A 72,089-nucleotide genomic window follows, 5' to 3' on the forward strand; every position below is an offset into this window, starting at 1 on the left:
GAAATTTTCAGGTATAGGCCTATTTATTTAGTAGCCTTACAGAATGTTTTCGTAAATCTAATATACCGTATATACGTATTACTGAAGATAGTGTATTCAAAATTTTGAAAATATTCGCATGGAAATTGTTTGTAAGGAAATAAATTTACAAAGCAACTACTGTTACATCATAAGCAAAAGATACGTGCCCATGTGTTGTAAAAATGTCAGCTCTATAGCTTCAGCAGATTTCGAGAAAATAATTTAATATTCTGATGATAGGAAGTTGCTCACAAATATCACCTTAAAAGCATAATGCGATAAGAGTTTTGTTATGTAATATTAGTTACACTTAAAACAGATACAGTACCTAAGTAACTTTGCTTTGTACTGTAATATTGTTTTGATTAGTTTCTTGATTACTTTTGTAAGGCTAAAGATACCATCAATATAAATTCCAACTTATCATGTCATACTCAATCTCTTTCTTTGGGATATCACTTTCTTTGTGAATGATGTGTTTCATCCACTTAATACAGTATAATATTATACTACTATGGAATTTAAGTGAATATTCCTTCTTAACTCCCTATTATGTTATTAAGATTTAAAACACAAGTGCAATGTTAAGAAATCAGTGTTAGTACTTTTGTTTTACAGACAATATAGATAATATTAAACAGAAAGAAGCCATATAAAAATAACGACATAAAATTTCACGTTCCGTTTGAAGTTTGTGCACCACTGTTTTCTTAATCCAACAGGTTGCTTATTCATATACACAACCCTTCCTCTTTCCATACTTAGCGCTTGCTGCCCGCGCATGACGTCGAGATCAGAAAAATGCGATTGCTTTGACATCACTGATCTATAGCAATAACCCATGACGTAATCAATATTCTGTGAAAATTTTTAATATTAATAATGTTTATGTTTTAATAATAATAATAATAATAATAATAATAATAATAATAATAATAATAATAATTTTCGATTAATTAATTAATTTTTCCTTTGGATCTTTCTATCTTCATTCTTGTGAGGTTTTCGAAACACCAGCTATTTACAAACCAGTGCCTGACAAAGAAAGAGTAATCTCAAACTTCCTCTGGGCAATCGAAGACTAGCCATTGGGTCACATAGCCGGGACAAGCTTGCTCCCTCAGGATTATTTTTCCTGCTCATCAAGTCGATCACAAACCAGATAGAAATCTGTCCCTTCTTCTTGTTTCTGCGCACAGAGGTTTGCAATTGTTACCAAAGACAGACAAACGCGTTCCGTTTCCTGTACAGAACTAGTCGAGTTTTTATTAGAAACAAACGGAAGTTGGATTCAAGCTTGTGTCGTTGCTTCCGGTGACAAGGTAACACATTGCTTGTCGTTGTGTAAACTCGCTAATTGTTATGTCAAGAATAACTCACGTCGCTGGCGGATCTGGTCTTGCCGTGGATCAGTCTAATTGCAGTCTCGGATTACAGCCCACACGGACAAGTGCCTAATCCTAAGAAGTATATATGACTTCCATTAGCATCGCCTGCAGCTGCAGCTTGACATGGTACTAGTCGGCGGTGTCTAAGTGCCATCTGCAGGTTGCTACAAACAATATTACACAACTTCTCCAGTAGCCTATCACAGCCAACGTATTCCTTGCATCCTCTTACTTAGTAACTTGCTTTTATTTATTTATTTAAACATTTATTTATTATTTATTTATTTGCATATATACCTATGTATTTATTCATTTATTCACTCATTTATTTATTTATGTATTTATTTATTTATGTATTTATTTACTGATTTATTTATTTATTTATTTATTTATTTATTTACATATATACCTATTTATTTACTCATTCGTTCATTCATTCATTCATTTATTTATTTACTTATTTACTCACTCACTTATTCACTTAGTCACTCATTTATTTATTTACTGATTTATTTATTTATTCATTTATTTATTTACTCATTCGTTCATTCATTCATTTATTTATTTACTTATTTACTCACTCACTTATTCACTTAGACACTCATTTATTTATTTACTGATTTATTTATTTAGATATATACCTATTTATTTAATCATTCGTTCATTCATTCATTTATTTATTTACTTATTTACTCACTCACTTATTTACTTAGTCACTCATATATTTATTTACTTATTTATTTATGTATTTATTTATTTACTTATTCATTTATTTACTTATTATTTATTTATTTACTTATTTATTTACTCATTTACTTACTCACTTACTTACTCACTCATTTATTTATTTATTTACTTATTTATTTACTTATTTATTTATGTATTTATTTATTTACTTATTTATTTATTTACGTATTATTTATTTATTTACTTATTTATTTACTCATTTACTTACTCACTTACTCACTCATTTATTTATTTATTCACTTATTTATTTATTTACTTATTTATTTATTTACCTATTTATTTATGTACTTATTTATTTATGTACTTATTTATTTGTTTATTTATTTACTGATTTGTTCATTTACCTATTTATTTATTTATTTATTTGTTTATTTATTTATTTTATTCATTCATTCAATCATTATTTATTTATTTATTTATTTATTTATTTTATTTGACTATGTATTTATTTATGCATTTATGTATGTATGTATTTGTTTATATATATTTATTCATTAATTTATTTATTTACATATATACTTATTTATTTATTTATTTATTCACTCATTCACTCACTCATTTATTTATTTATTTTATTTGACTATTTATGTATTATTTATGCATGTATGTATGTATTTATTTGTTTATATATATATATTTATTTATTCTTTTTTATTACTCTCTCAGTTATTTATGTATTTATTTGCTTAATTGTTTAGTTATTTATTTATTTGTTTTTTGTTTATTTATTTAGTTATTTATGTATTTTCTTATTCATGTATTTATTTATTTATTTATTTATTTATTTATTTATTTATTTATTTACGTATTTGTGCCTTTACTTCTTCATTAATTTTTTGTTTATCTATTTATATATTTATGCATTCCTTATTTATTCATTAGTTAATTTATTTATTTACGTATTTGTTAATAATTTATTTATTATTTAATTATTTATTTACTTATTTACGTATTTGTGTATTTATTTGTTGACTTGTATATTTATTTGTTCTTTATTTCTTAACTTATTTACGTATTTTCTTATTTAAATATTTACTGATTTATGTACTTGTTTATCTTCGACTTCTACTGACTTTCCAGTTTGACACTTCTGTCTGTTCCCGTTTACTGTTCTAGCCATCTTGTTTACGGTCTTCCCTGAGCTCTTCGTCCTATTGGCCTGTACGATAGAGCTGCCTTTGAATAATAGAAATTTTGCATTCTTTCAGTATGTATTTGTTTATTTAATTATGTATTGTAGTAAAGCTAAAGCTAATAGATTTTCCTTCAACACCGCCAGAAATAGAAATCAGTATATTATTATTATTATTATTATTATTATTATTATTATTATTATTATTATTATAGAAATCGCTTAATTTTTAATGGGAAGTGTAGGTAAAAATTCTGTTAATTACAAAATGTTTTGCCATTAACGCAGTTTTCATTGTTAGAGTTACAATTTTGTGTGGTAAGGCCTAAATACCCAATTTTTTTTCACCCGCTTTTTCTACTTAATAGATTATGTTCTGGGTTACTACATTTTGTTATACACCTAATAAGAGGGGTACATTTTTCTTCAAACCTATTTAAGATAGAGACTAGAAATTTTTACAAAAATTCCTCCTAGTAATTAGATAGATTTAAAGGTTGGAGAATTTTTTATTGTATGAATATCTTAACGACATATATTCTTTTATAATTGTGACAAAAATATCTCTATAAGCAGTATTTGTGACGAGTAAAAAATTACTTCTAAGCAAGATATTAAAATGTCCTTGCATAAATTTATATACCATGGTTACGTTAACTTATGTGAAAAATTTTATCACTCAACTTTTTTCAGGGGTATGTAATACATTTTGTCAATCCTGGGAATTTTAGTTTTAAAATAGTTTTGTTGTAGCAGTTGGATCCGTATCGTCATTTATTTTCTGATAAGCATTCTTTTGTTAAGGCTGTGTGCCATAAGAAGCGAGACAGATTCGTACACCTAACTTCAGGTTCCTTGGGATCAGATAACTCCTCGTAGGCCTCCTCCCAGCTGGGGTGCAGACTGTACGTGCCAAGTCATTTACTGGTATTTATTTACTATCCCGAGTTACAAACCATTAGTTAAGCTGGTAATTTTTTCGTTAGTGCCCTTCATGACAGAAGCGGTTGGGAGGGGATAACAATAGAGAAGTCACCCCCTGCTTGCGATTTGTGCAACCCTTGTGTGTAAGCTACACAATAGGGATAACAAGCTTTCACTGCGTAGGTGGCCGAGCCCCAGGGGGCGCTGTGTGGAATGCACATCAACATCCAGGTGCACCACAATTGACACACACTTCACACCACATTGACACCACTTCCAGACAACCTGGTGGTCCTCCACAAGGTCTTAACTAGACAGTGACTGCAAGTGTGAGTGAATGACTGGCTAAGTAGTTGAGTGAGAGATTCAATAGACGCATGAATGAAGATAAGCAATCGACCAATTCATTGAGTGAGTGAGTGAGTGAGTGAACGAACGAGGGAGTTATTGAGTGGATGAGTGAGTTATTGAGTAAATGAGTGATATGAGTGAATGAGTGAGGTATTGAGTGGATGAGGAGTTGTTGAGTGGATAAGTGAGTTATTGAGTGGATTAGTGAGTTACTGAGTGGATGAGTGAGCTATTGAGTGGATTAATGAGTTATTGAGTGGATGAGTGAGTTATTGAGTGGATTAGTGAGTTATTGAATGAATTAGTGAGTTATTGAGTGTAGGAGTGAGTTGAGTGAATGAGTGACTTATTGAGTGCATTAGTGAGTTATTGAGTGGATTAATGAGTTATTGAGTGAATTAGTGCGTTATTGAGTGGATGAGTGAGTTATTGAGTGAATTATTGAGTTATTGAGTAAATTAGTGAGTTGAGTGAGTGAGTGCATTATTGAGTGGATTAATGAGTTATTAAGTGGATTGATGAGTTATTGAGTGGATTGATGAGTTATTGAGTGAATTAGTGAGTTATTGAGTGGATGAGTGCGTTATTGAGTGAATTAGTGAGTTATTGAGTGGATTGATGAGTTATTGAGTGAATTAGTGAGTTATTGAGTGGATGAGTGAGTTATTGAGTGAATTAGTGAGTTATTGAGTGGATTAATGAGTTATTGAGTGAATTAGTGAGTTATTGAGTGGATGAGTGACTTATTGAGTGAATTAGTGAGTTATTGAGTGGATTGATGAGTTATTGAGTGGATTGATGAGTTATTGAGTGGATTAATGAGTTATTGAGTGAATTAGTGAGTTATTGAGTGGATGAGTGAGTTATTGAGTGAATTATTGAGTTATTGAGTAAATTAGTGAGTTGAGTGAGTGAATTATTGAGTGGATTAATGAGTTTTTGAGTGAATTAGTGAGTTATTGAGTGAATTAGTGAGTTTAGTGACTGAAATATTGAGTGGATTAATGAGTTATTAAGTGAATTAGTGAATTATCGAGTGAATTAGTGAGTTATTGAATGTATGAGTGAGTTATTGAGTGAATTAGAGAGTTATTGAGTGAATTAGTGAGTCATTGAGTGTATGAGTGAGTTATTGAGTGGATTAATGCGTTATTGAGTGAATTAGTGAGTTATTGAGTGGATGAGTGAGTTAGTGAGTGGATTAGTGACATAGTGAGTGGATTAGTGAGTTATTGAGTGGATTAGTTAGTTATTGAGTGGATGAGTAGTTGAGTGAATTATTGAGTGGATTAATGAGTTATTGAGTGAATTAGTGAGTTATTGAGTGTATGAGTGAGTTATTGAGTGGATTAATGAGTTGAGTGAATTAGTGAGTTATTGAGTGGATGAGTAAGTTAGTGAGTGGATTAGAGAGTTATTGAGTGATTTAGTGAGTTTAGTGGATGAATGAGTTACTGAGTGGATTAGTCATTTATTGAGTAGTGATTTATTGAGCGGTTGAGTGAGTTGAGTGAATGAGTGAGTTAGTGAATGGATTAATGAGTTATTGAGTGAATTAGTGAGTTATTGAGTGGATGAGTGAGTTAGTGAATGGATTAGTGAGTTATTGAGTGAATTAGTGAGTTATTGAGTGGATGAGTGAGTTAGTGAATGGATTAGTGAGTTATTGAGTGAATTAGTGAGTTATTGAGTGGATGAGTGAGTTAGTGAATGGATTAGTGAGTTATTGAGTGAATTAGTGAGTTATTGAGTGGATGAGTGAGTTAGTGAATGGATTAGTGAGTTATTGAGTGAATTAGTGAGTTATTGAGTGGATGAGTGAGTTAGTGAATGGATTAGTGAGTTATTGAGTGGTTTAGTGAGTTAGTGAATGGATTAGTGAGTTATTGAGTGGTTTAGTGAGTTAGTGAATGGATTAGTGAGTTATTGAGTGGTTTAGTGAGTTAGTGAATGGATTAGTGAGTTATTGAGTGGTTTAGTGAGTTAGTGAATGGATTAGTGACTTATTGAGTGGTTTAGTGAGTTAGTGAATGGATTAGTGAGTTATTCAGTAGTTTAGTGAGTTAGTGAATGGATTAGTGAGTTATTGAGTGGTTTAGTGAGTTCAGTGGATGAATGGAGTTATTGAGTGGATTAGTCAATTATTGAGTGGATGAGTGAATTGAGAGGATGACCGAGTTATTGAATGCATTAGTGAATTATTGAATGACTGAGTTAGTGAGTTACTGAGCGAGTAGGCTTGTGAGTTATAGAGTGAATAAGTGAATGTGTGTTATTGAGTTACTGAATATGTTATTGAGTGACCGAATTATTTAGTGACTGAGTTATCAAGTGCATTAGTGAGTTATTCTATGCAATATGAATTATTGAATGCATTAGTGTATTATTGAGTTACTGAGTGAGTGTTATGTGAATGAGTGAGTTTGAGTGAGTGCGCTTATGAGTTACTGGGTGAGTCAGTTATTGAGTTGTTAGTAAGCTATTGAATGAGTGAGTGAGTGAGTTATTCAGGGAATGAGTGAGTTATTGATAGGGTTAGTGAGTGAGATGTAGGCCTACAATTACTCGTGTGAATTACTAATTCACCAAATGGATGAGTTAGTGAGTGATTCGACGAGTCAGAAGCAATAATTTGAATACTATGTTGATCACTTATTAAGTGATGGAATTGAAGAGTAAATGACGGAATGAAGTTCTCAATGCGAGAAAAATTAAATAAAATATTTGAAGAGAGGCGCTGTGGACGACTGGCTAACGACTGGGTCCGCATGTGAGTGAATGGAGGCGCCAATAAACGAATGAATGATTATTATTAAGTTAATAAATTAATATCATTATTTAAGTACGAAACTGGCGAAGAGCTTCAAACAAGGAAAGTTTTTTTTTCTTAATAACAGTCCGTGAATGTCGTGCATGGATAGTGAAGTGTGTAGGGGCCTGCACAGTGATCTGGGATCGGATCGGATCGTCGCCGCGATACACTCGTGTGAATCCGATCGCATGCTGCAACAGTCAGCCGTCAAGATGCGAGCCGGGCCTCCGTGACACGCCGCAATTACCACGACTACCAACATCCTGAGTGCCGGCCGACCTCGCCTTCCTTCCTTCACGTTTGATTTCCTTCTCTTTATCAATTCTGTCATTCCGCCTCTTGTTATCTCATCTTCCCATTCTTCGTAAATTTCTCCTCTTATCCTTCCAGTTTTGTACCTCAATTTCGCCTCTCCTCCCGTCTCCTTTATACTTGTCATTAATAATAATAATAATAATAATAATAATAATAATAATAATAATAATAATTATTATTATTATTATTTATTTATTTATTTATTTATTTATTTAGAATATTAACGGGCAAAAACAACAGCACAAGGCCAATTACAGTTTAGCACGATACAAAACAGAACAAAACAGCAAATGATGATGAGAATGAATGATAGAAAATGGCAATGAGATGAAATACAAACAATATAATAGTCTACATCAATCATTGATCAAATAATAATTATAAAATTATAAATTAGTACAATGAGAATTGAAATAATGGAATAGTGTACATTAATCAATTGACCAAATGCAAGAAATAAAATGGACAAATAATTATAAAATTAGATCAGTGAGTTAAAAACTCAAAGATATACTACACATTAAATGGATCCAAGTTCAATCCATGCAAATTAGCATATTTGATGCATCTGCAGACCGGAGAGAGAGATTTAGGATTCTTATTACAAAACAATTTATGAAATCTCAAACCATTAGCAGGAATACGAAGACTGATATTGCTTATGAAAGATTCACAATCAATATCACCCTTAATGACTTTACAAAAAAATAAATAATCAAGATCCTGACGTCTGGTGAACAAACTACCGCAATTGAAATAATTGTATTTAATCTCATAGTTATAATCGGAATTTGGTAAAAATCTATAAGAACACAAGGAAATAAATTTTCTTTGAATATTCTCCAATTTAGCCGAGTCAGTGGAAGTAATGGAGTTCCATACAACAGATGCATATTCAAGCTTGGATCTAACCAACGTATAGTATAAAATTAATAAACACATAGGAGTGGAAAAAGAATAAGTTATAGACCTAATTAGACCAAGCATTCTTAACGAATGGGTATAAATATATTGCACATGATCATGGAAATATAATTTTGAATCAAGTAGGACACCAAGATCTCTAAGAATAATAATAATAATAATAATAATAATAATAATAATAATAATAATAATAATAATAACAATAATAATAATGTTTTGTTTTCGCTGGCAGAGTTAAGGCCAGAAGGCCTTCTCTTCCACTCAACCAGCCTTAATCAATACAATAAATATTTAAATTACGAATATTTACACTACACTTAAAAGGTTCTCCAGCAATATTCTTCAGTTTTAACGACTAGTAGACTACATATTTATTTAAATTTAGATAAACCTATAAGGTAAAGTAGTAACTTAAGGGGAGGCAGAGGTGAAATTTGCGAACAAAACTGAAGAAAAAAATTAAAATTTGGTTTTTTCCATTTTATTATCTTTATTTTGATATTCCGATGTTAGTTTTTGATTTTGTGCCCTTAAAAGAATGAAATTAAAACCAAGATAACTGTATTACTATATTATTCCCATAATAAACTAATACTTATCATTATTTATATACCTTCTCTGAACATATAAATAAAAAGAAATATTGAAAATTTCTTACAATATGGTGCATGGAGCATTTTATATCAAACGATATAAAGTTTTATAAAATTATTAATGTTTACAGAACTATTGTACTTAGAAAGTTGAAACTTGGTATGTCCATTACTAATAACATACTTAGTATCCATGATCAATTTCAAACAAATCGGATAAATTTTGTGGATTTTGAAATATTCACCTCTGCCTCCCCTTAAATTATGAGCTAATTTAATTCAATCAATTATAATTAATTTGAGATTTGAGATAGCTAGTAAAATGATGAAAATTAATTTAATATAAGCTTACTAGAACTATGTTACAGGGAGAAAAAAATATGTATATAAATCTAAAATATATTTCTATAATGAGAATATTAATGTAATTGCCATTAGAGGTTTTGTAAATCTATTTACAGAAATTAATGGTAATAATAAGAATGGACAGATGTTACTTTCATTATAAGTAATAAATATTAATCAGCAATTAATTTTTTAAGTAAGAATTTATGTAATTTTGACCTAAATGAAGTTATGACCGTTTTCAGGGGACAGTACCCTTCATCCCCGGACAATATTCTCTGGTCGGCGGGTAAAGGCACATAAGTCAAAAAATAATAATTTTTCATTAGATACTTTCTTTTCAATTTACTCTTAACTGAATATACTTACTTACTTACTTACTTACAAATGGCTTTTAAGGAACCCGAAGGTTCATTGCCGCCCTCACATAAGCCCGCCAGGGGTCCCTATCCTGTGCAAGATTAATCCAGTCTCTATCATCATACCCCACCTCCCTCAAATCCATTTTAATATTATCCTCCCATCTACGTCTCGGCCTCCCTAAAGGTCTTTTTCCCTCCGGTCTCCCAACTAACACTCTATATGCATTTCTGGATTCGCCCATACGTGCTACATGCCCTGTCCATCTCAAACGTCTGGATTTCATGTTCCTAATTATGTCAGGTGAAGAATACAATGCGTGCAGTTCTGTGTTGTGTAACTTTCTCCATTCTCCTGTAACTTCATCCCTCTTAGCTCCAAATATTTTCCTTAGCACCTTATTCTTAAACACCCTGAACCTATGTTCCTCTCTCAGAGTGAGAGTCCAAGTTTCACAACCATAAAGAACAACCGGTAATATAACTGTTTTATAAATTCTACCTTTCAGATTTTTGGACAGCAGACTGGATGATAAGAGCTTCTCAACCGAATAATAACACGCATTTCCCATATTTATTCTGCGTTTAATTTCCTCCCGAGTGTCATTTATATTTGTTACTGTTGCTCCAAGATATTTGAATTTTTCCACCTCTTCGAAGGATAAATCTCCAATTTTTATATTTCCATTTCGTACAATATTCTGGTCACGAGACATAATCATATACTTTGTCTTTTCGAGATTTACTTCCAAACCGATCGCTCTACTTGCTTCAAGTAAAATTTCCGTGTTTTCCCTAATCGTTTGTGTATTTTCTCCTAACATATTCACGTCATCCGCATAGACTTAACTGAATATAAGTATAATAATGAAATTCATGTTAAAGTAAGACCCTTTTCAATTTAAAATACAAGAAAATTTATTATTTAAAAAATTAGAAAAAATATTAGACATGTGATTAGGTACAACGGGAAAATCGACTTTTTTACTTATTTGCCTTTTCCCGCCGACCAAAATATTTGTCCCAGTAATGTCCCCGCATTTAATCACTTGTCCTCAGATATCTCTGGATTTTCAGTGTTAGTTATTAATGAGTTTCAATAATCCTTGCACATTGCAGTGGATGAATTTTTCTAATGCAACTTTGTCGCTTTTTAATGATGTCAATCAAAACTGAAGGTGAACATGTAAGACATATCTGCAGTCGAGGAAAAAAAACGAATTTATTCGGCCATCAATTTAGAAACATTTTGGCGTCTTTAGAAGAAGGGTTTCCTATTCCACAACATAATTCTCAAAAGTAATTAGTGAAATTCTTTAATATATAAAATATTCTATTACAAATCCTTAGGGACTCTTTACATATGATCCAACATAATTTATATTTTCAAGAAGGAAAATTTTGTCAATATGAAATTTTGACATGAAGCGAATCCCAAATTTAAAATTTAGTAGACATACTCTAATTTTTTTAATCAACAACTTAAAAAATAGGCCTATAACTGCTCTGTATTCAAGATATTGTGGTTACCCACACTGGAGGGCTGAAGATTTAATCAAATCCGAATCTCATTCGCTTACAAGAACTAAATGACTCCTTTTCTCGTGGACGGGCAGCCGGGAAACTGTGAATCAGTCATGTTTCAGCATTTCTTCTATGTTTACTTTCTCGAAGAATTCAGTCCAGGCTATCTTGCCTGGCACTAGACGAGTAAACACAACAGCAGCCGTGGCGAAAACGTGATTGTGCGCCGAGTCACTGTGTAACCTGCAACGTGAATAGCACCTATGGAGGGAGGCGGACACCCGAAGGGGAAGTGAAGCAACTGTCTGACTTATTAATGGATTTTCATTTTCCTTACGTCAAGCACTTAAATATAATTTTATACAGTACAAGACTACAAACTAATGTTTAGTACGTGTAACGAAGAAAGAAATGAACAATAAATGAACAATATCACAACCTAAAATTAACTGTCTTCAGAAAGTCTCTGCGACAGAGTTTCAAAATCAGGAATTATGTCACTTACTGCCAGTCGTAGTTGATCACGAAGGTATCTGTCTGTCAGTCGTGATCTAAATTTGGTTTTTACTATTTTAATTGTTGAAAATAATTTTTCACAAACGTAAGTTGTAGCGAACATGGCTTCAACAGAGCAAACGAAAGAACGAAGCTTCGGATATTTATTTTTTGGCACAGTTTTGAAAAGTTCAACATTTGTCAAGTCCTTACATCTAGCTTTCATTTGACATCACATAGTAAATCAGTGAGTTCAAATTGAAGAGCTAACCGCATTATTCGTACATCTGCTGAAAAAAGGTCGACGTACAGAGATGATGATGATGATGACGATGGTAATAATAATAATAATAATAATAATAATAATAATAATAATCTTTTAATGCTTCATGAGTGATAAGCATAATGCCGTCTTATGTTATACAACCGTTTTCCTCGTAATACTTGTGAACAAATCATACATTTACAGTCTTACTAATAAAAACTCTATATACAGACGTTTAACTGTCTTATACTTATACAATGAGTAGCTCGTTTATAAGTCGTGTGTAAATTCCTTACTAATAATCACTACATACGTCGTGTATAACACTATAACTGCTACACAGCTACGTCATAGTTTCGTCATTACTTCGTTACGAAAGGTGATTGAATATCTGAGGTTTTCTATTGCATCCGGTAGAGCGCTCTAGTGTGGCGTGTTAAATATCGATAGTACAACTGGCTCTAATCGATTACCACACTATATTTTGGTCAAAGAGTACAAGCTACAGCAATATTATTCTAATAATTCTATGATCTTTGGTGTGTTCTTCTGTGGTTACAAGGTAAACATCATCATAAAATGACAGTCGATACGAACAGCTGTTAGAGGGGCGGCCATTTTTTCTCTATATACAACACTTAAACAAGGGGTTTCGTGTATATAACTCCTGCAAAGCAATTCCCATTGTATAGTTACAGACTGTTTATACGTCCATAGCTTATTCACGGTTTATTAGTAAGGTTTTCTGTCTCAAGTCTGCATAAGTCTCGTATAAAAACTATACACGGTTTATTAGTAAGACTGTTAATATTCTCATCATATTGGCGGAAAAAATGCGTCCTCCCATCCTACTTGGAACTTTCGTACGTGGTTTCGAGAGAGACATATGCCACTCGCAGGTCAGAGACAAATACAAATGGAACGGAGTTTGACTCCAGTGAGTGAGAGGGTGGGGGTTGGGGGAGGTAGGAAGCAAGAGAATGCACAGCTATCACTGCGAGCCACAATGTGCTCGCGAGTCGTCTTTCGTCACGGCTGCATTACATCGCACAGCTCAGGACTTCACCTGAGATCACAGTGACAGGACTCGAATCCAAGACCCACTGCTGAACCGTAACTGCTGCACCCTCCCCGCCGTAATAAGCACTTTGTCTCTCCTGGTCAAGACGTTTCCTCCGCCGCTCTTTTGTTTCTGCTTACTCGTCTGTGAGGATCATTTAATTCGCTGTCGACGTGGCCGGCACCCACGCGATGTCGTGATACCAAATGGCTTTCCAACATCCGGCACTCCGATCGACGGCCGATAATCTTTTAACATCTCTGTAGTCTATCGGGGATATCCGCTTTCCTCATTCGGGGAATCGCACGAAATAAGTTTTCAACACACGAACAGTTTTTTATTGAGTGTAACGGGCGGCCCGCGTGACAGCGTCCGCCTCTCCGCTCCCGAGACGTGAGGATTCAATCGAACAGCTACGGCACTTGCGTCACCTGAACCAGAAGAAAAGACAAGCGACAATAAATATGACTACGGGCGTGTTCTGTCCCAGGCGTACGGAGATAAGGTTAGCTCTTCATAGACTACATCGGCGTGACGTCATGTTAATAATAACAATAATAATAATAATAATAATAATAATAATAATAATAATAATAATAATAATAATAATAATAATAATTTATTTTAGCTGGCAGAGTTAACGCCGTAAGGCTTTCTCTTCCACTCAATCAGCAAAAAGTATATATACATATGTATGAACTACAAAGAATTTAACAATTTGATTTAGATGAGAGTTACATGTATACAAGAGTTATTTACGAATTAAACAACAAAATACTATCAACTATTAATTAAACACTGAAATACAAACTGTGTAGCAGAATTAAGCTAAAATACATAGAATGTTAATATATTTCAAATAAAATTAGATAATAGAAAGAGATTATCACCACGGCATGGCGCGTCCTCAGGTTGCGGATAGAGGAGACGGCCTCCAGATATGGAGGGTAGCTGCGAATATATTGAATAAGCAGTCGTGGACAGCCGATAAGGGGTGGTCCTCCAGCTTGGGGGTTGGGCGAAGGGCTAACAACCCATCACCGTAAAATACAGCTTGTTACGTATCCCTATAATAAGCCTCGGAATAGGACTGATTCTCTGGCACGACTGCACGCATTGTATTCTTCACCTGACATAATTAGGAACATAAAATCGAGACGTTTGAGATGGGCAGGGCATGTAGCACGTATGGGCGAATCCAGAAATGCATATAGAGTGTTAGTTGGGAGACCGGAGGGAAAAAGACCTTTAGGGAGGCCGAGACGTAGATGGGAGGATAATATTAAAATGGATTTGAGGGAGGTGGGGTATGATGATAGAGACTGGATTAATCTTGCACAGGATAGGGACCGCTGGCGGGCTTATGTGAGGGCGGCAATGAACCTTCGGGTTCCTTAAAAGCCATTTGTAAGTAAGTGAGTAATAGAAAGAGATTATTATGAGATAATTTTGAAAATACAGCGCTATCAGGATGATGTCTAAAGAAAGAAGTAACAATGTAGACAGTGATAGTTTAAGTCAGTATGATTGGAGTGAAATGCTAAGAAGGTTATCTGTTAAGCTGTTTTTAAAAGTGTTTATTGTCTTGCAGTCCCTAATACTTTGTGACAGGGAATTCCATTTATCGCGAGGTGGACACTGTAATAATAATATACGTTACAAGAGCGGTATGTTGACGTTTTCATGGTCGAGGAAAAGATTGGAAAAGCGAAACGTAGTTGAGCTTTTTTAATTTCCGAGAACATGAAAACAAACATACCGCTCGTGTATCGTACATTATTTTGTGCGAAGATCGTTTGTTACATACCTGAAATACGAATTTCTAATTATTTGCAATGAAATCTCCATCTTGGTTTCTGTTCAATGACGGCAAATTAGCAAAACAAAAATATCTATCTTCAACATTGTTGCTTTAAAATGTTTTCTGTGTTTACTATACTCCAGCAGGCCGTGATATACGTCTGCCTTTTTTCCCCCAGTCTATAAATGCGAACTTAAAACAAACGGTAAGGTTATGTAATGATTTCTTTTTCATTTTAATATTTTAACAATATTATTTATATAACATATTGCAGTAATAACATCGGCATCTGGAATCTCGTTGATTTTTTCACGGCTTCCTTAATGTTACTTGTATCAGGAATGCAATAAGTTTCGTGGAGTAGTAGATTTTACTTAATTTTTGCAAATATTTAAAAACAATAATTAACATTGCAATTTAGGTGAAATTGCAGTGGTAAGTTTCCAATTTATAATTATTACTATGTTAAACGTCTCTAAAAATAATATGTTAAAAGCCTAAAGCAGTAAAATGAATGTCGCGCTTAAGCGGTAAGAAGAGGGAAATTGTTATGTGTGTTACGTTGGGAATACTGAATGTGGTATTTCACACTTACCGCGTATTGGTTCTGTGAGGAAAACAAGCAAATACGCACGATCTCGCACAAAAGATGATGAATAACGAGATGTTCTATGAAGAGGTATACTTAGCGTGCCACAGATAAGTGATCTGGTATTTACGTCGTGGTTAGAGTATAGATAAGAGAAACGAGACGAAAGGTAATTTGGTGTTAAGGTGTGCAGAATTCGAAAGAGTAAAGACAAAGAGTGTAAAGTTCTACGTTCTTTAAGCCGGAGCCACGAAAGACTTGCGAAGGACGGTGATATGTGATCATATCGTCGGATGTTGCACACGTATCTGATGCACATATTCTGAGCTCGCTGTAACTTGACTGACAGTTCAGAACTTAGATCACTTAACAAAACGTCACAATAATCGAAGTGCGGCATTACTAGGGTTTGTACTAGGGTAAGTTTTAGTTGCTGGGGCAAGAAGTTTCTCAAGCGACTCAAACAGTGAATGGAGGACGAGTGACACAGGTGCTATGAGGTAATACTTGCATCTTGTTTGTTCTGCAATCGACGTTCTATTAATGATTCGAAATTTGACCTTCGAGTATGTTGAAAATGCATTCTAGTGATAAAGATTGATACAATTCCTACAATTTAAATTATTATTCCATTTATTTATTTATTTGATTCATTTTTACTGGTACTGGCTGAGTTAAGCCCATAAGGCCTTCTCTTCCACTCAAAAAATATAAAAATATATATCAAATATAAATAACATCAAACAGAAAACAATATAATAATAATAATAATAATAATAATAATAATAATAATAATAATAATAATAATAATAATATAAAATGTGGATGTGCTTAGTTAATATAACTCTAAAGAGTTAAACAAGTACAATTTAGTGTTAAATAAGAAAATTTAGATCGAAGTAATGATTAACATACTTACTTACTGACTCTTAAGGAACCCGGAGGTTCATTGCCGCCCTCACATAAACCCCCCTTCGGTCCCTATCCTGAGCAAGATTAATCCAGTCTCTATCATCATATCCCACCTCCCTCAAATCCATTTTGATATTATCTTCCCATCTACGTCTCGGCGTCCCCAAATGTATTTTTCCCTCCGGCCTCCCAACTAACACTCTATATGCATTTCTGGATTCGCCCATACGTGCTACATGCCCTGCCCATCTCAAACGTCTGGATTTATTGTTCCTAATTATGTCAGGTGAAGAATACAATGCGTGCAGTTCTGCGTTGTGTAACTTTCTCCATTCTCCTGTAACTTCATCCCTCTTAGCCACAAATATTTTCCTAAGTACCTTATTCTCAAACACCCTTAACCTATGTTCCTCTCTCAAAGTGAGAGTCCAAGTTTCACAACCATACAGAACAACCGGTAATATAACTGTTTTATAAATTCTAACTTTATTTAGTGTTAAATAAGAAAATTTGGATCGACGTAATGATTAACATACTTACTTACTTACTGACTCTTAAGGAACCCGGAGGTTCATTGCCGCCCCCACGTAAGCCCGCCATTGGTCCCTATCCTGAGCAAGATTAATCCATTCTCTATCATCATATCCCACCTCCCTCAAATCCATTTTGATATTATCTTCCCATCTACGTCTCGGCGTCCCCAAATGTATTTTTCCCTCCGGCCTCCCAACTAACACTCTATATGCATTTCTGGATTCGCCCATACGTGCTACATGCCCTGCCCATCTCAAACGTCTGGATTTATTGTTCCTAATTATGTCAGGTGAAGAATACAATGCGTGAAGTTCTGCGTTGTGTAACTTTCTCCATTCTCCTGTAACTTCATCCCTCTTAGCCCCAAATATTTTCCTAAGCACCTTATTCTCAAACACCCTTAACCTATGTTCCTCTCTCAAAGTGAGAGTCCAAGTTTCACAACCATACAGAACAACCGGTAATATAACTGTTTTATAAATTAAAACTTTCAGATTTTTTGACAAGACTGGATGATAAAAGCTTCTCAACCGAATAATAACACGCACAGCAGGCTCGCGCTCCACGGTTTGCAAGGCGGTTTTGTTGTTGCAATGCCAGATTAAATATAATAGCAGAGCCTGGCCCACAGTTTGCACGGGCATGGAGCTAATGGCCACTTGCGTGAAATGTTTTACTGCAGCTCCGCGGTAATCTGCATTTGAGTCAGCACAAAGTGGTTTTTACGCATCGGGAAAGTTAACATCTCGCTAATGAACAAAGGTCGTGCTTTTTGTTCCGACACACAAAGCCGTAGATTCACAAGCGGAGACAAGTGAAGATCGTCAAACTTCACAGCAGCCTCAAACAGCGCGAGGAATGAAATCTGAGGGCAGGAAGAGCGGTGCGCGCCGGGATTCGTTCTGCTCGCTGAGGTGGCTTAGTCATCATCCATGTGAGGATAATGAGTTATGGTACTCCAAAGAAGAGGGACTCGCTCCCCATGTGTCAGCATGACGCAAGCCACCGTCGCAGAAGTTCAGGAAATACAATATAAGTCGCAGATAATCAGGTCAAAGAACTTCGACATCCAAAACGCTATTTTAACTTTCAACGTAAGCTGTTGATTCGGTGGACAGCTGAGAGTTACAATTATATAGAGGTAGAACTGTAGATAATATAATTAATTTCAGAAGGTTATTCTTTGAGATTTTTCATACAAAAAAAAAGTTTAATACAACTTTGCTCTTTTTTGCTTCCTTTTCGAGATAAAAATTGTTTTATGTAAAACATTTCATTGCGTGCTTTGCGAAAGCCATTGATTTAATTCCCAATATAATCAGTCAATTTAAGAGAGCAGAGTATTATGATAATACATGATTGAAATAATTTTCGTTTTGTCATTTACATGTGAAGGAACTTGATTCGAATAAATGTAACACTGTAAAATTTCTTTGCAGAACGGAAAGTTATATTTGTTCAAATTTCTCCACATTTAAAGGATGAAACTAAAATTATTTCAATAATTTATTATCATAATACAGTGCTCTCTTCAATTAACTTAGCATATTGGGATTAAATAAATAACTTTCCAAAATACGCTACGGAATATTTCATATAAAACTATTTTTATCTCGAAAGAAAGCAAAAAGGAGCAATATTGCATTTAATCCTTTTCTTTGAACTATCTCGAAGAACAACCCCCTGAAATTAATGACATTACTTACGGTTCGCTCTGTAGATCTTATTTATTTATGTATTTATTTATTTACTTATTTATTTATTTACTTATGTATTTATGTATTTATTTATTTATTTATTTAACTTACTTATTTCTTTATTTATTTTTTTAATTACTTGTTTCTTTATTTCTTTATTTATTTATGAATTTATTTATTTATTTACTTAGGCTATTTACTTATTTATTTGTTTACTTATTTTATTTATTTATTTATTTCTTATTTATTTACTTAGGCTATTTACTTATTTATTTGTTTACTTATTTTATTTATTTATTTATTTATTTATTTATTTATTTATTTACATCGGCTATTTACTTATTTATTTATCTATTCATTTATTGATTTATTTATTTTTTATTTATTTATTTAACTTACTTATTTGTTTGTTTATTTTTTATTTATTTCTTTATTTCACTTATTTATTTATTATTTATTTATTTATTTAACTTATTATTTCTTTATTTATTTTTTAATTGCTTGTTTCTTTATTTCTTTATTTATTTATGAATTTATTTATTTATTTACTTAGGCCATTTATTATTTATTTATTTATTTACTTAGGCTATTTACTTATTTATTTATTTGTTATTTATTTACTTAGGCTATTTACTTATTTATTTGTTTACTTATTTTATTTACTTATTTATTTATTTATTTACATAGGCTATTTACTTATTTATTTATCTATTCATTTATTGATTGATTTATTTATTTATTTATTTATTTATTTATTTATTTATTTTTTATTTATTTATTTATTTATTTCACTTATTGATTTATTTTTTATTTATTTATTTATTTAACTTACTTATTTGTTTGTTTATTTTTTATTTATTTATTTATTTCACTTATTTATTTATTTTTTTATTTATTTACTTATTTAACTTACTTGCTTATTTATTTTTATTTATTTATTTATTTTTGTTTATTTCTCAAGCTTTACTGTCTACAAGACAGCGTAGGGAGTAAGGTACAGTCTTCTCCATTATTAAGAATTCAGGGACAGTTAATTTTGTAGCAATCATTTCCCATTGACCAATAAGTATTGTACAGGCAGACTCATTTTACTAAGTTACTGAGTATTTGAGTCTTTCTGGGAAAAAACCGCACTGCATTGACTACACCGTTCGGAATTTAGTAGCGTTCAAAAGCAAACTTATTAAGCATTTTCTTACTGCGTAGAATAGGTTTAATTTTTACTTAATCAATGAAAGAAATGCTTCTCTCTTCTTAACTTTTACAATAAACTGTCTAGCTTTTATTAATCAGTTAATCTTTTAGTACTTTGGTTTTTTTTGTATTTGTAAATTTAATATTAATTGTAATTATAATTGTAATTGTATTCTTAATGTTGTAGTTGTAATCCCCTGGTAGAGGGGAAGAGAAGACCTGATGGCCTTATCTCTACCAGGTTAAATAAATAAATAAATAAATAAAATAAATAGTACAAGCCCAAATAACCTATTATGCCAAATATTAAAACATGTGTACTTATTTGCTTAACACCCTGTATGTTGTGTCAAATTCTAGTTACAGTAAGTTACTCCAATAAAAGTATCTCTCTTATTACTGTACATTAGAGCGCGTCATACAATTCATTGTCTGCTAACGTCACACAGCTTGAGAAACATGGCGTGCGAAGATGAATCTCAAAAAAGTTAACAATTTAGTGCCAACAAAACATTTCTCTTTAATTGTGAGGACCGCCATGCTGCGGACAGCGTTCCCACCGATACAATCGCGGGACTTACAGACATATTTATGTAAAAACGATTTCCTTGTCTCCGCGCTACAGGATTGCCACATTTTGCACCCACAGCGTTTAGACTTTTCTTGTGGCACTGCAATTTCCCACATTACGTTTTCGCTTCCTTCCCGCTTTCAAGAGTAAAAAAGCGAGCCTCATGTCATTACACACCGCTCGTCGGGGGGAGCTGCTTCCTTCCATTGTGCTAACCAATCCAGAGACTTGTTTCCTGGGTCGTGGGCCACGGTCTTAATAACAACTGAAATCAATTTATAATTTGCATTCATATCGCATACCAGCTGAGATGGGATTGCTTCTAGTTCATCAACCCCACACGCTGCGAAAAAAAAGTCAACCACGACGCGTCCCACTTTCCCACTATACTGACGAGCTCTCAAATATACGAGGAAAGGCCGATCTAAAATTGTACTACCTATACACTAAGTTAATTTGGAATTGAAGGGGTTACATCAGCTGCTTGTCTATGCGGATGACGTGAATATGTTAGGAGAAAATCCACAAACGATTAGGGAAAACACGGGAATTTTACTGGAAGCAAGTAAAGAGATAGGTTTCGAAGTAAATCCCAAAAAGACAAAGTATACCATTATGTCTCGTGACGAGAATATTGTACGAAATGGAAATATAAAAATTGGAAATTTATCTTTTGAAGAGGTGGAGAAGTTCAAATATCTGGGAGCAATAGTAACAAATATAAATGACACTCGGGAGGAAATAAAACACAGAATAAATTTCGGAAATGCCTGTTATTATTCGGTTGAGAAACTTTTATCATCCAGTCTGCTGTCAAAAAATCTGGAAGTTAGAATTTATAAAACAGTTATATTACCGGTTGTTCTGTATGGTTGTGAAACTTGGACTCTCAGTTTGAGAGAGGAACAGAGATTAAGGGTGTTTGAGAATAAGCTGCTTAGAAAAATATTTGAGGCTAAGAGGGATGAAGTTACAGGAGAATGGAGGAAGTTACACAACACAGAACTGCACGCATTGTATTCTTCACCTGACATAATTAGGAACAATAATCCAGACGTTTGAGATGGGCAGGGCATGTAGCACGTATGGGCGAATCCAGAAATGCATATAGAGTGCTAGTTGGGAGGCCGGAGGGAAAAAGACTTTTAGGGAGGCCGAGACGTAGATGGGAAGGTAATATTAAAATAGATTTGAGGGAGGTGGGGTATGATGATAGAGAATGGATTAATCTTGCTCAGGATAGGGACCGATGGCGGGCTTATGTGATGGCGGCAATGAACCTCCGGGTTCCTTAAAAGCCAGTAAGTAAGTAAATATAGACTAAGTTATTGAACTTATAGGATGAATTTACGATATTGGTCTTAAAATCAAGCAATCACAGTTGTGTTTCTTTGTAAGAAAGCGTCTTATCTGATAAGAAGCCTCGTAGGTCTACAATACTTCAGTGACAATGACAGAAAATCAAGAAATGTCAACAAAATTTAACTCTGAAAAGTAACTAACTTCAGTTAATAAATAAATCTCTGTAAAAACCTTTCGTGTTTTTATTCTATTAATGTAAAATTTCAGCTTATCTTACAAATGAGGTTAAGTATTGTTGTTTCTTTATTTCCGCTCTGAGTAGCTGGAAATAGTATCTAGTATGCTGTGATAGACAGCAATGATAGATAAATGCATTTCTCTGATGAGAATTCCTCTGCCAGCATTTTCTAAAATTACCGATCTGTATGAAAATAGCGGCAGTGTTTGAAGATCTTAAACTAGTATCTAAAGAGGACGAAAGCAAATTATTACATAAATTCAACGAGAGATGAATAAAATTGTAGTGCTGTCCTTAAGAACTAATAATTAGAAGAAACAAAATTTTCCCAGTGTATTTATTTCGACGGAAAGAAAGAACTCGATAGCAGTCAGCTCTCCGTGGTGAGTTCTGGGTTGTTACAGCCTGTAAATAATGTTAAGAGTTATGTTCAGTTATCTGGCTACTTAAGTAATATTACAAATTTTAAAGTAATAGAAAATATGAGAAATATAATGAACATTACAGTAAATAAAGAACGGCGAAGTTATTTAAATATAGATTTAGATAAAATTCCTAAACTTTAAAGCTAATTCGCCCAGGCTAGAAAATTTCGTATGAGTACCAAATTTAGTAGAGACAATAATTAACCCATAAGACAAATTTTTAGCCCCCACTTTTTTTAATTTCTTAAAATATCTTATGCTCGACCATGCCGAAATGTAGTAATTATACACCTGGTAGCAGCCCTTTAATGGACCTCATTAAAGTACACCTATTCATTAAAGTTCAGGCGTTCCACCAATCAGAAAATACCATTGTAGCAATATGAAAGCGCAAGTATGGATTATTCTCGGATATGCAATCGAAAGACAACTAGTTCTGTTACTCTAATAATTAGCGTTAATTGTAAATAATATTCAAATAAATTCAATTTGTCATCTCGTTTTTCAATGTCTAATTCAATTTCAAGGTTATATCAAGATTAATGTTTATTTTACTCTCTAGATTATATCAAGGTCAATGTCGACATTTGTTTGTCGGAAGAAATCAATACTTTCGCGTCTGCGCACACCTCACAATTTACGAGGTATTGCACAAGGTCAGTTCCGCTCCCCAGTCAGATAAGAATAACATGAATACTTATGAATAATTTCAAGTTATAAATATGGTCGAGCATAAAAAGTCGTATGAAACTTGACTATAATGGTAATTAAGACGCTCGTATGAAAATTATGAAACTCGCTTGCGCTCGTTTCATAAACATACTCGCGTCTTAATTACTATCATTATAGGCTCGTTGCATAATGTACTATTTAACCACCGATTTCGATATACCCTACTCTGTGTTCATGACATTGGAGAGAAACTAAATCCTTTTGGAAGGACAAGAACAGAACCCGGCTCTGCTGCGTGTAATATTCAGAGAGTCAAAATTGGCTACAGCGTAGGTAAAAATTTTATAAGCGATGATAACGCCTTAAACAAAGAGCATGTTCACAGACAGAGGAGTCCATGCTCCGTACATCAGCTGGCCTGCTATTACGGCTGTTAATGGCCGATATTTAAAAAGGACGCGAACCTCACAAAGGGATCGGCGCGCAGGTATACATTTCGATGAGAGATGCGGCATGTACGGGAATCAATTTGGAAATATTCCCTTCACGTCCGAACATATATTACAAAGTAAGGTGAAATCACACGTTGCTGCCTGCAATTACGGAGAGCGGATCACGTGCTGGCACACAAGTGTTTATTGATAGATTAGTAGGCGGTCTGCAGATTCGTGTAAATTTATACGTATTTAATGTTTCTGGATGCTTTCAAAATCTCTGGTGCTGCGGCGAGGTTTCATAGTCTGCGTTACACACGAGCAGCAGCTGGAATGAAAGAGTCTGACGTCCAGTCACGTATTATTATTATTATTATTATTATTATTATTATTATTATTATTACAATTATTATTTCATTATTATTATTATTATTATTACAATTACTATTAATTTATTATTATTATTTTATTATTATTATTATTATTATTATTACAATTATTATTTTATTATTATCATTTTATTATTATTACAATTATTATTATTATTATTATTATTATTATTATTATTATTTTATTATTATTACAATTATTATTTTATTATTATATTATTATTACAATTATTTTATTATTACTATTATTATTATTTCATTATTTTTATTATTATTATTATTATTATTATTATTATTATTTTATTATTATTTTTTTATTTAATGCAGGGCTGTAGAGTTTATCTTTAGCCGTATTATTATTACTATTATTATTATTATTATTATTATTATTATTATCATCATCATCATCATCATCATCATTATTATTATTACTAACTTACTGGCTTTTTACGAACCCGGAGGTTCATTGCCGCCCTCACATAAGCCCGGCATTGGTCCCGATCCTGAGCAAGATTAATCCAGTCTCTATCATCATATCCTACCTCCCTCAAATCCATTTTAATATTATCTTCCCATCTACGTCTCGGCTTCCCTAAAGGTCTTTTTCCCTCCGGCCTCCCAACTAACACTCTATATGCATTTCTGGATTCGCCCATACGTGCTACATGCCCTGTCCATCTGAAACGTCTGGATTTAATGTTCCTAATTATGTCAGGTGAAGAATACAATGCGTGCAGTTCTGCGTTGTGTAACTTTCTCCATTCTCCTGTAACTTCATCCCTCTTAGCCCCAATTACTTTCCTAAGCAACTTATTCTCAAATATCCTTAACCTATGTTCCTCTCTCAAAGTGAGAGTCCAAGTTTCACAACCATACAGAACAACCGGTAACATAACTGTTTTATGAATTCTAACTTTGAGATTTTTTGACAGCAGACTGGATGATAAAAGCTTCTCAACCGAATAATAACAAGCATTTCCCATAATTATTCTGTGTTTAATTTCTTCCCGAGTGTCATTTATATTTGTTACTGTTGCTCCAAGATATTTGAACTTCTCCACGTCTTCAAAAGATAAATTTCCAATTTTTATATTTTCATTTCGTACAATATTCTGGCCACGAGACATAATCATATACTTAGTCTTTTCGGGATGTACTTCCAAACCTATCTCTTTACTTGCTTCCAGTAAAATTCCCGTACTTTCTGTCAAACGAAAATTCTAAAAGCAATTTCATACAATACTGGAATAACAATACCAATATTATAAAAGTGACAAGTTCTGTAAATAAGAAGTAGGCCTATTTGTAATATCTGTTTAAAATTGTCAGATTGGCAACATTTATAACCAGCTTTTTCCCATTGGATCAGAGCTACCAACACTCCAACCAAATGCGGCAAACTGAGCAACTTCAATGATGATACACCTCGCATAACAAGAATTATACCCTCCGCAATACGGATGAGCATCGGTTCGAGCCCTCAGTAGGGAAGGAGTTTTCTCAAGAAATTTCGTTCAGTGTACGGGACCGGTACCCTCCCAGCATCGGGACGAATTTTGGAAACTACAATAAGTAGCTCAATCAGGTTTCCAAAACAGCTATTATGACTTGGAGGGAAATTTCATTGTCCTGACCACACATTTCTCCCATACTGGTTGGATGATCGTCCACCTCTGCTGAGGTACGTGGCCGTGGGGCCAGCAACCGTCTGCTGCACCACTGTTGTTTATATACCGATACTCCATCGAACACAGGACCGCCGCTTTACAATACCAAGGAGGTTTTTTATTTCTACCCATTTCCAAATATTTCCTTGCTCTACAAAACAGAATCTATGCTGTACCAGCAATGAAGAGTTCCTTCCCACAACCTAGATCCTATGAAAACATTAACGACTAGAATTCGTCGTCATAGCGACGGCACGTATGTTAAAACTCTGTTGCTAAGAAGTGAATGTACTCAACGAAGTTCAAGTAAATTGCTTCGTGTTTAGAACAAATGACTCACAAGACAAGAGACTAACGGTTATCTCTTACGTAAGCGAAGTTGGTACACAGATTAAATTGTCCTCGTCTAAAGGGCTGGCCTAAGAAAAGACGTCATTACGCTTCTCGTTTACTTAAGTAATAAAGAAATGGAACCAAAAATTGCGTACTTACGTATCGCCCATACTGCAACACTGCCACCTGCAACAAACCAGCGTATTAAACCTGACTGCAGTAATGGGAGAAATATTATCATTTAGAATCAAAGAGCCATTGCAACGAATGCAATAATAATAATAATAATAATAATAATAATAATAATAATAATAATAATCACTATTTCCATCGCCGCTAAATAACTAGTAGTTGATACAGCGTCGTTAAATAATCAAGTAAAAAAATAAGACACGAGTATCAGTGGTGGCTAGTGAGGTTCTTTCACAAAGATACAGGGTTAAGGGAAATAAAAGTGGCAAACACACATGTTGAGACTCTATCATAGCAAATCATGCATAGTAATAATATAACACTCCATTCATATCCGTCGACTATACTTTTACACAAGAGTGGCGCCACAGAACCTCCCCTCCACCCCACTGAAGTAAGTCGTATATATGATATAAATATCATGTCTTAGCTTAGACCAGCCGTGGCGAAAATGTGATCGTGCGCCGAGCCACTGTGTAACCTGCAACGTGCATACCACCTATGGAGGGAGGCGGACACCCGAAGCGGAAGTGAAGCAACTGTCTGACTTATTAACGGATTTTCATTTTCCTTACGTCAAGCACTTAAATGTAATTTTATACAGTACAAGGTTACAAACTAATGTTTAGTACGTGTAACGAAGAAAGAAATGAATAATAAATGAACAATATCACAACCTAAAATTAACTGTCTTCAGAATGTCTCTGCGACAGAGTTTCAAAATCAGGAATTATGTCACTTACTGCCAGTCGTAGTTGATCACGAAGGTATTTGTCTGTCAGTCGTGATCTAAATTTGGTTTTTATGTTTTCATTGTTGAAAATAATTTTTCACAAACGTAAGTTGTAGCGAACATGGCTTCAACAGAGCAAGCGAAAGAACGAAGCTTCGGATATTTATTTTTTGGCAAAGATTTGAAAGTTCAACATTTGTCAAGTCCTTACATCTAGCTTTCATTTGACATCACATAGTAAATCAGTGAGTCCAAATTGAAGAGCTAACCGCATTATTCGTATATCTGCTGAAAAAGGTTCGACGTACAGAGATGATGATGATGATGATGATATTATTATTATTATTATTATTATTATCATTATTATTATTATTATTATTATTATTATTATTATTAACACTTAACCTTTTAATGTTTCATCAGTAACATGTAGTATAATGCCGTTTTATGTTACACAACCGTTTTCCTCGTAATACTTGTGAACAAATCATACATTTAATATTCTCATCATATTGACAGCAAAAAAATGCGTCCTCCCATCCTACTTGGAACTTTCGTGCATGGTTTCGAGAGAGACATATGCTACTCGCAGGTCAGAGACAAATACAAATGTAACGGAGTTTGACTCCAGTTAGTGAGAGGGTGGGGGTTGGGAGAGGTTAGAAGCAAGAGAAATGCACAGCTATCACTGCGAGCCACAATGTCTTGCGAGTCGCTTTCTCGCCACGGCTGGAGTAGACCATCACCTGACAGCAGACCCTAGGGCCGTTGAATATTCTAAGTCCCAGATACAAGACACTGCGCATGATCGGAGACCCAGAGCACAGACACAAAGATAACGCGTAATTGAGTTATTTAAATTCACTGCATTTGGTTTGTTTGTTTGTTTAGAAACTATTGTTCATTTTAGTGAATATGAATGGTTGTAGCATTTATCTAGCCTCTTAGTGTCATCCCAGTCAGGTTCATCGTGTGAATAGCGCTATAGACCATTTCAACCACCAAGCGTCAACTCACCCTTTCTTTGGGAAAGAGTACATTTAGGTGGATTTCACCCCTTATTTTATTTTCCAGATTTTGTCCGATCAACATGAAAATTCTGTATTTATTGTCAAGTATAGCCTATAGTCATTAAGACAAGATTTACGATTAAAATCTCCAAAATAAAAAGACAACATTGAAATGAGAGAACAATTGAAAGCAGAGTGGTGGTGGCAGCACAGTCTACTATATACAGTCACGAAGCTTGGGATGATTTTTCTCCAACAAGTTGCATTTCTCGCGATAGTTGCTAGCCGCTTGGAGCGCTGTGAGTACTAGGAACAATAGACTGTGTCACAGCCATCGTGATCTAATACAGGCCGTAAGGCAGACCATGTGACTCGCTTAACCCGATCACGAAGGGCGGCGTTTCAACCATATAAACTAATTGGAATGCATAAACAGTAACATATATTTCTCAAAAATGTAGTGTAATTGCATTCAAGTCTAAGAACTGCATGCATTGTATTCTTCACCTGACATAATTAGGAACATTAAATCCAGACGTTTGAGATGGGCAGGGCATGTAGCACGTATGGGCGAATCCAGAAATGCATATAGAGTGTTACTTGGGAGACCGGAGGGAAAAAGACCTTTAGGGAGGCCGAGATGTAGATGGGAGGATAATATTAAAATGGATTTGAGGGAGGTGGGGTGTGATGATAGAGACTGGATTAATCTTGCACAGGATAGGGACCGATGGCGGGCTTATGTGAGGGCGGCAATGAACCTTCGGGTTCCTTAAAAGCCATTTGTAAGTAAGTAAGTAAGTAAGTAATGTAATTACATTAATAAAATGTATAACAATGATTAGGGGACACTTCAGACATAATTCCTTGCGAGTTAAGATGTAATATTATTTTTGGTGTGAAAATTACGTTATTCGTATGTGTAATACCTGCCTTTATTTCGATTAAATATTGCGAAATTCTTGTAGATTTATTTATGCACGATTCAATAATTTTCAGTTGCACCGTACGGATATTTAGATATGTTGAAATTATAGGTTATGTTTACTGTACCAGTTGCCCCTTTCTTTGTAATTTTAGTGGTCTCCAATGCCCTGCCACTACATATGTATGTTTTGTCATATGGAAATTATAGGTTATGTTTACTATATTTAACTTATATTCCTATATTCGCAATTATACATTATAATTAAACATGTATGACACCCGTCACATTCTATTTGTCTATAATTTAATACTACAATTGAGTACTGAATCATTGTATTTATCTGCTACCTAGGAGACGAAGTAACACAATCGTACGTACACTAATTTCATAGAAGTGGTATCGTAAATTTTCTATCTAAAATTAAGGAAGGTAGATGTGCTAAATTAACATCACAATATAAATTCGTTTTTATTGAATCTCAAAATAGCTTCCATCTAAACTTAAAATATTGATGCGAACAGATTATGTTAACGTGTAAAATTCTCTTCACATTAAAATAACACAGTTTTGTAATTATTTCTGCAACATATTATGAAACATGAAGTAAAGGGAACTTATGGACACATTACACTAAATAAAGCTTAGCAATGATAAGCAATAAAGTTATAATATAATGTTTCACTGAGTTGCATACACTGAAATAGAAAACCCGAACATACATTACGGCCTGGTCTAGATCGAAAAGGCATTGACTGTGCCGTATTTCGCATTGTTGTGAAAAGTTGTGTAAACTGTGAAATGTTCGTTATCGGTTGTAATAACTGTAAATGGCTAAAATACAATAATTTGAATAATAATATGGTTCAAGGAGACATTTGTGGTACTATAAATATTGTAGTCCCGCGCCGTGGCGTCGCGGTCTAAGGCATCCCGCCTAGGTCTCGCGTTACGGAATGCGCGCTGGTTCGAGTCCTCATGGGGGAAGAAATTTTCTCATGAAATTTCGGCCAGTGTATGGGACCGGTGCCCACCCAGCGTCGTGATGCACTTGGGGAGCTACGATAGGTAGCGAAATGCGGTTGCGAATACCAGCTATAACGGCTGGGGGGATCATCGTGCTAACCACACGATACCTCCATTCTGGTTGGATGATCGTCCACCTCTGCTTCGGCATGTGGGCATGAGGCCAGCAGCCGGCTGGTCGGTCTAGGCCCTTCACGGGCTGTAGCGCCACGGATTATTATTATAAATATTGTAATAAAAAGAGGTCAGAGTTATCCTTCTTCCGAAAGATCCAGGAAGATGAGTTTATAAAATATAATACAGAGACATCATTTTATTTTTACTAACATTTTTTAATATTAACTTGCCTATACTTCTGGATCGACGCCGTTTGCTACCCCCTTCCACGACTGGAGTCCGATGATACTGGCGTAATATACAAACAAATCACTTTACTAGGTATAGGAGGGAAGGAAAGTAGTTAATCCATTTACGTAAACTAGGAAATATTGCGCTTTTGAGTTTAATCATTTTCATTACGTTTTTGTTTAATCAAAATACAGTACAGTATTAACAATGAGTGTTTTTACTCACGAATCGAGCTGTCCATGTGGACGTATTCATTATTCAGTGTATATTATACTGTCTACAGCACATTAGCGTACAATATAGAGAATGAAGTTAAATTGAAAAATAATCAAAATTTGGATATTTAAACACATTTTTGAAAATGGTGGCCGTTCATTTCGATACAGGCTTCAGTTCTTTTGTGCATATTATCGCACTATAGACTATTGTACTTAATTCCAATTACCACTTTCGTCCTTCGTACTAGTAACTCAAGTTGAAATAAATCTGTACCTATTCTATAAAATAGTACCTGACGTACTGTAAATTCAGTCTTCATTTCTGCCCGATCCGAAAAGATAAAAATACTCAGACATGCTATCTACTGTCCGTCCAAGTGGTTATGTCGTACGGTCGTAGAAAGGGAGGAAATCACTTGACAGTTAATTACTTAACGAAGCCCTTTTATTTAAGTTATTTTAAACAGTTGTATAATATTAAGTAGACGTCCAATTCCTAACAGAAATTAATGTTCTCAGAAAAGAGCTAAGACAGCCCAGCCACTAGCTGGCGAATAAAAGCTGGTGGGGGAAACCGAGATACGACGTAGGCAAATGGACGACAGTACCTGTGCGAAAATGATTCAATATTGAAAGCTCTTTCGTCACTGGAAAACGCGAACATATTTTTGGAACGTACTGTGGCTACTATGACTGTATATGCGGTCTTGGATCTGTGTGGAGGACGGATAAACGTCGTTAGTAGAAGGGGTGGGAGTGAAGTACATTCAAAAACTCAGTTACAATAAAAATTGAAGTAAAAATAAAATGATGTCTCTGTATATATTTTATGAAAATCTATATATATAATTTGAACTGGTAATGGAAATTACGGGAAAACGGCTGAACGGATTTTAATAAATGGCCCCTCATTTTGAAGCTTGAAACCCAAAGTTTTTCGGAAAAATAGTAGTTATCAGTGAAATGTCAATTTTCCTACATAATTTTCCTATTTTCCAAAATCCATCTGTTGTCAGTTTTGAGAACTAATTTTATCGAATCACGGCCGACTTGATTGAATTTCAGAACAAAACACACGCTACAATAAACAATAGGCTATTACACGAAGGCCATGACCTGCAGGATTGCCGACATATTCAGAGCTCAATTCAATTTGTTATTAAAAACTGATTCTGCAGTGTATAATAATTTTCTGAGTACAGCTGTGTATTGGATATTCAAATCTACGAAAGTTGAGGTCGTTTGATGACATTATTATCACCATTAGAAATTAAATATTATTATAGTTAACATCACGATGCATCTATTTCTCATTAATTGTACATAATATTGATGCTATATTGATGACATGAAAGTGAAACGTTTTGAGGTTATGTACGTAAATCTAGAGAATATCTTAATTTAGATCTTCATTTCTACAATTTACTGAGTGGCTGCTAGATGTAACTACAAAACTTAAGTAAGATAATAATATTGTTATTAAAAATCAAATATTATCATACTTATTAGCCCAGTGGGGTTAGGTCTTTTTCATATACTTAATGGCGGTGTAGTGTAGATATTGATATGTGTCATTGTCTTCAGTATTGGCTCGAGAGAGCGCAAAAATTACAGTTCCTAAGGAAAGATCAAAAGGTATTACTTACTGATAAAATAAGAGGCCTAGAAAATTTTGTAGTTTCCAGATCATTTCAGCAAGATCTCTTAGTAGGATAAAATGATTTTACGCTCTACATTTCAAGTTCTACATGCAGCAGCTATACCAAGATGCTATTGTTCGAAAGCTTAGCAAACCTGACTTTTTTAACTTTTGCCTACAATCCACAATGACCTGAAATAGCTACTGCTATCGTCCTGACATTGATACTTGCGTTTTCGCGTTGAAACTCAAAAACTGAAGTTGGATAGGTTCAAGAAAAAGTATTTGGCCTAAAAAAATCCATTCAGAGGGAGTATGTTTCATTATTGTGGAAGCAAATAACTATTAAAAAACAAGTATTCTTCATTGAAAATAAATCTGAAAAATTTTTATTTGAACGTCTAACGAACTTAGTTTGCAGCAGCATTTGCTGCACAAGCCACTAGTAATATATAAACCTTATGTATTTCACACTTCAATAGTGGAAGGAAGGTGTTATTTTTTTTCAAAGAATACGATATCGAAAGTACAATACATTTTATCGTCTGCTGGGGAAAGGGTCTGTGATGAGGTGATAGTAGCGATCCTGGTGGTGAGCAACTATGCTTGCATATTTAGTAAGTATTGAGCTTCGTGACTGTATATATTAGACTGTGGTGGTAGTCGAACGCTAATGCTGATTGATAATAATAGCGAAGTTGTGAAGACGGTACGCGAGCCGCCACCCATGTGTTAGAAACCTGTCAAGGACTCAGAACTGTCATAACCCGACGGGGAGTGTTCATCTTTGTTCCCGGCTGTTATTACAGACCATAAAGCAAAATCAAAGATTCATAATTGCCACCCCACACGTCAAGGGACCTTCAAGGTCATGAGCTCGGTGCCGACATTTACAATTTATTTCTCGCGAAGTTCAAGAAATGGGATAATTAACAAATATACATCACAGGTGCGAATACGTGCACTGTCGAGAAACAGATGGCGCTACTACAAATAGACACAAGTATTCTCTTCCCTCACTGCAAACCCAGCATTCTCCAGTCTTTCCTATTTTCTGCCTTCCTCTTAGTCTCCGCATATGATTCATATATCTTAATGTCGTCTATCATCTGATATATTCTTCTGCCCCCAGACTCTTCTCCCGTTCACCATTCCTTCCAGTACATCCTTCAGTAGGCAATTCCTTTTGTGCGAGATCGTGCGTATTTGATTGGTCTCCGCACAAAACCAATCCGCGGAAAGTCTAAAATTCCACATTCAGTATTCCCAACCTAACACACATAACAATTTCCCTCTTCTTACCGCTTAAGTGACATATTGATTTTACTGCTTTAGGCTTTTAACATATTATTTTTAGAGACGTTCAATGTAGTAATAATTATAAATTGGAAACTTACCACTGCAATTTCACCTAAATTGCAATGTTAATTATTGTTTTTAAATATTTGCAAAAATTAAGTAAACTCTACAACTCCACTAAAGTTACTGCATTCGTGATGCAAGTAACATTAAGGAAGCCGTGAAAAAATCAACTAGATTCTATAGACTGGGGGAAAAAAAGACAGACGTATATCTCGGCCTGCTGGACTATAGTAAACACAGAAAACATTTCAAAGCAATAATGTTGAAGATAGATATTTTTGTTTTGCAAATTTGCCGTCATTGAACAGAAACCAAGATGGAGATTTCATTGCAACTAATTAGAAATTCCTCTTTCAGGTATGTAATAAACGATCTTCGCACAAAATAATGTACGATACACGAGCGGTATGTTTTCTTTCAATTCTCGGAAATTAAAAAAGCTCAACTATATTTAGCTTTTTCAAACTTTTCCTCGATAATGAAAACTTCAACATACCGCTCTTGCAACGCATATTACTATTGCTCTTCCTGATCAGTTTCAGCATTATTCTTTCTTTACCCACTGTTTCCAACACAGACTGATTTCTTATTCTGTCTGTCCATTTCACGCCCTCCATTCTTCTCCACATCCACAATTCAAATTCTTCCAGTCGTTTCTCTTCATTTCGTCGTAATGTCCTTGCTTCTGCCCCATAAAATTTATTTTTTTTAATTAGTTATTTTACAACTCTTCGTCAACTGCTATGGTTATCTAGCGTCCGAGTGGGATGAAAGTGATAATGCCAGCGAAATGACTCCAGCATTTGCTTTTAATTTTTTTATTTTAATAGGTTATTTTACGACGCTGTATCAACATCTTAGGTTATTTAGCGTCTGAATGAGATGAATGTCGGTGAAATGAGTCCGGGGTCCAGCACCGAAAGTTACCCAGCATTTGCTCATGTTTGGTTGAGGGAAAACCCCGGAAAAATCCTCAACCAGGTAACTTGCCCCGACCGGGAATCGAACCCGAGCCACCTGGTTTTGCGGCCAGATGCACTAACCGTTACTCCACAGGTGTGGACTTGCTCTTAACGTGTTGAGCGAAAACCTCAGAAAAAACCTGAACCAGGTAACTTGTCGCAAGCAGGATTTGAACCCGGGCTAGCTCGTTTCATGGTCAGATATGCTAACCGTTATTCCACAGCATTGGACCATATAATGTCACTCTCTACACAAAGCACTTCATTAGTCTCTTCCTTTGTTCTTTTTCCAGAAGTCCTCAGAAGATGCTCCTTTTTATATTAGAAGCTTTCTTTGCCATTGCTATCCTCCTTTTGACTTCCTGACAACAGCTCATGTTACTGCTTATAGGCTAGTATTTGATTAAAGGATTATATTATACTAGTGGCTTGTGCCGCAAATGCTGCCAACTAAGTTCATTAGACGTTCAAATAAACATTTTTCAGATTTATTTTCAATGAAGAATACCAGACATTTTGAAAGTTATTTGCTTCCATAATAATGAAAGATACTCTCTCTCGAGCCAATACTGAAGAGAACCACTCATATAAATATCTACACCACATCGCCATTAAATATATGAAAAAGACCCAACCCCACTTGATTAATAACTATAAAAATATTTGATTTTTAATAATATTATTATCTTACGTAAGTTATATAGTTTTCAGTAACATATACTATATAGCCGCCACTCAGTAAAATATAGAAATCAAAATCTAATTTAAGTTATTCTCTACATCTACTTACATAACCCCAAAACGTTTCATTTTCATATCATCAATATAGCATTAATATGTATAATTAATGAAAAATAGTCACATCATGGCATTAACTGCAATAATATTTCATTTCTAATGGTAATAATGTCATCAAACCACCTCAAGTTTTGTAGTTTTTAACATCCAATACACAGCTGTACCCAGAAAATTACACACCACAGAATCGAACCTGTATATTATTTTTAGTAAGTTAAGTTTTTAATAACCAATTTAATTTGAGCTCTAATTATGTCAGCATTCTTGCAGATCATGGCCTTCGTGTAATATTGTTTAGTGTAGTGTGTGTCTTCTGTTATTCTGAAATTCAATTAGCTAGTTCTCAAAACTGACGACAGATGGATTTTGGAAAATAGGAAAATTATGTTGAAAAATTCACATTTCACTGAAAACTACTATTTTTATGAAAAACTTTGAGTTCCAAGCTTCAAAATGAGGGGTCATTTATTAAAATCCATTCAGCCGTTTTCCCGTAATTTCCATTACCAGTTCAAATTATATATATATATATATATATATATATATATATTTTTTTTTTTTTTTTTCTCAATGGAAGGACCAACCTTAGATATAAACTAAAATTCGTGCAAGTTTTCCACAATTCCCCGTTTTCGTACTGTAGATATGGTTTTAAGGTTGAGACCTGATATATTTTGAGGAAATTTATTTTTTTAATTGTCTTGTCCTCCACTCTTCTACATGTGTTCCAGTTTCTGATTCCTTGCTTCAGAGTGGACACAGCTTTTTCCTTACAGAGATTTTTAGAACTGTGTGGTTTGCGGATGTTACACTCAAACTGCTACTGTATCTGTCATAAAGGTTTGTCACGGCCGTACGTAACATGGCAACCTAAACAGCTGAACTACGCATTTGATCTCCCTTAGTATTAATTATTAATATTATCTGACTGAGCTACGTAATTCCTGTTAGTCATCAACTCGTCACGGGAAGGCCGCCATGTCAGCTTCCTAATACGCGCTACTGTTTGATTGGCACAAGCAAATACGCAGGAGAGATGCAGTGCCATCTGGGCCAGGCGAGGACGGAGTGACATCAGAGTGTGAGGTGCCTTCTTCAGGCAATGGGTGGGCCGTCAATGTGAACATTCAGGGTCATTTTACAAAAAAACAAAGATAGTGATAAAAAAAATCAAATTTGAGATTTTGGACTGCAGACGGAACGGAATAATCCTATAAGCAAGATCAATTTATGAAGATCATAGTTCGGAAAAAGATTAACATGAAGATTAAGGCTAACAACAGGAAAAAAAATTTTTAATATTTAAAATCATTTATTGCATTCTATGTGTCCCACATCAGTTTTGTAGCTTTTAAGATGTGGAATAAGCCAAGAGTCGTTTTTGGCGAGATAAGGTGAAGTAAAGTTAAGCCGAGAATCCCTCACAGATAATAATAATAATAATAATAATAATAATAATAATAATAATAATAGTAATAATAATTATTATTTATTTTAGATGGCAGAGTTAAGGCCGTAAGGTCTTCTCTTCCACTCAACCAGCAAAAAGTATACATACATATGTATGAACTTACAAAGAATTCAACAATTTGATTTAGATAAGAGCTACATGTATACAAGAGTTTTTTTTTTTTTACGAATTAAACAACAAAATACTATGAACTATTAATTAAACACTGAAATACCAACTATATAGCACAATATTGTACGAAATGGAACTGTAAAAATTGGAGATTTATCCTTCGAAGAGGTGGAAAAATTCTAATATCTTGGAGCAACAATAAAAAATATAAATGATACTCGGGAGGAAATTAAACGCAGAATAAATATAGGAAATGCCTGTTATTATTCGGTTGAGAAGCTTTTGTCATCCAGTCTTCTGTCAAAAAATCTGAAAGTTAGAATTTATAAAACAGTTATATAACTGGTTCTTCTGTATGGTTGTGAAACTTGGACTCTCACTTTGAGAGAGGAACAGAGATTAAGGGTGTTTGAGAATAAGGTTCTTAGGAAAATATTTGGAGCTAAGAGAGATGAAGTTACAGGAGAATGGAGAAAGTTACACAACACAGAACTGCACGCATTGTATACTTCACCTGACATAATTAGGAACATTAACTCCAGACGTTTGAGATGGGTAGGACATGTAGCACGTATGGGCGAATCCAGAAATGCATATAGAGTGTTAGTTGGGAGGCCGGAGGGAAAAAGACCTTTGGGGAGGCCGAGACGTAGATGGGAAGATAATATTAAAATGGATTTGAGGGAAGTGGGATATGATGATAGAGACTGGATTAATCTTGCTCAGGATAGGGACCAATGGCGGGCTTATGTGAGGGCGGCAATGAACCTACGGGTTCCTTAAAAGCCAGTAAGTAAGTAAGTAAGTAGCAGATTTACGCTAAAATACATAGAATGTTAATATATTTCAAATAATGTTAGATAGTAGAAAGAGATTATTATGAGACAATTTTGAAAATACAGCGCTATCAGGATGACGTCTAAAGGAAGAAGTAACAATGTAGTCAAGGGTGCTATTCATAGACATTTCGCAGCACGCGCTACGAGCGTACTAAGCTAGCCCCGGCTATCCACTGGTTACTAGTACGGAATTCACAACATATCCTATCGCTAACACTGGTTTATGAATATGAAAAACGCTGATCATCCACCGGAAGCCCGCGCTAAAAATGTCTATGAATACGGCCCTAATATTTTAAGTCAGTCTGATTGGAGTGAAATGCTAAGAAGGTTATCTTTTAAGCTGTTCTTAAAGGTGTTTGTTGTCTTGCAGCCCCTAATACTTTTTGACAGGGAATTCCATTGTCGCGAGGTGGATACTGTAAAAGATGATGAATAACGAGATGTTCTATGAAGAGGTATACTTAACGCGCCACAGATAAGTGATCTGGTATTTACGTCGTGGTTAGAGTATAGATAAGAGAAACGAGACGATAACCTAACATTTGCCTTACAGTTGGAAAAGTCTTGGAGAAAACCAATGCAGGTAATCAGTCCAAGCGGGAATCAAAACCAAGCTCTAGAGCAGCTTTGAATCAGTAGGCAAGCCAATCTGCTGACTGAGCTACGTTGGTGGCTTTAAAAATATATACAATACATAGCAATCAGATTTTTCGATTTACAAGCATAAACAATTCATCAGTTGAGTACAAGGTATTAGTGTGCAGAAGTTTCGTTAATTCTGTTCTGAACCCTTTCCTTTGCCCTTCGAAGCCTTAAGATAAAATAGGCAATCCACTGAAGATCATAGTACTGTACATGAATAGTGAAATAACAGTTCAGACTAACAGAGGGTAGCTGGAGATCTGATTTGTGTCTTGTATTAAAATTATGAATATTTTGATTGCAGCCTATTAAATGTACCTTGGTTTTTAACATAAACCATCAACAGGGAAAGAAAGTGCCCACAAGGTAAGATCAATATTAATAAACAATGGAAAACCTTTTTGCATCATGTCTTTTTACGCACACAAAATATGTGCCTGGTTCTCAGCTAAATAAATTAATATTGAATTGTAATAAAACTAACATTCATTTAGTGTTCTGCCTAAGGCAGGTCTTTCACTGCAAACATGGCTTTCTCCAATCTTGCTTATTTTCTGCCTTTGTCCTTAACTCCTCATATGATCCATAATCCAATTTAAATCCTGCCCAAATTCAACCTCGGAAATTTCAAGCGTAATAATTAACAATAGGTCACTGATAGAAACAACGACAACCAACTTTCTTGGCTTAAAAATAGATAATGTGTTAAATTGGAAAAAATCATATTAAAGAAATTACCCCCAAACTAAATTCAGCTTGTCTTGCTAGTAGATCTATGCAAAAGATAGTAAATATCAATACCTTAAAAACATTATACTTTGCATACTTCCACTCGGTAATGACTTTTGGAATAATATTCTGGGGAAATTCCACAGATAGTAACAGTATATTTCTATTAGAAAAAAGAGTAATTAGAATAATAGTAGGTGCCAAATCTAGGGAATCGTATAGGACCATTTTCGAAAAACTACAAATAATGCCCATGGCTTGTCAGTATATTTTTTCATTAATAATCTTCCTCCTATGTAATCGTGAAAACTTTGTAACTAATTCAACAGTTCATAGCATAAATGCTCGTGAAAAAATGACTTTCATACTCCATCGGCAAGTCTATAGTGCCATCAAAAAGGAGTGCGTTATATGGCAGTAAAATTTTCTAATAGCCTTCCTATGAATATAAAAGATCAAATACAAAACATAGGATTATTTAGGGCCAAATTAAAGAAGTACCTAATTTCTCACGCCTTCTATTCTGTAGGTGAATTCATGACATTCAACAACGCTGCATGGATATTTGTCTTGTATTAAGTATCGATACTAACCCCTTGTGTTGTACTAGTAGACTATATTGTAAAACTCTTCTGTATATATTTCAACTAGACTGTGACTATAATTAAGACTTTGTAGTACTATTAAGATTTTTTTACATTTTCCATATTCTAGCTGTGAAGCGATGTACTAATACCGTGGAATGTAATTAAATACAATATAATACTTACTTACTTACTTACTTACTGACTTACTTTTAAGGAACCCGGAGGTTCATTGCAGCCCTCACATAAGCCCGCCATTGGTCCCTATCCTGAGCAAGATTAATCCAGTCCCTACCATCATATCCCACCTCCTTCAAATCCATTTTAATATTATCTTCCCATCTACGTCTCGGCCTTCCCAAAGGTCTTTTTCCCTCCGGCCTCCCAACTAACACTCTATATGCATTTCTGGATTCGCCCATACGTGCTACATGCCCAGTGCATCTAAAACGTCTGGATTTAATGTTCCTAATTATGTCTGGTGAAGAATACAATGCGTGCAGCTCTGCGTTGTGTAACTTTCTCCATTCTCCTGTAACTTCATCCCTCTTAGTCCCAAATATTTTCCTAAGAACCTTATTCTCAAAAACCCTCAATCTCTGTTCCTCTCTCAAAGTGAGAGTCCAAAAAGAACAACCGGTAATGTAACTGTTTTATAAATTCTAACTTTCAGATTTTTGACAACAGACTAGATGACAAAACTTCTCAACCGAATAATAACAGGCATTTCCCATATTTATTCTGCGTTTAATTTCCTCCCGAGTGTCATTTAGATTTGTTACTGTTGCTCCAAAATATTTGAATTTTTCCACCTCTTCGAAGGATAAATCTCCAACTTTACAATACAATACACATGCTATTATTCTTAGAACTTTCTTTTGTAAAATAATAATACCTATAGCTTCAGACGAGTTGCCCAGAATATTAATCTATATTTCATTACAGAAACAAAGTATGGGAAGTATGACATTTTAAGGGTGTTTACATCGCCAATAGAAGATAACCAGTGCTCGTATCTCCCACATCAGGTCATTAAACTTATCACCATAGCAACACGGCTCACTGGATTTACAAATTAAGAAAATAGTCGCTTGCAGATAACACTGTAGCCGGTGCTTTCATCTACTTCTTCGCCATACGTAGGTCAGGAAGTCATCCACTGCGGAGAGGGGGAGTGCAACTTTTTGTGGCATTCAATTTTGTGTTAGCCTTGAGAAGCGTGTCTGCAAAGCACCCTCAAGTTGGGTTCGGCGTGGCAGAGCTGTAAATTGCTTGGTTCCACACAAACCACTTGTCACACAAAGTGGGTATTACTGTTGTTGGCCTGGGAAGCACCCGCCACTACTGCCGGATATGGAGCTGAGCATATCTTTAGGTTACGCCAATATTGCTATTTCCAAGCGGGATATCCGGGTTCGAGGGCAATTGTAAGGTGAACTAGATCAGTGTTCCCAAACCTTTTTCTACTCACGATACACCCTAGACGGGCGTAGGCTCAAAACGGCACACCAAAATGTTAATCTCCACAAAAACATATGATGTGACTCTCTTAATATAATTAGGCTACGTAATGTAATCAAATTTATTATTACTATTATTATTATTATTATTATTATTATTATTATTATTATTATTATTATTATTATTATTATTATTAGACTTCGTGGAATTGCCACGAGAATCGTAAGGTTTACTACGCACGCGGTATAGACTGTATGAGAAGGGGGCGTGCAAAGAATAGAGTATGCCTCTGATGTAAACACTGAGCAGTATACTGCGATTACAATAAAACCTGTATCCTGCATTCAAGAAATATAATGAATGATCTTTGAAGTAGGAAATGTCTAAACATGTAAATATACAATTATTTTATAGTGAGATATATTAACTCTTAAAATTTAATGTAATATACTCACATCATCCTTGAATATGTGCATTGCAGTGAAGAGTTACGTACATTTTGAGCGACTGCAAAGTGAACCTCCTCCGATGGTCACTCAAACAGTTTTTATATTGGGAAAATGTACTTTCAACATCACACGATGTAATAGGTGCATATTTGAAGAACGGAAAGTCACTACTATTTAGTACACCAACTTCAGACGTCTTGTCGTGACCTGATAGTACATCATTTATAATACGAAGTTGTGAATAGGCAGGACTTTTAGCAATAACATTTCTCAACTTACACATCACTTTTTCTGAAATGAGTGAATTGTTATTTTGGATAACGGTTTGTGATACTTTATCCACTACATTAAGGGCTTCTGAGAGTTGTAGTTTAGACGATACTAACAGGATAATGCTTTTGGACACGATTTTAAAATTATAATCAATGAACAGAACATCTTCCAATAGCTGTTCAGAAGGCAATGATTTTACAGCGGAACTGTCTGTGCTATCCAATGCATCAATTACCTCCATTATTTTGCCGTAATATTTTGCATAATAATTAACAGCATCCAACCACGTTCCCCAACGGGTCAAGACTGGCTGCGGGGGTAAGGGTATTCCAGAGGCAATTATTTGGAACAGCAACACTCTCATTGTAGTATGTTTGATTGAATTCTTGTTTGCACTGAACAAATGTTAAGCTTTGACTATTCCAACCACAGTAATGCAAAAACAAGTGTTTACATAGGTATACATTAGCTGTAGCTTCTCTATCTATTTGGACCGGTCACAACTCTTAACATGAACTGCTTATACTACGAACCGGGCGGTCGCTCACCTCCTCTATACTACCGTACATCGGCAACCTGATTGCATGCTGCGTGTGGCAATTCAACGAAGTCTAATTATTATTATTATTATTATTATTATTATTATTATTATTATTATTATTATTATTATTATTATTATTGTTACTATTATTATTATTATTATTATTATTATCATCCTCATTATTATTATAAAAGAGAAATCGACTCTTGCATTTATTAACAATTTATGAACTTTAATTCACTCTGAAAAATAAACATTTCTATTATTAATATTAAAGTAAATAACTTTCCTCAAATATTCGATGTGATACTTGGACCTGCTTAGATGCACACAGGTGGCTGATTCGTGGCAGATTCGTTGACAATGCAAGCCTCATTTCTTATCGATGGACTTGAATCTCTCCCTTCTTGATGTTTTAATTTAAGTTGACGTCGAGAAGCCCAGTTCACACATATATGTAGTTGAAAATGGCAATAACATATTAACTGTCATCTCGGAGATAGCCGGATAGCCCTAGTCACTCCTTATTGACAACCGAAATGTCTCAAAAGGCACTAGAGAAGTTTTAATTTTAATTTTCTGTCAGCTTTTAAATCTGCCAGTTCCTCTTGAATGATTATATTATTCGGAAGATGTTTTGAATCCACAATAAATGGATCACGAACCCAGTCGAAATCTTGAACACTCTATCTAAAATAATTCTAGAACTTCTGCTGCAAGATTACTAAATCTTCTTTAATTAAGTTCATCAATACTTTATTATTGTCAGCAAGGAGCCATATTATACAGTAGTTAGGAACATTTCAAACGACCCATGATGATTGTGTCAGCAGAGGGAGGAATTTAATTTTAATGTAATTTTATTAATGTCTTACAATAGGCCTAATAGGTAAATGTTCACGTCACACCTTCCACCTTGTGGAGGCACACCGGTTGCGGAACACTGAACTAGAACACTGCAAGGGAAGGCAACACCAGTTTTCTCAGTCACCAATGTGCAATTTCTACTGTATGACTTTTAACGCAATTTTGATGTTGACTACTTAACTACGTAAGCCGATGATACCTCTCTCGTCGTTTCTAGTGATGGCATTGATAAAAATGGTGTAATTTCTGTAGTCTTACTATTAACATAGACAAAACTTCATATTTATTTTTCAGTAATAATAGTTTTTTAGTTGATTACTTAACGACGCTGTATCAACTACGATGTTATTTCGCGTCGATGGAATTGGTGATAGCGAGATGAGGCCGAGCATTCACCATAGATTACCTGACATTTACTTTATGGCTGGGGAAAATCTCGGAAAAAACAACCGAGTAAACACCCAAGCGGGAATCGAACCCATGCCCGAACATAAAGTAATAATGGTAATTTTTTTCAGATATAGTATGGACATTTTATAACTTTCATCTTAAATCTTTCTCAAAGATTAAATTTCTTGGTGTCTAATTTAGTTCGTCTTTTTTTTTACTTGGTTATTTAACGACGCTGTACCAACTACGAGATTATTTAGCGTTGATGGAATTGGTGATAGCGAGATGATATCTGGAGAGATGAGGCCGAGGATTCGCCATAGATTACCTGACATTCGTCTTACGATTGGGGAAAACCTCGGAAAAAACCTAACCAGGTAATGAGCCCAAGCGGGAATCGAACCCGCGCCCGAGCGCAACTCCGGATCGGAGGCAAGCGCCTTAACCGACCGAGCTACGCCGTTGGCTAGTTGGTTTTTCAACATCGATGACCTTTGTTGTTTAGTCAACTGGTGTGACTCTCATAAACGACACCAATAAACCATCACTCATGAGACAACTATACCACGAGATAATGGGATAGGCTGGCCAGTTCCTTTCCCCCTCCACTGCATACATCGCCGACTAGCTACATATTACACTAGTCAGACTTCAGATGCATACAAACAATTGTTCTTCCTCTGACACATATCGTCAAGTGAGATGTACTGCCTGATAATAGAGGTAGCGACATAACAGCCAAAAGTACCAGAACTTTAGTCGGAGGTAGATGACCTTTGAAACGGACTCAGTAAGGTCTATTTTGCTATTAGATGGTTTAAGAACATTTTGTACTGTAAAAGTTTTTTAACGTTTATCTATTATGATATGGCCAATTCTATTATTTACAGTGTAACAACACCTTCATTTGGTGTTCTTCTGGTAGTCTAAAGACAATATTGTTTAAATTACGTCTACTGTGTGTGATTTTTAGAATTAAGTAATTTAGCAATCATTCTATTTATATTATTTATTTATTTATTTATTAGTCCATTTATTCATTGATTTAGCATTCATTATATATAATTATTTACTTGATTACTTATTTATTTGTTTGATTGATTGATTGGATTTATTTATTTATTTATTTATTTATGTATTTATTTATTTATATATATATTTATTTATTTATTCATTTACTCACTCGCTCATTTATTTATTTATGTATTTATTTATTTATTTGCTTGTTTGTTTATTTATTTAGTTATGTCTTTATTTATTTATTTATTCATTCATTTGTTTATTTATTCATTCATTAATTTTTTTCATTTATTCACTCACTCATTCATTTATTTATTTTTATTTATTTATTTATTTATTTATTTATTTATTTATTCATTCATTTATTCACTCACTTATCTATTTATTTAGTCATTTATTCATTTATTCACTCGCTCGCTTACTCATTTATTTATTTATTTACTTACTTTATTTATTTATGTATGTATTTATTTATTTATTTATTTACTTACTTATTTATTTAATTAATTAATTAATTTGTTTATTTATTCTGGTAGAGTTAAGGCTAAGAGGCATTGTTTTGCACACAATCAGAAGTGAAATAATCATACAAATAATGACAACAGTGGTAATACTTAAATACAGTATACGTTTTTTACTCCAGATATTTCACCACAAAACTTTCTTAATCATCCTGATAAGCATTCTTCTCAATTACAGCACTTAGAAGTGCCAATAACACGGCGTTCACCCTATCCAGTTCATAAGCCTGTCAGACTCGCAATAAACACACTACCTGCCGGTCTAATCGCTTACCCACAAGCCTTGTTTTCACCTCACAACTTCGATTGACTCTCAAGCGGAAGAACAACTTCTTCCACTCTGTTTGCTGAGAAGTATTTACTTCTACATTCAGCCAGTTTTAAATGCTGTGACGAAATAAACGGGGAAAATGCAACAGAACCCTTCCCCGGTGTTTGTGGTCATGAGGAACACAATGGATTTTCTTCTCAGGGGGGGTTCTTCCCCCCACACAATACCCGAAGGTATGTGCCCTGACTTTCACTTTGTAAAGTTATTTAGGCGTTTTGTTCCTTCCTGCTGGGATGTGATGACATTCGACGATTTGGAACGGTCAGTTGAATTTCTAGAAACTGTCTGCAGGGTGAGTTATAGCCCTTTGTGTGCCACGTGCACTTCGCAACTCCCTTGTCCTTCCCTACCATTGTCCTTATCCTCGTTTCTTACATTTATCTTATTCCTTCTTACTTCGTTTTCTCCTCTGTACTCCCTGTCACCATATCCCATTACCATATATTATGTTACTGCGTATTAAATTACTAAGCGCTAACCTGGGATACATAGGCCTACTTATACTATAGAGTAAAGCAAATATAAATTGAAAGGTTACAAAAAATTGACGGTAAATTTCATAAAAGTTGGTAAGGGAGAGGGTGTGAAAAAGTCGTGTATTAAAATTTGATCTAAAAATAAAATAACTTTAAAATACAAATTTTAAACAAAAATAATTTGCATTTATATCATTACTAACACTATATTACTCGTATTTCGGAATATGTGTGGTAAGACTTTCCTGTGTTAAATCTCAACCTACCTTGTTTACATGTTTCGACCTATTTATGGCTCATCTTCAGAACTGGTCGTTGTTGGTCTTGGCGCCACTTGTTCTGTTTCCTGTGAGGGTGTGTTCCTGTGGTATAGTGTAGATTCAAAGAGTGTGTGTGTTTTGAAGTTGAGTTGTGTGTTGAGAATTTCGTTGGGGTGTGTTTTTGTGTGTCTGTATATTTCATATGTGTTGATGTCTCTGTGGGTGTGGTTAGCATTGTGATGTGTTCTGCATATGTGGAGGTGTTTTGTAATTTTGTTATGGCTGTGATGTGTTCTTTGTAACGTGTTTGAAATGATCTGCCTGTCAGTCCTATGTAGAAGTTGTTGCAGGTGTTACATTTGAGTTTGTATACGCCTGTGTGGATTTATTTGTTTATTTGTGTTGTTTGTGTGTTGAGATGTTTTTGTAGAGTGTTATTTGTTCTGTATGCGATGTTGTAATTCAATTTCTTGAATGAGGTTGCAATGTTGTGTGTGTGTTTTTGTTTTCGTATGTTAGTGTGATGTATTTTTTGTGTTGTGTTTGTGTGGCGCCAAGACCAACAACGACCAGTTCTGAAGATGACCCATAAATAGGTCGAAACATGTAAACAAGGTAGGTTGAGATTTAACAGAGGAAAGTCTTACCATACATAATCCGAAGTGATACAGCAGGCGTCTCAAGGCCAACGCATAAAAGTTGTTACAAAGAGCAAGTGTAGATAACATAGTCAGCTGAAGAGATAAGCACAGTACCCGAAGATAGCCGATCGCTGATTAATGTCACACGCATGAGCGAGATAAGTTGTAACTGTCGTGGGAGAAATGCCACAAAGCTGCACTTTTGAGTTGTACTGTCACAATAGACGGTTGTTTTCGGAAGGAATTTCTTAAGTAGTTTGCAGTAATAATAATAATAATAATAATAATAATAATAATAATAATAATAGGCTACATTTATTTTCTAATTGTATACTATCAATGAGTAAAAAGAAGACATCTGAAGCATGAAGAACCATACATGTTACGTAATTACTTAAGCACAAGGAACTGGCCACCTTACTCCATTATCTCCTGGCCTAGTTGACTCATAAGTGGTGCCTTGTTGGTATCACTTGTGAGGTTCAGACCTGTCTTCCGACAGTTGACCAAACAATAACAATATTTCATTTCTAGTAAAGGTTTTTGGTATCCCTCTTTTTTTGAGTTTATACTATATTTAATAAAATATTTTTATTGGGTTATTTTTCGACGCTGTATCAACATCTAGGTTATTTAGCGTCTGAATGATAAGAAGGTGATAATGCCGGGGTCCAGCGCCGAAAGTTTCCCACCATTTGCTCGTATTGGGTTGAGGGAAAACCCTGGAAAAAACCTCAACCAGGTAACTTGCCCCAACCGGGATTCGAACCCGGGCCACCTGGTTTCGCGGCCAGACGTGCTGACCGTTATTCCACAGGTGTGAACTATTTAATATAATAAAATTCAATTAAATAATAATAATAAAATTACAATGAAACTTGTTGGTTATTAAAGTAAGTATTCTTACGTTACGCTAATATTAATATATTAATTACAATAATAGTTAAATAATATATTTCGTAATGTTTTCAATAATTAAAAATAATCTAAACATCTTAGAAATTCACAAGCAATTATTTTAAATTAGAACTATTCAAATTTTAAATCTCGTCTCAAATTCTTTTCTCAAGTCCTTCAGTACATCTTTATATTTGTTACACTGGTCTTGATTCAAATCAGGTAACAATTTTAGATTAATAAGGTGGTAACAGTTACCCACTGAAACTTGCGTCTCCCACAATTTCGCTTTCCCTATGAAAGTTTTCATTTCTTCATACATTTGCGATAATAAGAACATTCTTTCCTCGGAGATGGACACAATGACTGACTGTTACATCGTAGCGGTTGCAGATGTCTATTCAAACGTCGCGGTCAATGAAGCCATCCGGAGATACACGAACTGGTCCTGCATCTTGTTCCACTCTTACATTGAAAAAGAGAAAGAGGAGGAAGTGCTCTGAGAAGGCCCTATTGAGACGTCTGTGATACAGTGTTAAAAGGTGTGTAATCAAAATGTACTATATTATTGCTTATGTTATGTGAGATTCACAACTACATACTAGCGACTAGGCCAAGAAATGGAGGCTCTGTATACTATAGCTATAGGACATGGGCGTCCAAGCGCCTAAAGAACCAGGAGATACTGCACGTCAAGCACGCTCTGCTAAGGTCAATAACTTTCCATTTAAATAGGAAAAACGACCTTAAAAATATGCGCTGCGGTTTGCTTACGCCAGGAGTTACAATTGGATGGTAGAGGACATAGAACATGAAGGGACATAGGGACATTACTGTAATTGAAAATCCAGCGTAATACTCAAGGGCAGATCATAATCACAAAAGTAAAGGTAGAAAACAGAGTTCCGAGATAGGAAAGTTTTCGTTTTTAAATAGCACCATAATAGACTGGAACCAGCTACCTTCAGCGGCATTGAGGGCTCTCCTCTGACAATTGAAAGTTAGAAAAAAAAAAACTTTATTTCTGTTATAAAAAGTGTACCAGTAATTAGGAATTATTATTACTTATTAAATACAGTACATTGTATGTAAGTGTATGTAATGAATAATCTATACTAATAATAAATCTGTAGCCGAAATTTTTCTGGTAATTTTCGGTTTTCCAAAAATAATTGGTCCTAACATATATAATTAATCACCCTGAAACCGAAAATCGCTTTTTTGAAATTTTTGTTTGTATGTCTGTCTGTCTGTTTGTTACCTTTTCACGCGATAGTGGCTGAACGAATTTCGATGAAAATTGGAATATAAATTAAGTTCGTTGTAACTTAGATTTTAGGCTATATGGCATTCAAAATACATTATTTAAAAGGGGGGTTATAAGGGGGTCTGAATTAAATCGAAATATCTCGCTTATTATTGATTTTTGTGCAAAATGTTACATAACAAAAGTTTCTTTAAACATAATTTCCGATAAGTTTTATTCCTTGAAAAATTTTGATAGGACTGATATTTAATGAGATAAATGAGTTTCAAAATTAAAATTACTGCCATCTAAGGCCGTGTAATGAATTAAAAAACAAATGACTTCGTCTATAAGGGGCCTTGGACAGCAACAATCGAAAGCTATGAAAGATAGCCTACAGATAATGTTTCTGTGTTTGTATGAAGTAATAACCGATTTGTATAATTAATTATTAATTCACCATTGGAAAGTGTAGTTTCTCTAGATGGACATAATGCTATAATGTTATTACAGTAACTTCTGAGTGAATCGAGGACAGGTAAGATTAAAATAGCTTCTTATGCACAGAAAACTTGATAGGCTATTCTGTACATTCGTTTCCTGTATTTCCTAAAATAATTTTTATGACCAAATGATTGCTCTCTGCATCAAAATGATCGCATTTTAATTATGCAAATACAATTTAAATTAAGTAACATAATAAACGATTTATCCTTATATCAAACACGAATGTTCTCCGGATCAAATGTCCTATTTTAATTATGTAATTACTTTATATTTATTTCTAACGGGTGCGGCGGAGCGCACGGGTACGGTTAGTAATTAATAATATTGCATAAGTCTTGTTTTACCATTTTTTTGTGTTTGTGTTTTCTCTGTTGCTGCTTTGTCTATGTTTATTGAAAATGTTGCATATGATGTTTTATCTTTTTCTTGTATTATTTGTGTGTTTTCTGTGCTGCTACTCCGTTTGCATTCATTGGAAGTGTTGCATAGGTTGTTTCACCATTTTCATTTGTTATGTTTGTGTTTTCTGTGTTGTTCCTTCGTTTGTGTTTACTGGAAGTGTTGCATAAGTTGTTTTACCATTTTTCTGTGTTGTGGGTTTTTGTTTTGATGCTTCATTTGCGTTTATTAAAAGTGTTTACTGCTTCAAAAGATTTGGAAATAAATAAGCGTAGGGTAAATGTTAGAATTTTTCAAGTGTTTCTTAAGTTTTAGAATAGCTTAAGATCTGTGTAAGTTTTAGAATAGCTTAAGATCTGTGTAGGTTTTAGAATAGCTTAAGATCTGTGTAGGTTTTAGAATACGTTAAGATCTGTGTAAGTTTTAGAATAGGTTAAGATCTGTGTAGGTTTTAGAATAGGTTAAGATCTGTGTAAGTTTTAGAATAGCTTAAGATCTGTGTAGGTTTTAGAATAGGTCAATATCTGTGTAAGTTTTAGAATAGCTTAAGATCTGTGTAGGTTTTAGAATAGGTTAAGATCTGTGTAAGTTTTAGAATAGGTTAAGATCTGTGTAAGTTTTAGAATAGGTTAAGATCTGTGTAAGTTTTAGAATAGCTTAAGATCTGTGTAGGTTTTAGAATAGGTCAATATCTGTGTAAGTTTTAGAATAGCTTAAGATCTGTGTAGGTTTTAGAATAGGTTAAGATCTGTGTAAGTTTTAGAATAGGTTAAGATCTGTGTAAGTTTTAGAATAGGTTAAGATCTGTGTAAGTTTTAGAATAGGTTAAGATCTGTGTAAGTTTTAGAATAGCTTAAGATCTGTGTAGGTTTTAGAATAGGTCAATATCTGTGTAAGTTTTAGAATAGCTTAAGATCGGTGTAGGTTTTAGAATAGGTCAAGATCTGTGTAAGTTTTAGAATAGCTTAAGATCGGTGTAGGTTTTAGAATAGCTTAAGATCTGTGTAAGTTTTAGAATAGGTTAAGATCTGTGTAGGTTTTAGAATACGTTAATATCTGTGTAAGTTTTAGAATTGGTTAAGATCTGTGTGAGTTTTAGAATAGGTTAAGATCTGTGTAAGTTTTAGAATAGCTTAAGAGCTGTGTAGGTTTTAGAATAGGTTAAGATCTGTGTAAGTTTTAGAATAGGTTAAGATCTGTGTAAGTTTTAGAATAGGTTAAGATCTGTGTAGGTTTTAGAATGGGTTAAAACCTGTGTAAGTTTTAGAATAGCTTAAGATCTGTGTAAGTTTTAGAATAGGTTAAGATCTGTGTAAGTTTTAGAATAGGTTAAGATCTGTGTAAGTTTTAGAAAAGGTTAAGATCTGTGTAGGTTTTAGAATAGGTTAAGATCTGTGTAAGTTTTAGAATAGCTTAAGATCTGTGTAAGTTTTAGAATAGATTAAGATCTGTGTAAGTTTTAGAATAGATTAAGATCTGTGTAAGTTTTAGAATAGATTAAGATCTGTGTAAGTTTTAGAATAGATTAAGATTTGTGTAAGTTTTAGAATAGATTAAGATCTGTGTAAGTTTTAGAATAGCTTAAGATCTGTGTAAGTTTTAGAATAGGTTAAGATCTGTGTAAGTTTTAGAATAGATTAAGATCTGTGTAAGTTTTAGAATAGCTTAAGATCTGTGTAAGTTTTAGAATAGCTTAAGATCTGTGTAAGTTTTAGAATAGATTAAGATCTGTGTAAGTTTTAGAATAGATTAATATCTGTGTAAGTTTTAGAATAGGTTAAGATCTGTGTAAGTTTTAGAATAGCTTAAGATCTGTGTAAGTTTTAGAATAGATTAAGATCTGTGTAAGTTTTAGAATAGATTAAGATCTGTGTAAGTTTTAGAATAGATTAAGATCTGTGTAAGTTTTAGAATAGATTAAGATCTGTGTAAGTGTTGTAAGTGTCTCGTAAGCGTTTACCACTTTCTCCAGCTTAGTGCCAAGTGTGATTCAGTGTGTTTTAAAGTTGTTGTTTGTGTTGTGTTGTTGGTCGTGTACATGTTCTGATTTTGTATTTGCGTTGTTTTATAACTGTGTTGTTGTTTCGCAATTCCATTGTGTTGTTCATTATTATCGAATGTAAACGAGCGCATCACGACATGAGGCTGTGGGAGAGGTGCGAGCTCCTTCAAGTCGTATTTCTTAATTTATGCCAACGTTTATTTTTTATTCCCTGAAACTCTCGGTGTGAAGGCCGCCCGGAGCAAGTAGGCTACATGTGTTTATCTCGACCGAGCTTGATCTCCGCGAACGACCAATTAGGCAACAATACGGTCACCCCGAGGCCCCCAGCATCCCAAATCACCGAGATGGCGATACGGATCACAAGTCGGTAGCTCGGCCGGTACGAGATAAAAAAACATAAAACAAAATAGGTAGGAAGAGAAGATGAAAGAAATGGTGAAGGTGTGTGTGAAATTTATTATCTAATTGCTAGTGGTGAAAGCTATTACGGACGGCCTCAGGGGGCGGCAGAGATAGGGCTCGTCCTGGGTGGCCGCACCACACAATGGATGGGGCATTGCGATGTATGTTAATGGGCCCATAAAGACAGGCACAGGCATGCTAGCCTTTATTAAACGTTTGTCTGGCTGGCTGGCTCTTCTCTTTCGACAAAAATTGGTAGCTACAAAAACAATAGAGAGACACGAGGGTGAGTGTCCGTCAGACACACGTGGCAGCGCAGATAGCTGCTTAACGACCACTTGGAACACAGGAGCTGTCCCGTTGGACTGCGGAGACAATGGGGAGATTCAGCCTATATCAAACGGGGACCGAAATCAGTTCCTCTTACAGGAGTCTACAACACAAGAATATAATTACAAATTGAAAGTATAAGATATCTATCTAAATATACGAGATGACAAGCCTGGAGAGAAGAGCAAAGGTTCCGAGAACTGCGTTGTGGGTGTAGAGAGGAGTACTAACATGTTAATGCATTTATTTAATCTCTCAGAGCTAAGGCCAGAAGGCCTTCTCTTCCACCCAGCCAGAACATAATTTAATTTCTTACTTACTGGCTTTTAAGGAACCCGGAGGTTCATTGCCGCCCTCACATAAGCCCGCCATTGGTCCCTATCCTGAGCAAGATTAATCCAGTCTCTATCATCATATCCCACCTCCCTCAAATCCATTTTAATATTATCTTCCCATCTACGTCTCGGCCTACCCAAAGGTCTTTTTCCCTCCGGCCTCCCAACTAACACTCTATATGCATTTCTGCATTCGTCCATACGTGCTACAAGCCCTGCCCATCTCAAACGTCTGGATTGAATGTTTCTAATTATGTCAGGTGAAGAATACAATGCGTGCAGTTCTGCGTTGTGTAACTTTCTCCATTCTCCTGTAACTTCATCCCTCTTTTTTTTTTAGTAGGTTATTTTACGACGCTTTATCAACAGCTTAGGTTATTTAGCGTCTGAATGAGATGAAGGTGATAATGCCGGTGAAATGAGTCCAGGGTCCAGCACCGAAAGTTACCCAGCATTTGCTCATATTGGGTTGAGGGAAAACCCCGGAAAAAACCTCAACCAGGTAACTTGCCCCGACCGGGAATCGAACCCGGGCCACCTGGTTTCGCGGCCAAACGCGCTGACCGTTACTCCACAGGTGTGGACATTCATCCCTCTTAGCCCCAAATATTTTCCTAAGAACCTTATTCTCAAACACCCTTAATCTCTGTTCCTCTATCAAAATGAGAGTCCAAGTTTCACAACCATACAGAACAACCGGTAATATAACTGTTTTATAAATTCTAACTTTCAGATTTTTTTGACAGCAGACTAGATGACAAAAGGTTCTCAACCGAATAATAATAATAATAATAATAATAATAATAATAATGTCGTGACTAGATCATAGTACGAAATGGATAAATAAACATTAGAAATTTATCTTTTGAAGAGGTGGAAGAATTCAAATATCTTGGAGCAACAGTAACAAATATAAATGACACTCGGGAGGAAATTAAACGCAGAATAAATATGGGAAATGCCTGTTATTATTCGGTTGAGAAGCTTTTATCATCCAGTCTGCTGTCAAAAAATCTGAAAGTTAGAATTTATAAAACAGTTATATTACCGGTTGTTCTGTATGGCTGTGAAACTTGGACTCTCACTTTGAGAGACGAACAGAGGTTAAGAATTTTCGAGAATAAGGCTCTTAGAAAAATATTTGGGGCTAAGAGGGATGAAGTTACAGGAGAATGGAGAAAGTTACACAACGCAGAAGAAAATCAAAGAAAAGGAGAACAAATAATGAGAAGGAAATAAGAATGGAACAAGAATAAGAAACAGGGAGCAAAGAAAACGGATGCACTGCCTACTGAAGGATGCACTGAAAGGTATAGTGAACGGGAGAAAAGTTAGGGGCAGAAGAAGATATCAGATAACAGACGATATTGAGATAAATGGATGAAATGCGGAGACTAAGAGGAAGGCAGAAAATACGAAAGATTTGAGAATGCTGGGTTTGCAGTGAAAGACCTGCCCTTGGGCTGAGAACTATGAATGAATGAATGAAGAGAAAAGGAAGAAAATTGAGGAGGAAGAGGAGGGGGGAACAGCTCTGGTTGGCTCAAGCAATTACAAGCTTTTATTGCGTCTAGTGGAGCTGAACAGCGTGTTCCCGAGGACGGAACGTGCGTGGAGCCCGCATTCCAGCCGGCGAAACCTGAGTCCGGCCGGGCAGCGAGCCCCGACCTTTCAACCCGTCTGGAGCACAGGTGCACGGTAGCGTCAGTCACCACGAGGACGCTATGGGGACCTTAGCATGTTATATATGACAAGGTATCAAGGAGTATGGGATGCAGGGACAAGTGAACGAACAATCTTGCGATAGACACCAACGATGACAGTATTGGTTAGGCGTTGTACTACTCACTAGAATATAGAGGAGGGCCAAAGTCAGAAATAGTCATTGGCAGAGAGCTACAATGAACTTAACAGTATTGGTGCTTAACGAAATACGCGGATTTTCAATTATTAAATTATTTGGCCTATTATTATTATTATTATTATTATTATTATTATTATTATTATTATTATTATTATCATTAATATTTCAATATTCCCTTTAAACAGGGGGACAAGACTAGCTGCAGTAACTTTCGAGGAATATCACTTTTGTTGACCTTGTACAAAATTTCGTCCAATATTCTTCTGAGAAAATTAATTCCATATGTAGATGAAATAATTGGTATCATCAGTGTGGTTTTAGGCGTAATAGATCAACTATTGACCAGATTTTTTTCTATTCGACAGATAATGGAGAAAAAATAGAAGTATAAGGGTACAGTGCATCAGTTATTCATAGATTTCAAAAAGGCATATGACTCGATTAAGAAAGACCTTTTATATAATATTCTTACTGAATTTGTTATTCCCAAGAAACTAGTTCGATTAATTAAAATGTGTCTCAGTGAAACTTACAGCAGAATCCGTTTAGGCCAGTTCCTGTCGGAAGCTTTTCCAATTCACTGCGGGCTAAAGAAAGGAGATGCACTGTCACCTTTACTTTTTAACTTTGCTCTAGAATATGCCATTAGGAAAGTTCAGGATAGCACAGAGGGTTTGGAATTGAACGGGTTACATCAGCTGCTTGTCTATGCGGATGACGTGAATATGTTAGGAGAAAATCCACAAACTATTGGGGAAAACATAGGAATTTTATTTGAAGCAAGTAAAGAGAAACGTTTGGAAATAAATCCCGAAAAGACAAAGTATACGCCTACTACTGTGTCTCGTGACCAGAATATTGTACGAAATGGAAATATAAAAAGTCAATATCAGACTTTGAGTTTAGCAATCGTGAAAGATGTTCACTTGTTTTACAAATTTGCCAAAAAAGTAATATAGATATCAGCAATTTTTTGTTCTTTTTAACGTTCTTGGTTTCATAATTTTTCCAGAAGGCCATTCAGTCACAAAAGTTAACACCCAATTTTGGGATGCCCGAGGACAAGGTGGAACTTGGGAAGTAGACTTTGTGGTATTAACACTATATTACGGAGACGAGAACGAGAATCACTATAATAACTATTATTATTATTATTATTATTATTATTATTATTATTATTATTATTATTATTATTATTATTACAAATATGTCTTAAAACACTCAGTTTATCACATGACATGTAAATACTAATGCAGAAAATTTTTCTGGCTTACTAGGAAAAAAGATGCAATTTCATCAGAATGTTAGCCATGATGATGATGATGATGATGATGATGATGATGATGATGAATCTCTATAGCCGGGAATCTAACTCACGTTATATGAATTACTAGGAGCTGAATGTCGCCGCTTTCTGAACAACCTGTATTTCTGGCAAATCAATTAAAAAGTAAGAAGAGTTGATACCCTTTTAAACAACGCCTAATAACTCAGACCGTTCACGTACTCAAGATTAATGCGCCTGGATCACGCACTGCGGTTTGCTTCAGCCTGCCACGCGGTGCCCGCATCTCCTATGTGCTACTTCCCGCCTAATTCTACGAATATAGTTATGAGAAAAGCTGTTTTAGACGAATGCTCAAGCTCCGATATCCCACGAACGTATTTTCTTCAATACTTCCTGGGTCGAAATTTTGATGTAAGACTCGGTGAAGGCGAAAAGGGTGCAGAGGTGATGATTATGAAGATGGTGATAATGACGGTGGTGGAAAACAGAAATGGTGAGGTACACAATAAAGTGTGTCTTATCGAATCTTCTACAGTTCCTCAACCTAACAGCGCAAAATGCATGTAGATAACACCGATATGTTTTTGTTTTGTAGACATTGAAAATGTTTGTTTCGTTCGTACCGACCCTGTATTTCTATTTTTCGTTTCAAATTCTGTTAGAATCGGCATTCTTACGTCGCAATGGAATTGTTCAAGGATCAATATTAGGTCCCCTACTTTTTCTAATGTTTATAAATGATCTTGACTCCCTAATAAAAGATGTAGGTCATCCCATATCATTTGCAGATGACACAAGTATAGTAATTACAGCCAATAACTCCAACACATTCCAATCTTGGACAGAGGAAATTCTCTTCAAAATATGTGACTGGTTCTCAGTCAGTAAATTAGTATTAAACTGTAACAAAACTAACATAATTCAATTTAAATCCTGTCCAAATTCAACCTCGCAACTTTCTAATGCAATAATTAACAATAGATCCCTATTAGAAACAACAACAACCAAATTTCTTGGCTTAAAAATCGATAATGTGTAAAATTGGAAAAATCACGTTAAAGAAATTACCCTCAAACTAAATTCAGCTTGATTTGCTATTACATCTATGCAAAAGATAGTAAATATCAATACCTTAAAAACAATATACTTTGCATACTTCCACTCGGTAATGAGTTTTGGAATAATATTCTGCGGAAATTCCACAGATAGTAACAGTACATTTCTATTACAAAAAAGAGTAATATTAGAATAATAGTAGGTGCCAAGTCTAGGGAATAGTATAGGACTATTTTCAAAAAACTACAAATAATGCCCATGGCTTGTCAGTATATCTTTTCATTAATAATCTTCCTCGTATGTAATAGTGAAAACTTTGTAACTAATTCAACAGTTCATAGCATAAATACACGTCAAAAATGACTTTCATACTCCATCGGCAAGTCTATCGTGCTATCAAAAAGGAGTGCGTTATATGGCAGTAAAAATGTTTAATAGCCTCCCTATGGATATAAAAAATGAAACTCAAAACATAAGATTATTTAGGGCCAAATTAAAGAAGTACCTAATTTCTCACGCCTTCTATTCTGCAGGTAAATTCATGACATTGAATAACACTTCATGAAATTGATGCTAAAACTTTGTGTTGTACTAGTAGACTATATTGTAAATCTCGTCTGTATATATTTCATCTAGACTGTGACTATAAATTAAGACTTTATAATAGTATTAAGTTTTTTGACTTGTTCCATATTCTAGCTGTGAAGCAATGTATGAATACCATGGAATGTTAATATACAATACAATGCAATAAAATACAATACAATACAATACAACAGGTTAGGCCTGGGATATGTGGACTATGTATTGTAAGTTACAACTTTTAGGAAAGTAATATCACAGATTATTACAACACACGTACAGTCACTTTGTAACAATTGTTGCAGAATTAATCGGAAGATGTGTCTATCGTTTTGAATAAAAATAAACTGCAAATATTCAGAACAGGTCTGTTATCACAAGAACGCACTGCGTAACGCATAAGAAGTTCACTACAAAGCATGTGTCAAATGTCTTTACACCCATTTCCCCACCATCTTCATGACAGTCATCTTCCCTCAACTTCTTTTTATTCTTCTTATTCCCTAGAAATTTTAACATTTTGTTTAATCTAAGTCCTTATCTTTTATTCAGTTTCGGTAGTCATGCTGTTGAGGAATTCTCTTCAGCTGTGACGGTCCTCTACTGCCAGCTACAGGGTTTATCTAACAACCTGAACTCGACACCCAAATATATAATTTTAATAATAATTTATTTATTTAATCTGGCAGAGCTAAGGTCAGTAGGCCTTCTCTTCCGCCCAGCCAGACTCTAATTCTAATTGAATACAATTGGTTACATAGTTATTACATTAATATCTAGACCATAAAACAACATGAAAGTAAATAATGAAAGATGGATAAGTGATGTTAGTGTGACAATAGTAAACATTGGCAAGAAATAGTGATAATAATAATAATAATAATAATAATAATAACAATGAGATAATTTAGATATTTATCTGTGATATATATAACCATTAAACATTGAAAAACCTGAAACAGCTATTATTGTTAACAAGAATTGTTAGAAAATTATTTCGTTAGTCTATTCTTAAATTGGTTTGATGTCTGACAGTCCCTGACATTACTCGGTAGGGAATTCCAAAGCCGAGGAACAGCCACAGTGAAAGAAGATGAATATGAGGATGTTCGGTGGGAGGGAATGGATAATATTGAGGAGTGTTGTGATCGTGTGTCTAGGTTATGATGGGTGGATAAATTTTGAAAACGAGACGCAAGATAGACAAGAGTGGAGAAATGCAATATGTGAAAGAGAAGGGAAAGACAGTGGATTTTCCCACGATCTTCTAGACGGAGCCAGGACAACATTTCGAGGGATGGTGTTACGTGATGAGCCCGGCGAATATTGCAGACGAAACGGACGCACATATTATGAACACGTTGTAGTCTCTGCGCCAAAACAACACTTAGGTCAGTAAGTAGAATATCACAGTAATCGAAGTGGGGCATCACGAGTGTTTGCACTAACATTTTTTTTTTTTTTTTTTTTTTCAGGGAAAAGGGTAGAAAATTCTTCAATCGCCTAAACGAGTGGATTAATGAGAATACTTTTTTGCAGGTTTCTGCAACTTGAATGTTCCAATTAAAATGTTTATCCATATAAATACCTAGATTCTTTACTGATTCACTGAACGGAATTCCGGTGCCGTTTATTTTAATCGGGGACAAATTTGGTATGGTAATAGTGCTTAACAAACGTGAATGGCCCACAATGATTGACTGTGATTTTTCTGGATTTAGTTTAAGTCGGAATTTCCGTGTCCATGTCCAGATTGAGTCCAGATCGTCATTAATTTTAGTTACTGCATCATTTATTTCGTCAGTGTGGAATTTTATGTATATTTGAAGGTCGTCTGCATAGAGATGTATAGACAAGGAATAAAAGTGAATATGTGTACATGTGACTCAAATAAGCATATATATATATATATATATATATATAGTCCTACACTCAACCTAGAACCCTTGCAGTTACAGACGTCTGCTACTCCAGAGACTCGAACCCTTGGCAAGATTTAAAGCACTATAAACCGTCCTTCAATCCCATTGCAGCGGAAGAGTAGCGTGCTGGACTTGTATCCCATTCCAAAACAAAAATAAAAAAAATCCATCCCAGTCTCGAACTGGAAACTCCAGGCTATAATGCGACCCATGCCGGTGTCAGTCATAATTCTCCGCAAGACGCCATATGACGCAGGACGCAAAGAAGTCCTTGATTCCACATGGACGGGACGGAAACAGAGCGGTGACCCGTGAAGGGTTCGGGGCAGGCCACGATGCCACACACATCGGCTTACGACCCACCCACCGGTGCCAAAATATCACGTAAGTAATTTAGCGAGGCCAGGGTATCCCGAGGGAGCTCTGCGGCGATCCCAGAACTCCAGGCCACCTGTCAGATTGACCATCTGCCGAAAAACAGGATACTTCATATGCAGTCTACACCTGTAGTCACGATTTCTTATTTTTTTATCAGCAACTTGTAACTTTAGTACAATTAACTGACAAGTATACGTTACGTAATGCAACGTATGTGAAGTATACTAGAGGGTTCATTCATTCATAGTGTTCTGTCCAAGAGCAGGTCTTTCACTGCAAACCCAGTATTCTCCAATATTTCCTATTTTCTGCCTTCCTCTTAATCTCATCACATGATCTATATGTCGTCTATCATCTGATATCTTCTTCTGCCCCGAACTCTTCTCCCGTTCACCATTCCTTCCAGTGCATCCTTCAGTAGGCAGTTTCTTCTCAGCCAGTGGCCCAACCAATTCCTTTTCCCCTTCCTGATCGTTTCAGCATCATTCTTTCTTCACCCACTCTTTACAACACAGCTTCATTTCTTATTCTGTCTGCTCCATTCTTCTCCATATCCATATTTCAAATGAGTCCAGTCGCTTCTCTTCACTTCGTCGTAATGTCCATGTTTCTGCCCCATATAATGCTATACTCCACACAAAGCACTTGAGTAATCTATACCTTAGTTATTTATCCAGAGGTCCGTAGAAGATGCTCCTTTTTCTATTAAAAGCTTCCTTTGCCATTGCTATCCTTCTTTTGACTTCCTGGCAGCAGCTCATGTTACTGCTTATAGTAACTAGAGGGCTATTGCACAATTATTATTTATTTATTTTACTTTTCACTTATTTATTTTTTTTACCTTTTACTTTCTTTTTACAACTTTACCTGTTTATTTATTTATTTATTTATTTATTTATTTATTTATTTATTTATTTATTTATTTTACTTATCCACTTTTTTACTCTTTTTCCTTATTTATTTATTTTCGTTTTGTATGTTTACTATTTCTACTACATTATTACATTTATTTATTTATTTTGCTTGTCCATTTTTTTATCTTTTTCCTTATTTATTTATTTTCTTTGTCCACTTTTTACTCTTTTTCCTTATTTATTTATTTATTTATTTATTTTCGTTTTGTATTTTTACTGTGTTTACTACTTTATTATTAGTATTTATTTATTTATTTTGCTTGTGCACTTTTTAAATCTTTCTTATTTATTTATTTTCGTTTTGTATTTTTACTATTTTTACTACTTTATTTATTTACTTATTTACTTATTTATTTATTTATTTACTTATTTTCGTTTTGTCTTTTCACTATTTTACTACTTTATTATTTTATTTATTTATTTATTTATTTTACTTGTCCACTTTTTTTACTCTTTTTCCTTATTTATTTATTTTCGTTTTGTAGTTTTACTATTTTTACTACTTTATTTATTTATTTATTTATTTATTTATTTATTTATTTATTTATTTATTTATTTATTTATTTATTTATTTTGCTTGTCCACTTTTTAAATCTTTTTCTTTATTTATTTACATTCGTTTTATATTTTTATTATTTTTACTATTTATTTATTTATTTATTTATTTATATTTATTTATTTTTTATTTGTCCACTTTTTTAATCTTTTTCCTTATTTATTTATTTTCGTTTTGTGTTTTTACTATTTATACTACTTTATTATTTTTATTTCTTTATTTATTTTGCTTGTCCACTTTTTTACTCTTTTTTCTTATTTATTTATTTTCGTTTTGTATTATTACTATTTTTACTATTTTATTTATTTATTAGTTTATTTATTTTTTTATTTGTCCACTTTTTACTTTTTCCTTCTTTATTTATTTATTTATTTATTTATTTATTTATTTATTTATTTATTTATTTATTTATTTTCGTTTTGCGTTTTTACTACTTTATTATATTTATTTATTTATTTATTTATTTACTCACTCATTCATTTATTTGTTCAATTTATTCTACTTAACTCTCTATTCTTTATTTGCTTGTTTTCTCAGCATTTGTTTAAGTGCTTGTTAGTTATTTACTTACCAATATTTAAGTATTATTTATTTATGCACCGTGGCTCATATTCAACGCATCCGCTGTTACTAATATATTACCAGCTTGCTCTCCTTCCCGTGTTCTCGCTGTTGACTCAATGCCGCTATGAGAGGAGTCCTCAGTCCCCATTACTGTCCACCCGGCACTGCGGAAGAGGACACGGCCCGTCATGATTTATGTGCTCTTTTGTGTCTTGATGTCTTGTTTTATTGGACTTCCTGTCATTAATAAACTTCAGCCACAGAATTCTACCGTGTGAAGCAATTGTCTGCCAGTTCGTTGCCATTTACAAACTAATTACATCGCACACAATCCTCAAGTCCGAAAATACATCGCAAGGCAGATCGCTGAGTGCCCAGACATGTTAATCCAGCCACTCGGCCGCGGAGTGGATGGGAGAAAGACGCAGGGGAGTTGAGTGGGTGGTGAGAATATCACAGAAGGGGAATGAGTGAAACTAGTCTATGCATTGATTGACGGTGTATCGATTTGTTACTTAATTAGTATTTTATTTGTCGTTGATTGTTTATTTATTTATTTTATTTATATAAGCTGGTAGAGATAAGGCCATCAGGCCTTCTCTTCCCCTCTACCAAGGGATTACAACTACAATATTAAGAATGCAATTACAATTATAATTACAATTAATATTAAATTTACAAATAAGGTAGGTGTCCCAGATATGGCCATGCTAAGGTTTGAGAATTTTTCTACCTGCCATTTTGAAAAAAAAAATGAAGGGTACACGGGAAAAACGAAAAATGTCACAATGCTGTTAAGGGTGATGTCATTATCTAATTCACTGTATTAGCCTACTACAAACGTTAGTGTTATTTTTACCAAAGGTGGTAAAGGAGAATTAAAAACACGGATAGGCCTACATTCATAATTTCCTTCATTTCAAGTAGAAACACCAATAAATTTTGCAGTAATATACCGAAATAGATCAATATTTCAACCTTAATGGAAATGTGACATTGTTCCTTTTTCCCGTGTACCCTTCAAATGTAAACCACTTTTTTCTTACTCGTTCTCAGTCCAATGGACTTTCTTAAAACAATTTCCTTTCCCCATAAAAATAGCTTTAATTGTCCAAAAAGTCCCAAATTCCAAAAGTCTACTTAGCGGCGATATCAGGAACATGTGCACATGATATGGCCACCCTTGTTCCATATTCTACAAATCGTGATTGTTTTCAGTTTGATAGCGCAGTTGTGCTAAAATTAAATAATTTTGGTGTAAAATGAATAAATATGACACTTAATAATGTTTTTTATAATTCAAAAGTGTAGTCAAAACAGGTTTTTCCATAAAAAATTAAGTTGTTTTTCTTAAAATATAAAATATTTGCGTAATCCCAGCTATAAGGCACGTAAATTTTTCAGGTGAAAAAAAAAATAAAAGTGAAATGAACTTGATATGGCCATGGTGCATTTGATATGGCCATATCAGGAGCAGGTAAGCTTTCACGAAAATCGTTTGATTATGAACAACTCGTAAAAGATAAGCCATCAACGACAACACCAATCAACAGAACATTAAAAACTGAATGGAGTACGATGGTTTTCATGAAACAAGTCTTTGAAAAACATGCATAAAACAAAGGAGACTTACCAGAGAAAAATAAGAAGAGGTCACATGACAACCGCAAAACAGGCAACTGACGCCATATTGCTCAACGTGACTGGATGGAAAACGATCAAGTGACATACCAGATGCCCTTTCACTGGATGCTGCTGCAATTTAGCGGATTTTTTGGTTAACTAACTCACAATAGGGGGGTGGCCATATCAGGAACATGGCCATAACAGGAGCACCCACCTTACAATAAAAATCAAAGTATTAAAAAATTAACTGATTAATAATAGCTAGACAGTTTATTGTAAAAGTTAAGAATTGAGAATTTTTTTTATTAAGTAAAAATTAAACCTACTCTACGCAGTAAGAAAATGCTTAATAAGCTTGCTTTTGAACGCTACTAAATTCCGACAGTCTCTGATGTCACTGGGTAGGGTATCCCACAAGCGCGAGAGCGAGATTGTGTATGATGATGAATACGATGATGTCTTATGCGTTGGTATGGCTAGTATGCGTGCGTGTGAAGAGATTACTATATGATGACAGGTAACTGAAACGGGAGGCAAGGTAGGTAGGTGTAGAGGTGTGAAGGACTTGCAAAAGGAGAACAAGAGAATGAAAATTTCTACGTTCGTTAAGCCGTAGCCAGTTTAGAGTTTAGAAGGATCTGGTAATGTGGTCAGAGCGACGGACATCGCTGTAATATCACTGATTGATGGTTGATTGCAGAACTATCACTGGATCTATCGAGTTACTGAATGATTGAATCGATGAATTAATTAATAGTCTTATAAAACAGTTCGATGATGATTGATTGAATTTATAGACTAGATTTATTGATGACTGGATCCAAAATCAATTAAATGTTACTATGTCAATTTTTCACTAATCTAAGTACCGAAAATGGCATCAGAAGAGCTTCCTATGGGGCGAGACAAAATCTTCAAGGAAATATAGGAAAATAACTCTAAAATGCATGCCTATAGCTACAAGTTAAAGACATCTCTAAATGTTTCTGATTTTCGCATTGCGTTCAAAACCTATTCTAAACACTGAGTGGTGGTTAGAAAAGATCCGCTGCAATATTTTAGTCAAGTAAGTCTATAAAAGAATCTTACCATTTCTCAAGCACTCAATACAGTTCGACAGTCAAGACCACGAACCAACAGTCCAAAGATAGACTAAGATGCTGGTTTTCGAACTAGAACACGCTAGATTAATTCTGTTTATATTTTCTTTTGTTTCCAGTACAGGCCTAATAGAGTTCTGTGCTTTGAGGATATATTCATTATGGTTGCCATAGAAACTTGCTTTAGTGTCTTCATAATCAGACAAGAGAGATAATGTACTTCGATATCTTTGCAGCTCCAGATGGATAGCCTATAGTAATAATACTTGTGCAGATATGAACATATCATTACTCGTGGGTTTTAGTTCGAACTTAGGTTTAAGATACAAATTAGATTTATTTTAAATGTTATTTTAAGTGATCATGCTTCATTTAATATATGATATTCCCTATTGTTATTATTATTATTATTATTATAAATTATTGTTAGTATTAATTATTAGTGTTATTATTAATTGTATTTTTAATTAGTAAGTTTATTATTGTCATTATTGAGTGTAATTAGTTACCACTGCCACCAGGTATATACCCACTACAGTGTGAATAAATACATACATACACACATGTAGTTTTATTCGATAGGCTGTAAGGGCAATGCGAAGATTATTTGCTGGAATAATTAGTTTATATGTACTAACAGTATTTACTGAAATTTTTGAAAAAATTATATAATTTACAATATAGCTCACTTCCGACAAAGCTAAAGTTAGTGCTCGGGGGTGTTATTGTAAAGGTAAACGTAAAATATTTATAAAGATAATATTATACTTACTTACTTGTGGCTTTTAACGAACCCGGAGGTTCATTTCCGCCCTCACATAAGCCCACCTTCGCTCCCTTTCCCGAGCAAGATTAATCCAGCCTCTATCATATTCCACCTCCCTCAAATCCATTTTAATATTATCCTTCCATCTACGTCTCGGGCTCCCCAAAGGTCTTATTCTCTCCGGCCTCCCAACTAACATTCTATATGCATTTCTGGATTCGCCCATATGTGCTACATGCCCTGCCCATCTCAAACGTCTGGATTTAATGTTCCTAATTATGTCAGGTGAAGAATACAATGCGTGCAGCTCTGCGTTGTGTAACTTTCTCCATTCTCCTGTAACTTCATCCCTCTTAGCCCCAAATATTTTCCTAAGAACCTTATTCTCAAACACCGTTAGCCTCTGTTCCTCTCTCAAAGTGAGAGTCCAAGTTTCACAACCATACAGAACAACCGGTAATATAACTGTTTTATAAATTCTAACTTTCACATTTTTTGACAGCAGACTAGATGACAAAAGCTTCTCAACCGAATAATAACAGGCATTTCCCATATTTATTCTGCGTTTAATTTCCTCCCTACTTGCTTCTAGTAAAATTCCCGTGTTTTCCATAATCGTTTGTGGATTTTCTCCTAACATATTCATGTCATCCGCATAGACAACCATCTGATGTAATCGTTCAATTCAAAACCCTCTTTGTTATCCTGCACCTTCCTAATGGCATATAAAGCATAGCTTATATTAGGCCCAGTTATTCCGATAATAATGACTACATTTTTATTAATTTTTTATGCAATAATCTTTCCATATAAGCTATTTTATAGCCTGCTAGTATCTGTAATCAAAGTCGACACGCAGAGATGCAATCAGGCTTCTAAGATACGAAGATTAATATCAGTAAATTAAGCCCGAAGCCTTCTCAGTCCGGGACAGAAAGCTTTGATGACCAGAAAATCTAAGATATAGGATCCAGTAATTTCATACTGCAATAAGAATTGGTTTTTTCAACTCGCGGGTACAATGACGAGCATGAAGGCTTATTCCTGGTGTAGACGGGTTTCGAACTCGCGACTGTGGCTTCCAAGCAGCGTAGGAAGGGACTCGACCCGCACTATGCAGCTACCGGAGTCCCTCGCCCTCCGCACAGTCATTACGGGTCAAATATTTTTGGAATCAAGTACTTAAAAAACTATTTGAAAAATAATCCAGGAGAGCGCCGCTCCAAATTCTGCGGAGCATAATTACTGGCGTGATCGTTTTTTCGTAATTCCCTGGATTTTAACACGTTTATATCTACATTGCAGGTCGTAATTACATATTTATTCTCTCGATTATTTTCATAATTCTGCCCAATGCGAAAAAGAATCCTCTAATCCACACATGCGCTGAGCTGATAATGATAGCCATTACGACTGGAGTCCAGCTCTGAGTTCGATTCCAGACACACGGCTGGACTGGACGTTCTGCCCAAAGACTGGGGCGGGTTTCTTACCTTGCGCCTGCTCTAAACGATCGTCTTCTGTCATGTCCAGGCTTCGAGACTTCGGACCCAATAGAGCAGTTCAGTGGGAAATCTGCTGTTTATAGTGGTAAAGCGTACAGTGGGTGGGGGTACTGTAGAATGAATGCCAACAAATGTTAAAAATGTTATGTTTTATTTAACGACGCTCGCAACTGCAGAGGTTATATCAGCGTCGCCGGATGTGCCGGAATTTTGTCCCGCAGGAGTTCTTTTACATGCCAGTAAATCTACTGACATGAGCCTGTCGCATTTAAGCACACTTAAATGCCATCGACCTGGCCCGGGATCGAACCCGCAACCTTGGGCATAGAAGGCCAGCGCTATACCAACTTGCCAACCACGTCGACAATGCCAACAAATACGCAAAGAAAAACGCTCTGGATTTGAAGGTTCTGACGAATAATTTGGTTTTCACGCAAACTGTGTCTGAAACTATTACACGGTTAGAAAACTCAGAGCAAGAGATGCCGGAAGCCCTCAAATTAATTTAGAAAATGACGCACAGAATTAATGAGACATCAAGTACACCGGTTACTAACGTGTAAAACAGAAGTGGAAATCAATTTTATGTAAAAATAACGGATATGGAACATTGTGTAACAAAAACAGCAAATTAGTGAACATAGAGTCACCCGAGAATAAAGGACTGTCTCTTAGCGACAGCAATGATGTTTTGCTCCTATCACGTCATGCGACGTAGATCGCAGCTTTCTACAGTACAAACTTTCGCAGATAACCGAAAAAGATTTACGTTTGAGACACTGAGAATGTATCTTGTACAGGGACATCATTTTATTTTTACTAACATTTTTAATATTAACCTGTCTATACCTTTAGAGAACCGGAAACACCGCTTGCTCCCCCCTCCAAGACTGGAGTTCGATGATACTGGCGTAAAACACAAATCACTCTACTAGGTATAGGATGGAAGAAAAGTAGTTCATCCATTTACGTAAACTAGGAAATATCGCGATTTTGAGTTTGATAATTTTCATTAGGTTTTTCTTTAATCAAAGTACAGTACTGTATTAAGAATAAGTGTTTTTACTCACGAAGTGAGTTATCCATGCGAACGTATTCATTATGCAGTGTATATTATACTGTCTACAGCACATTAGCGTACAATATAGAGAAAGAAGTTAAATTGAAAAATAATCATAATATGAATATTTAAACACAATTTTGAAAATGGTGGCCGTTCATTTCGATACAGGCTTCAGTTCTTTTGTGCATATAGACTATTGCATCTAATTCCAATTGTCAGTTTCGTCCTTCGCACTAGTAACTCATGTTGAAATAATTCTGTACCTACTCTACGTACTGTAAATTCAATCTTCACTTCTGCCCGACCCGAAAATATAAAATTACTCAGACATGCTATTTACTGTCCGTCCAAGTGGTTATGCCGCAGGATAGTAGAAAGGGAGGAAATCACGTGACATTTAATTACTTAACGAGGCCCTTTTATTTAAGTTAAATTAAACAGTTGTATAATATTACGTAAACGTCCAATTCCTAATAGAAATTAATGTTTTCAGAAAAGAGCTAAGACAGCCCAGCTTTTACAGAGGGGCGAGCAGAAGCAGGTGGGGGATATCGGGATGCGACGTAGGCAAACGGACAGTACCTGTGCGAAAATATGATTCAATATTGAAAGCTCTTTCGTCACTGGAAAACGCGAACATATTTCTGGAACGTACTATACTCAGTAACTCAGTACTGCTTACTATCTGCGGTCTTGGTTCTGTGTGGAGTTGGAACTTCCTTAGTAGAAGGGGTGGGAGTGAAGTACATTCAAAAACTCAGGTACAATAAAAATTGAAGTAAAAATAAAATGATGTCCCTGTAGTAGGTACATTGCAATTCGGTACTGTAACTGCACTTCCTAAAGACGACCAATAGGATAAATGAAAAAATTAAAATTGCTACATGTTTATTTCCACCATTAACACTGTGTATAATTGAACACAAATGCTTATAAAAGACAGGAGAATAAATGCTTTTCACATTCTTTTGACATTATCATTTCGTAATGTATATTTACTTTCAGAATGTACATATGTATGTTTCCCCATACTACCGTACTCTACTCTAAATAGCAACGTTGTTACCTCAACACATCTGTATCTACCTGCAGCGAGTCAACAACCTATAGTGCATGCACAGAAAACTTATTGTATCGGTCCAAAGTCTCGAAGCCTGGTCTTGTCAATGTTACCAAACTAAATGTTCTAATATTTTACCTGTAGGTATCGAAATTTCGTCCTAAGTCATATCTAGACTAATCCCCGTGGCACTCACCGTTTATTTTGGAACATTAGATCTAATCTATTCACAGGAACATACACAGGAAATAGATTTGGGAGTTGAACCACTGCCCTTTCCTGAAATCCCCTTAACACTTACAAAGTGTTTCCCAATCTGTGGTCCTTGGACCCCCGAGGGCCGCGAGTGGTAAGACACGGGTTTAATGCACGGACGAAAAGTTACATTTGTTCGGATCAAATGTCTGCACATTTAAAGGACAAAACTAAACTTATTTCAATCATTTATTATCATAATACACTGCACTCTTAAAACGATTGAGCATATTACAAAATAAATCAATGGCTTTCCCAAAATAAGCCATGAAATGTTTCATACGAGTATAGAACAAATTGGAAAGGAAGCGAAAACGAGCAAAATTGTGTTAAAACTATTTTGTTTGAAGTACCTCAAAGAATAACCCTCTGAAGTTAATGACATTACTTGCGGGTCACTCTTTATAAAGAAGGTAAACGTGCGAATTCTAATTGAGGCTGTAGACCAAGTGGACAGCTTCAAATACTTGGGATGTACTATAATCAGTAACATGAGCTGCTGCCAGGAAGTCAAAAGGAGAATAGCAATGGCAGAGGAAGCTTTAATAGAAAAAGGAGCATCTTCTCCGGACCTTTGGAAAAAGAACTAAAGAAGAGACTAGTGAAGTGCTTTGTGTGGAGTGTGGCATTGTATACGGGCATAAATGTGGATATTACTATAAAGGGAAGATAGACTACTAGCCTATAAGCATTTGAAACGTGGATTTGGAGAAGAATAGAGCATGTGAAATGGACAGAATAAGAAATGAAGCTGTGTTGGAAAGAGTGGGTGAAGAAGGAATGATGCTGAAACTGATCAGGAAGAGGAAAAGGAATTAGCTGGGTCACTGGCTGAGAAGAAACTGCCTACTGAAGGATGCACTGGAAGGACTGGTGAACGGGAGAAGGCTTTGGGGCATAAGACGTCATTAAGATATATGGATCATATGAGGAGACTAAGAGGAAGGCAGAAAATAGGAAAGATTGGAGAATGCTGGGTTTGCAGTGAAAGTCTTGTCCTTGGCAGAAAACTATGAATATATATATGTATGTGCTGTCGATCGATCAAAATAGTTAATCTATTTGAATTTAATGCATTCATCGATAGATTAATCGAGTTTTGATCGAGTTGAAAAAAATGTTTTAATATAGGTAGGCCTAGTGTAATACGCAATTATTGTTACATTTAACTTGTGTTTGGTGATAAGCATAAGTATTAAATGTTATATATATATATATAGTATCGTTATATTACAAAACACCTATTTTAATTACTTACTACCATATTTATTATGAGGCTTATAATTTATTGTGTCAATTTCTCCGGGATTTTTTTAGACAAACATAAATAAGAAAAAGTATGAAGACTCATCTACTTTAGTTAATACTGGTTCATCCATGATTTTAAACACGTGAGTGCATTCACATACTCAGAATTAAGTGCCGCTCTGCGTTTAGTAACAATGTTTCCTGCATCACGAAACACGAAAAAACACTTTTTTTCTGTCAAGCACTTCTCCACGATCGTTCAATTTAAATCCAAACGTTTCACCGAGTTTACCTCTCAAATTTTGATATGACTTAATGGAGTTTACACTTTTCACAAACCACAGAAAACTGATTTTCTTTCTTTATCAAACTAAACACACAACCTTCATATACAAACTCAGTACAGAAACTGCAACTGCAAAAGTACAGCGGTCGAAACAGAAGACTGGCCCCTATTGTAATCGAATTGCCAGATTTTAGAAAGAGAAGAAGGTAGTTACGCTCTCACTTGCACATAGTGTAGACATGGCTATTTTATAAGGGATGAGGGGGGACAAATCCCAGAAAAGTATGTATTTCATATGCTAGGAAGATGAGCTGACAACAAGGTGGAAATTTTCTTGGAAAACCATAAAACTTAATCCTAAGGAATTAATAATTATTTATAATAAATTTTCAGTCAAATACACTTTTCAGTTTGTGAGGTCAGATAATCTGTTACATCACAATATTTATTACAAAGTCACTAATATTTTCGACTTTAAAAAGTCATCATCAGGTGCATGAGATGCAAACAATTTTAAATTAGGTGATAGTTGATCTAACAATTAATGATAGGCCTATAGTAAGTAATAGTTTTAAATTAGGTGATAGTTGATCTAACAATTAATGTTATAGTAAGTAACTGTTAGATCAACTATCACCTAATTTAAAATTGTTTGCATCTCTTGCACCTGATGATGACTTTTTAAAGTCGAAAATATTAGTGACTTTGTAATAAATATTGTGATGTAACAGATTATCTGACCTCACAAACTGAAAAGTTTATTTGACTGAAAATTTATTATATATAATTATTAATTGCAGTCACACTTTTCTGAACCAACATGTCCTTTAAATTAATCCTAAGGGTTTCGCATTTGTTTAAACTTCCAATAGAGGTAGTCTAGGTCACTGTCCTCATATCTCCATCTCTTTCTGAAGTGTTTGTGCAAAGATTTTCCCTACTCTACCTGGTTTACAGTTAGACAATAACAGTACTCTTGTGCTTTTAAGTAAGCAATTACCGAGAGAGAAATATTGTTGGAATTTTTAGTATGAGTTTGTATTAACAAAATAATAATTACTGTCAACTACAACCGATTAATTTTAATCGACTCGATTATT

This window comes from Periplaneta americana, chromosome 12, assembly GCF_040183065.1.
Source record: "Periplaneta americana isolate PAMFEO1 chromosome 12, P.americana_PAMFEO1_priV1, whole genome shotgun sequence".
NCBI classification, from domain to species: Eukaryota; Metazoa; Arthropoda; class Insecta; order Blattodea; family Blattidae; genus Periplaneta; species Periplaneta americana.